Genomic DNA, 72,089 nt, shown 5'->3' with positions numbered 1-72,089 from the left:
TATCTTATTAACATAGAGTTATTTATTAATTGTAAAAAACATATATTGAGTAAACAATCTTATTCTCATTTACATATTTTGTCATTTTCATGAAGTAAGGCTTCAAAAAATAAATCAACTCTGAGATGCAGGTACATCCAGCTGACAAGTTCCAAATAGGACGAAACACAAGTCAAACTGGATTCCACTGCTAACCACTATACATCTTTAAATTATTTATGGTTTAATATTAATCCACATTAATCAGAGCTTATAAAAATTAATGACTGAAAACTAAAAGTAAATTAAAATAAATGAAGTGATAGAAGAATAAGTGTATGTGGAATAATAACTTGGGTCGATACGCAGATAGATAGATAGATAGATAGATAGATAGATAGGTAGATAGATAGATAGATAGATAGATAGTTAGATGGGTAGATGGATAGGTAGATCAAACCCATTTAAATATCTCTCAAGTTTTGAATGTAATACTATTCTCTTAGTTATGACAGTCATTCTATTATTAATATATTCAATGTTCTTGTTAAATCTTGAAGTTTATCTCTTTTAATCCTTCAATCTTTTATTTATTATACATTCACTTATCCATTATTATAATCATTCACTTTAATTGTTTATTCATTTACCTGATAGTTTGTTCTTATGTTCACTGACCTGTTTCCCACAAACATTTTATACTCAAATCTACTTTACTAACGAATTAACTCTATTACTCCCTTTCCATGCTATCAACCTCTCCAACGGTATATATATATATATTCATAATGTTCGCCTTTTTCCACCCACAATCAAACCGGAACGAGAACTTTAATTCCATGTTAGTTTTTTTGACCTAGCCACTTGTGATCGCGGACAGATGAATGACAGGAACAAGTGTCGTATCATTTTATTATTATTATTATTATTATTACTATTATTATCTGTACATAAAGGATTTACGATTAAAACTCTAGATTGACAGATAAATATTTAGCGTCTGTTTAGGTCGTCGCCATAATCTACAATGGTTATTTGTAAAATTGTTTAATTGACATCTGCCTTTTATACATAGAGAACAATTGAATTATAGAAAACAATAATATTATTACTACCTATTACATGCTTATCACTAATGGAGTATGGTAGGTGGAAGATAAGGATTTAACAAACACTCTAATAATCCCAAAGTTTTTTTTTTCTGATTCTCTCTCTACACACACACACACCTCTTGTTATAAGGATATTTTTTTAATTGTCAGTTGCTAAGTTGAACAAAAGGTTTGATTTTATTAAAAATAGCTGATTGTATTGCAATTCAGTTTTATATTTCCTTTTTTTTAGAGATAGATATTAGGTGTTTTAAAGCAAGTGTTCAATGAAATCCAACGATTATTTTGTAAGGTGATTAGAGAATAATGTGAAGTTTGTTTGGTTCCGTTCATATATTATGACTGTTAGTGATTCTTATATATGGTTAACTCAATTGATTTGGATCGAAATTTATTGTTTGTGTAAACCAGTATGATATCGCAGTTCAGAAAAGGAATACTTAACTGACCAGTGTGAGTATCTTAATGGATGTTGATACTACTGTGAGACTTGAAAATTTGACAAATTATACAATTATATGACATATGTTGTTATCCGAATATCTAATAAGAATAGGATTTTGATAGACTTCAACCAACTATTCAAATAACTAACAATTTTCAGATTACTATACAATTAGTTGAATGTTACACAGAAGTTACTTTCAAGATGTAATTTACTTACTTACTTACACCTGTTACCCCTTGTGGAGGAGCATAGGCCGCACACCAGCATTCTCCATCCAACCCTGTCCTGGGCAATCCTTTCCAGTTCTTTCAAGTTACCATTCATCCTTTTCATATCTGTTTCTATTTCCCGGCGTAATGTGTTATTTGGCATTCCTCTTTTCCGCTTCCATTCCGGATTCCAAGTTAGCGATTGCCTCGTGATGCAGTTTGGTGATTTCCTCAATGTATGTCCTATCCATTTCCAACCTCTTTTCTTCATTTTCTCTTCATCTGGAAGCTGGTTTGTCCTGTCCCATAAAACGCTGCTGCTGATAGTATCCGGCGAGTGAATGTTGAGTATTTTGCGTAAACAACTGTTTATAAATACTTGTACTTTCTTGACGATGGATGCAGTAGTTCTTCACGATTCAGCTCCGTACAGTAAGACTATCTTGACGTTAGTATTGAAGATTGTCATTTTGAAGTTAGTTGGCAGTTGTTTTGAGTTCCATGTGTTCTTCATTTGTAGAAACGTTGTCCTTGCTTTGCCGATCCTCACCTTTACATCTGCATTCGATCCTCCTTGTTTATCAAAGATGCTTCCATGGTACGTGACTGTTTCCACCTCTTCCAGAGTTTCTCCATCAAGATGTGCCTAGTTAACTGTATTGATTTAATTATAAATTACTCTAGTTAACCTAACTTGTCGAATATCTATATTATGCTAGTATTCTAGTTACTAGCCGACTGTTTGTTTAACTGGAAGATTCATTGGATGTCTTAGATACTGAAAACAGTGTTAACGATTACTTTGATCATTTGTTGACTAGTAAACAATTCACAATTTTCAAGATATTAATGATTGCCAAATTTTATCTAGCAATTTTGTAGTATAGCCATTAATCTGACTTACGGTCGCAATTCACTTTACTTAAGATGAACAGAAGAAACTTGTAAAACATTTAGCTTTTCAGTTTTATTCTGGCTGGTACTCGTCATTATGTTGAATCTTCAGTGATGTTAAGCATGGTATTCATACTCCAATTTGACGCCACAATACAAAGTGTTTAAACCAGATTTTATTAGTGAACTTTTGTAGCTGTGATCAATTTCGTACGGAACTGAAATAAACTAATCTCCACTGAGCAGTAATATGTTGATAAGAAAATAAACTGTCTTTTCGAAGATGATTGTGAAGTTTACCTCTTATGAAACGTTGCAATCATCTAAATAGACTGTAATAAAATAGAAACTATATTTCCCACAGGGTGACATCTAACGGGAACATAACAATAGAGGACTGTACAACTTCCACTTCTAGTTCAGTGCTTTTTATGAGGATACTTTGAATCATTGAAACAAAATACAGTTATTGATTCAACAAGGCAGCTCATCGATCTTTGATGGATATTGATGGTAATTGACTCGTTTACAACAATTTCTATCTCTGCTACTCACGACTTCTCATAAGATCATCAGGAATCCATAACGAACTCATATCATTTTCAGAGGGGGTTTTGTGGAGATTTTAGTAACTTTATAGTCGAATTCATTAGTTAATTGAAACTAGACCACCATGGAAAATGTGGAAGCATTGGACAGCCATTTCATCCTATTGTGGGACTCCTCAGCAGTGCGCAGCTACGATCATTTTTTTTTAGGTCATGCGTATGGAATGCCTCAAAAGTGTGAAACCAAAATAAAATATCTATTTATTACCATCTTAATGTTATAGTTTCTTTAGTTTGTGACGAAAATCCCTTTGTATTTAACTTATTTCTAAAAATGAACTGACTAGAAATATAGTTGAGATCATGAGTCCATTGAAGCTAGACCACCATGGAAAACCTGGAAGCACTATATAAAACTATTAAAATCTCCACAAACCCCCCCTTCTGACTAGAAATAGCTGTGTACATTTAAAAATCTATCACTTTATTGTTTATCAATGTCTTCGTAACTCTCATGCAAGAAGATAGGTTCACTCTTGGGAATAATTATTCATTATTTAACCGCTGATAAAGATGGTCACCTTTGAATCAATCTTAAAACCCTTATTCTACCAATTCAGGTTTTGTGTTTCTATATTCATTAACATTATTTCGATAATGGTTATTACGTATTTTCATGGATACATTTTCTTTACCTCTAAACTGATATACAAATAGATTAATCACTAATGAAAAAGGGCGATAGAAACAACAACAACCTAGTTATTGAATTAGAATGAACAAGTTTGATATTTACCAAAGATGAATGATCTCAACGAAGAATAAAGTGATGTAGCCAGTCATTAATTATTCAAATAAATCAAAAAAATTTTTTACCGATAACATACAAATGATACTTTAAAAAAAATTGGTTTTAATCAGTGAAAGTAACCAAAATAACTAGGGGGCAGAATTTTTACTATAAGTACAAGACAATTTGAAGCTGAAGTTTTGCGAATAAGAAATAGCGAGGGGGGAAGTGAAAAGATGTCGATGGACAGAGAAAAAAAAGAAGAAATGAGAGATAAAGTTATGTGACTAATTTCTTTCTTAACCATCAAATAACAAAGATCATATAGGTGTAAAAAAATGGATATCCATGATCACAATAATAATGATAATAAGTAATAAGATATATGTCTGGTATTCGTAACATTGAAATAATACTACTAATAATTAAACTTAGTAGAATTTTCATAGTTGAAAGTATGAGTCAATTGAAGCTAGACCACCAAGGAGGCGAGGCGAGGCGAGATCGTGAAATCGCACTGCTGAGGAGTCCCACAATAGGACGAAACAGCCGTCCAGTACTTCCAGGTTTTCCTTGGTGGTCTAGCTTCAATTGACTCGTACTCTCAACTATGAAAATACTAAATCTCTACAAAACCCTTTCTGATTAGCAGAATTTCATGAAAATCAAAGGCAAAAAAACCCATTAGTTAAACAAATTAACTTAACAATCCAAAAATTTCATATTTTAGAAACGATTAAACATTTTAATAGTTGAGATCGTAAGTCACTTGATGCTAGACCATCATGGAAAACTTGGAAGCACTACGTTGTATCCACTAATCACATTATCGATTATTTCATTAAGTTATGCTCTGTGATACACCGTTTCACTTGACTTATAGCCAATTTATTTTAAATGAATGACGAATAATATTGAAGAATTAAAAGAAAAAAATAGTGATTTACCATTTTATTTTATCAATCAATAATTGATTTGTAGAGATTGTAGTAGTTTTAATACTTGAAATCATGAATGGATCTTAAGATAGACCATTATTAAAAACTTGGAAACACTCGACGAGGTGTTTCCAATCCTTGTCGGATGAAGACAGTTATTCAAGTCAGACAATGGATAAAGGGTTGCGCAAGATTATGGGTCGATTGAAGTTAAACATTAACACCGTTGAATACCGGCTCTGTGGTCTAGAGGTTAAGCGTTCGTGCGTGAGATCGAAGGTTGCGGGTTCGTATACCGTGTTCGGGATCGTGGATACTCACTGTTGAGGGATCCCATGCTAGAACGAATCGGCCATCCAATACTTTCAAGTTTTCGATGGAGGTCTAGTTTAGGTCGACTCGTGAAGTGAACTATTAAAATAATTGATTACAAATTGGTCTGAATGTGTTAGATTTCATGAATGAAAAACAATCAATAAAGTCATTATTATCACTCAAAGAAAAAGCAACTTTAACAGGATAACACTCTAAGTCAAGTCCGATATAAAAACGTGTTTAATATATTGTCAAAGATTTATAACAACCGAACGAATAGGAACCTTCATAAAGTTTTGATTAGAAACATTCGAGTAGATCTGTGAAATTTAAAAATAGCTTTTCATCATTATCCACTGGTAAAAATTAGAGAAGTAGAAGGTATAATCATGAAGTACTGAACACTCAAATTCTTTTAGATTAAAACTCTTAAACAATATGTATCAATAACTCCCCAAATGGGATGGAAACCAAAAGAATGAAGTAATACAGTAAACCATTGAATAGAAATGTAGTAGGTTTCTTTAACTTTTCTCTATGGTAAGGAACAAACCAGATTCCATCCAGTGGAGGGAAAAATCAGGAGTAAGCGCTGAAAGTGGATAGGACACACATTGACGAGATCACCCAACTGCGTCACAAGACAAGCCCTCACATGGAATCCTAAAGGCCAAAGAAGAAGTGGAAGACCAAAGAACATGTTACGCCAAGAAATGGAGATTGACATGAGAAGAGTGGACAAAAACTGGATAGAACTAGAAAGGCAGACCCAGGACAGAGTGTGTTGGAGAATTCTGGTCGGCGGCCCATGCTCCATTGAGAGTAACAGGCGTAAGTAAGCAAGTAAGTTTCACAACTTTAGTTAACTTTCTATCTAACATGGTCACTTAGTATTACCAATGATATATTTTCCACACTTCTGAGTAGTTTGGAAAATTCTAACTGATCTCAGTTCGTAATGATAACTGTTTTTAAGAAAACTGCTTCTTTCTCTTGGTTTACCCTGAATGATCATTAAACAGTTCGATTTGAAAACATCTGATTCAGTAGTTGAGTATATACAGAAATTTATATATATGAGATTTCCATTACTTATTGAAAGTCCTTAGATTGATATATTTTTTCCATTGACATTAACTTATTCCAATGAAATCAAACTAATTCAAATCAATCAAGGTCATGGACAGTACGAGTGAATGTAGGATTAAAATTTAATATTAGAAGGGGTTTTTGTGGAGACTTAGTATTTTCATAGTTCAAAGCGTGGATTGGTTGTAGTTAGACATAAAAACTACGAGACGCCGGCTCAGTGGTCTATCAGTTAAGTGCTCTGGCGCGAGACTGATAGGTCCTGAGTTCGAATCTCGCGAGGCGAGGTCATGGATACGCACTGCTGAGGAGTCCCAAAATGGGACGAAACGGCCTTAAAGCAGTGCTTCCGGGTTTTCCATAGTGGTCTAGCTTCAACTGACTCACGCTTTCAACTACTAAAATTTAATGTTTGAAAACGTCACATGAACAAGAAAAAGATGATGATGATGTTTATGATGACGATAATGATAGTAAAATCATCATATTGTTTGTCAATCTCTAATCTTTCAAAAGATTGGTGTTTTTATTAATCATTTACCAAGTAATGAAACACTGTAACTACACATATGACCTGACCATTTCACTTATATAAATTGACTGCAAGTATCGTCAACTTATAATAACTACTGACATAAAGAACTAAACTTATGCATGAAATGAAGTACTTATTTAATAACTGACGGCTTATATGAAGATCAATATTATATTAACTGTCAATATATCCAATTGGATATTAATATGTTGATTATCACCATAACGTTTATCAGTAGTCAAAATGAAAATGATGGTTCCGACAAACAACGGATTCTATATGCTGTCATATCATTTTTTTGGATGTTTGAGCGCTGAAAATACACGTAGAAAAGTAGGTCTGGTAAATAGTACATAGTACAAATAGATTATTATGATGTTCACTGTACTATGACTGTAAATATTTGAGTGTGGTGCTTCGGTTACAGTGATTAACATATACTAAGAAACAGTACTTTGTGTAGTCAAAAATATTATGAAAGTATTCCTAAAGTTTTGTTATTCACATAGTCTAGTATCATAATAGAAGACTTTGACAATGAACTACTTTAAAGAGTGATTTTATCATTCTGAGTAGTATTGTGATGTATGCCACTGATGTTGACATATATGAGTTGTATGTATCATCAATAGAAAGTGAAATGCCTGGAGGCAGAACGTTAAGAAGATCAAAGAAAAGAGAACGAGAACAGTTATTGATTGGCGTGGAAATGAAGGAACAATAAAGTCTGAGACATTTGATTGACATTTAGCAAATGAAGTATTTACTGTATGGTTCTCAGATTTTAATAAGATGTTCTATAATTTTGTGTTCAAATACATTTGATTATCTCCACTTTTGTTCTCATTCACTACAGTATAGCTTATACTGTGAGGTACCTATCTATGACACACAATATATGTTCACAAACTGAATACACATATCTCCTCTAGTTGAACATCTACTAATCAAGTATTGATGAAAATATTAATTATCTATAAACTCCGTAAACGTATTAGACATGATAATGGAATTTTCCAAATCTGAAGTTAAGACATTAAAACTTTTAGACGTCTCATTTATTCTGTTTGAGATATATAGGCCGAATTCATAAACTTAAAATTCTAATTCAATAGAGTGAAATCTACTGTTCAACATTGAACAGACAATAAGATCCAACCTGGTCATGCGTTTTTTAGCATTTTGTCTTTATATATTTTTGATTAAAGGTTATTTACTCGTCATTATGCCACTGTACAACTAAGATATTTGTATTTATTCCAGAAATTTCTAGTTCAGTTATTGATACTTTTTAACAAGTATTCGTGTTGAAATATATGAATGTTGAGTGTCAATCTACTGGTTTAGAGATTGATTACTGAATCTCGAGACTGAAAGTAACATCAGCCAAACAATCGAAATTGAATTCATGGATAAAATAAATAATGTGGTCAACATGAGATTTGAAAGGATCATCTGTAACCCCACTTTGATTTAGGTTCAATTGTTGGGTTAGAGTCTCTCTATAATACGAACCTGGAACTGTTTGAAACGATTTTCTTGACGCTGCAGTACGGCTTCGAATTGTTCAAAAGTAAATGACATCTTGATAAGATAACTCCGCCGCCAGTTGTTATATCTAGAACTTAGATTCTTAGTATGTCGCGTAATACTTGGGCACTCAACCTCTAGAACCATCCCAAGTCACAAAATCAGAAGATAGAATACAAGTAAAAGGAATGTTATGCCAAACAGTGTCAAAATAGTACAAAAAATGTCATGTATTTATAGTTTTTGTTTGAAAGTAAATCGTCATTTCGGGCAGCCAATAGGCACACAGGGGGGCTTCTTATTCATCCAATAGGGGAGCTACACGTCAACATTCTAGAATGTTCCTCTAATGGTGATTGAATGGAATGTCTTCGGCTCTTTCTGGGCTTCTTGAGGCTTCCTTGAGTTTGTCAACGAACCATCCTTATAGAAGGATCGAATTTCATATACACAAATGTGAAGCCTCATACTAAGACGAAACAGCTTTCAACTGCTCACAGATTTTCAGTTAATGATTTAAGCTAGGAATATATGGATAAATCTATGAAATCTATCCGTCTATTTGCTACAACTTATATTCATTAAGGTAAAGATTACTATGAATGATTGTTTAATTACAGTAACTATACCAAACAAGCCATACTTAATATCAAATTCTTAACATTACTATCAAACCTAATAGTAACAAAATAAAGGTCAGCTGATTATGATTTAATGACAAGCATCAAGTTAAGAAAAAAAAATTCCGACAAATAACTTCAAAGACCCGACTTAATGATATGTGCTATAAATTATTTTTTTTAAATATTTTTCCTGCAAAATCACAGACTGATTAAAGCAGATCATACGTTAATCAACGTCATAATACAAAGAGATTAAACGTAAAAAAAAAATTGGTGAAACAAAAAGAGAGTGTAGTTATTGATCACAATAGTGTTGGTAAATGATAGAAGAAATTTTTTTTATAGTGAACAGTTCGAAATCATTTAGATAATAAATAATTTCTACAAACTTAAACTATTGAAATAGGCTGACTTTAGTTAGATAAACATTGATACTAGGAGTACAATAACAGTTTGTTTCTTATTATCAGAAGGGGTTTTGTGGAAATTTAGTTTTTTCATGGTTGAAAGCGTGAGTCACTTGAAGCTAGACCACCATGAAAAACCTGGAAGTACTCGATGGCCGTTCCGTCCTATTTTTAGGGACTCTTCAGCAGTGCACATCCACGATCCCGCCTCACGAGATTCGAACCCAGGACCTACCGGTCTCACGTGCGAGTGCTGAGCACTTGACCACTGGACCGGCCGTCCAGTGCTTCCAGGTTTTCAATGTTGGTCTAGCTTCAATTGACTCATGATTTCAACTATAAAATTACTAAAATCTCCACAAAACCCCCTTCTGATTATATCTATTTATTACCTAAGCATAATCAAAACAAAATGCTTAGTAACTTTATTATAAAGTATTGACCTATCCATTAAATAAATCAGTTTCTTACTGAGTCCTTACTATCAATCTATCTTTAGTACTTCTTAAAAATAATGTATAGATCAACCTAAATTTTTTTTTTTAAGTAATGATAAAAACTGATTTCGGCATATATTTCATCAGCAACACGCTGAGTCAGGAATTAGGCGAAGATATCAAAAAGATGAATAACAATTGGAAACAACAGGATAAGATTGATAAGGACAGAGTTGGATGAAGAATGCTGGTGAGCAGGGGTAACAGGCGTATGTCAACAACATTTAACATAAAATGTAATTAACTAAATGTTGACATCGTATTCACTTAAACGAATAAAATGGGCTGAAACTTATACTTAAGATAGATGGACTGTTGATAGTAATGGAATCTAGAACACATATTTCAGCCTGTTTGGGTATTGTCAGTTTAATATACTTCAATCTTATCATTGTTGCTTACGCTAAGATGAGAATCCAGTAACGTTCAGTTCAAACACAATTACGTTAAGAATGCTTTAAATGACCATCCATTTAGGATTTACATATACTTATATAGATTGATCACATGTAACGTTAAATATCACACTGGTTTTACAACTCAGTGGTTTAATGGATAACTCATTAAGTCTAAAAGAGATAAAAAGTGAACTTGAATCTTAGTGTGATACAAGCACATCTAAATAAGAAAGAAATGTGCGCTCTAGATTCTAATTCTAGCCACAACTGATATATTTTAAATAACTTTTAACAAGACGGTTATATCAAAACTATTCACCCAAGTTACACATAAACTGATACAGGCTGAACCAAACTTAATGTTTAACATCAATAGCCGAGTAATTGTAACTAATATTTAATAGCATAAATAGTTAACTAAGTAGATAAGGTGATGGCGTTTGAAGCGAAAGGTACTTAGTTCCAGTCCCAGAGTGAACATCAACTCCGAGATGCAGGTGTATCCAGCTGACAAATCCCAAATAAGATGAAACACACATCCTAGATTCCACTGCTAACCATTTTCCATCACTGCTTGTAAAGTTTGTGACTTAAGGTAATATCGAGACAATACACACAATATGCACATATATCAATAAGACACTGATCTCTTCATAAATTAATTGACACTTAATGAGTCAGTTTTACTTAATGAGTCTTATTCTTAATCAAAATGATCAATCAATGTTTTCATGTAGTTACATACGTAAACGAAAATTCAATCACACGTTTCATTTACGGTAAAAAAAAAATACACCAAGAGGTTAGATACATTTAAGATATCTATAATCTGAAATACTTTTGCAAAGATTCCTATAATACCCTAATTTATCAATAATGATACCCAATATTTGACATCAATGATACTATAATGAATTATAATTGATTATTCAAATTATACGTTTCTATCTGATAATGATAAGATTGACAGTTCAATTATGATGGATTATTCAATCTATGATAATAACAATAAGCACGTATTCTATATTATATTTTAGATTGATTTGGTCATGAGTTGATTGAATTATGAAGTTTTTGTATGGAATCAGAAGGGGTTTTGTGGAGATTTTAGCAATTTTTTTATAGTTGAAATCATGAATTGATTGAAGCTAGACCATCATGAGGAACCTGGAAGCACTGGACGACCATTTCGTCCTATTGCGGGACTCCTCAACAGTGCGCATTCACGATCCCGATTCAATTGATTCATGATTTCAACTATAAAACTACTAAAATCTCCACAAACCCCCTTCTGATAATACTCATATGTTCACTAGTGACTGGCTTCCTGGAGTTTAAGTGAGAAACAGTGACCGATGGAGTTCAACCAGGTCTGTATGGAGATATCAACTCACTGAAGACAATGGTGGACGGTTACTCAATTTTGTAGATTGGTTGAAGTTAGAATTCAAAACCGTTGGATGCCGGCCAGCTCAAAGGTCTAGTGGTTAAGCGCTCGCGCGCGAGACTGATATGTCTTCATATATAAATTTAACTTCGATAACGCCTAAAATTAAATGATTAACTGGCGAGACTATAATTTATGGACAAGCCAATCAGAAGCGTTTCAGGGAATTCAAGGTCACGGCGCCAATTTCAGTACCTGGTGCTCATATACGATCGGTTCATAGAGGATTTTAGAAAAGACTTGACAATTAGGTGGCTACAATAAGTGAGATTACTAAGAAGTTCCGTTATTTGAAATTGAAGTGATCAAATGACTTGTAGACCTTGTGCAGACTATTGTGCAGTCCTTCGATTTAACATAATTTGAAGAAAGAGGTTTGCTAGGATAGGAACCTATTTCGCTCGATCCAGATTGAAACTAAGGCATATTATAATAATTGCCGCGAACTGTATAATAAAAGCACCAGTAAAATTGGCGGCAATAATCGCAGGTGTCCTTGAAACTTCAGCTATTCAATGGTATGAGTATTGTAGGGACACATCCATAATAAAAATGATAAATTCACACAACCAGAGTACACAAACAATATTAAAGCTATGTGGTGGAGGCCGAGAGAGTTTTTGTAATCTTATCATGGCATCAGAGACTGAGTATTATGGAGCCATATGGATGAGTTCCTCCACCTTATGCATTATGATTTCAGAACCTTTGAACGTCTTTCTAACTTTAACAGGCTTTTAGACCATCCACTTTAATTCTTTGGTTTTGTATAATATATTTTTACTCTATGCTGACTTGTTACTGACTGGCTAACATTTCTCAAGGTCACATAAGATTCGTCCATAAATTGTAGTCTTGTCGATTAACTTTCTGTTATTATGAAATTGAATATTCAGTCATAAAATAAACTAGTTACCTGATATATTAATCTAAATTACTAATTTATCTAAGCTAGACTCTCACTAATAACCAAGAAATACTGAATAACTGTTTTATCCCAGTAAAATACTCTCCAGAATTGCACATTCACGACATTATTGGGGATCAAATCTAGGATTTTTGACCCTGTACACGATCACTTGATACTGCACATCCATCTCTCAAGATCTAAGATGAATATTTGTCTAACAGTTGACATTTTTCAATTTCACTACCCATAGATTCTCATTAGAACTCCAGAAGTTTCAACTTGAATCTGGACATTAGTAACCACATGATTATTATGAGTATATGGGGAGATTTGAGAAGATTATAGAATTTGTATAATTTCAAATTCATTATATGACCATATAATTCAATTACTGAATTATATAAAACTAATTTTAAAAAAAAAATATTTAGCCTAAAGCAATCTGTGTATGGGTGTGTGTGTTGCTTAAATGAACAAAACGTTTCACTGTATTCAACAACCTACTTATCCTCTCCTTTTTTCATGATGAATATGTAACATTTATATAATCAATCATTTATATACGTAAAACCATAGGAATATTCCAAAAGAAGTTTTTTTAATGTGTTTTTATTCACAACTTAATGTCATGACAACAATAATAAAATACAAATTGATTAGAACAATGAGTTAAATGATTACTAGACAATGAAAATGAAGCTTTCATATATGAATAAGTAAAGAATCTGTGAATAGAAATCCATTGAAATGTTATCATGTAAATGAATGTTCATCTCTTATTAAACTTAATTAGAATGTCTGTTTCAGTCAGTCAGTCAGTCACAATGTAGGACTTCGTACGTACGTACATCATTTCGTGTTGCCATATCATATTAGCACAGAAAATAATATACCAGTTTGAATATTTAAAATATCTAATTGTCTGACATGTAAAAAGATATCAGTATGGGGTTATGGAGATTGTTAAGTTTTTAATTGTGATCATGAAGTTAGACATTATTACCGTTGGATACCGACTCAGTTGTCTAGAGGTTAAGAGTTCGCGCGCGAGACCGAAGGTTCTAGGTTCGAACCTCTCGGGAGTATTCTATTATTATTATTATTATTATTGTTAATGGCTGCTGTGGAGTCCCATACTAGGACGAAACGACCGTCCAGTACATTCAAGTTTTTAACGGTGGTCTAACGTCGATCGATTCATGATCTCAATATAAAAAATGTGTGTGTAGTTTTAGTAACCGATTTGCATAGATTATGAATATTTAAAGGTATATTTAAATTTACAATATACTATTCTATCGTAAAATCTTTTTTATAAATATATAATATGGCAACTCTATAGTAATATATATGTGTACAATACAAATACGAACGGACAATATTGTTTCCAATTAGATTATCATCAGGCTTTACTTTAATATACATTTGTATGAAATTATTGAACGAATCCAGGTAATTTATGAATCAATGATAGCAAAGAAATACATTATATAAGTACAGATAATGGGTAAAAAGTACAAATTGCTAATAAGAAGACAGATAATAATAATCATAACAGTTTTAGCTAATAGTTCAACATAAGAAGCAAATGAAGCTTAGATAAATATACTTATTTAAACCACAATCACGAAACATTATCGAAGATTACGTAATGGAAAGTGTGTAAATAATCAGATAGTGAAAAACAGAAATGAAAGGTGATGAAGAATGACAAACAAATACATGGTGTAAAAAATCTCATTTGAAAGCCAAAGGAGAAGAGGAAGACTAAAGAGCACATTACGCCGAGAAATGGAGACAGATATGATAAGAATGAACAAAAATTGGATAGAACTAGAAAGGAAGGCCTAGGACAGAGTGAGTTGGAGAATGCTGGTCTGCGGCCTATGCTCCATTGGGAGTAACAGGCGTAAGTAAAGTAAGTAAAAAATCTTATTCTTCAAATCATATCCAAATAAGAAAACTAAATGTTAAGCAATAAAAAAACCCAGAATAGTTACCCATGAATAAAAATGTTCAAACCAAAGTTTGGTATTTATCAGCTGAATAGTTTCTCGAAGGTCTCATAGAAAGTGTAGGAATCATTATTATTTTAACATAAATTGAAAAGCACACTTCGTCCATGGAGGGAAAGTACTTTCTAAAATCATTATAATAGAGAGGAAAAATAAGAAAAACCATAGCTTTTAAGTTAACAAATAGAAATCTAGTTTGTATTTGATACCAGCTAATTAGTAACATGAAATGAACTTTCAGTGAAGACCCTAATAAACTATTATGTGAACAAATGCTTTGTCTTGAAGTTTCATGTATCCGAGAAGTGTATAATTTAAAAACAGTCAAGTGAATCCTTTCAGTAAATCAAAGTGACCTAGTTGAAAGCTGTTGAACAGTCTCAGTTTATCATCAACTGCTTTTGTTGAAAAGTCAAAATAAGCACAGCAGTTCAACGTATGGTATACAAATTAAATTAACATTTTCGCACATTTCACGTTTTATGTGAATATTCAAAAAATGGAAGGTGGCTAACAGTGGAATCTAGTATCTATGTGGATAACGTAAGGACGTTTGAAGCAAATGGTACTTGGGTTCGAGTCCCACAGTGATCATCAACTCTGAGATGCAGGTACATCCATCTGACCAGTCCTAAATAGGACGAAACGCGGCTCCTCCATTCTACTGCTAGTCACTATCCATCTCTCCTTATAATGCTTTTCAATTAAGGCTATATCGCGGCAATATGCAAACGATGCACATATGCCAATAACACACTGATTAATTGCAATGATAAACATCAATGGGAACATTCAAACAAACAATACCAAATGAATTCAAACTTCACCTGAATGCTCATGCAGGTGGCTATGAAGACTCAGTAGGTAGGTGAGTGAATAACGCGACAGCTTTTGAAGCGAATGGTACTGGGTTCGAGTCACAGAGTGAACATCAACTCCAAGATGCACATACATTCAGCTGACAAGTCCCAAATAGGATGAAATGCACATCCTGGATTCCACTGATAACCACTATCCATCATTGCTTATAAAACTTGTGACTTAGGGCAATATTGAGGCAGTCCGCACAGGATACACATATACCAACAAGAAACTGATCAATTTCAGTCCTATAAAACAATCGGAAGGTACAAGTAAACATCACCAAATGAGCTCAAAAAAAATGTTCCTAGTTCAGTATATCACATTAATCAATTATTTTCATCACTATACGGTAAATAAATGAAAGTATTCAGTTTTACTTAAGATTCTTACCAAATCAAAAGAAGACGTAGCGTATTATGATTTCAGTTCAATAATGAAAAATATCGACCCATAAGTACTAGACAACTATTTCATCATAAAATATAACTACTACTTACCAGTTAAGCATTCATATCTTCATCACCAAGAATCTGGTTATCATAATACCCTATAAATGCTTCCTATTCATATATCATCTACATATATCCTCTAAGATACATATAATCTATTGTAACTATGTATCATTACATACAAGAGTTTTATTAAAAATGTAATCTATATAAACATGAATGAATTCTGTTTGATGTTTCCGAAATATTAAATGTTTATCTATATAAGTTAATATATACAGAAGGAAAAAAAACAGAGGTGAAACATTTATTCGATAGATGATAAAAAAAATGATACAATGGAACCAGTGAATGTTTTCGTTGGTGTTACTACTTAAGTGACTTAACTATTATGACACCTTAAAGAATCATTATGTTTTAAGGGCGCCATTAAATAAAATTTAGTTTCTATGATAAGTGAGTAGAGATTGTTTGTTTGTTTGTTTGTTTTTAACTTTAAAGTGGCAAGGTTATCTGTACGAATGTATGAGTAGAATTAAATAGCCATAACTTCTAAAAAAAATGTGGAGTTTTTATTGGATTGAAATTAAAAAAATTAGTCGGTGCCCCGGTAGGTCGACAGAGCTATGGAAGTCAGCGCGCCGCAGACTCGACATTCTGACGGAGAGCTTGGAACAGACTGCAGTACAAGAAGAAAGTGTGCATGGCGAGCAGGACCACCGTATGAACGAATGCTTTAAGGGGGGGACGAGTGTAGTGTGGTCTACTTATATCCATATAAGTAGTATGTGGCAATGGTGACATATATAGAATGTATTTTGGCAGAAGACCGATAAGGAAAGAACTGGAATGAAGCGCAATTAGTAGGAAAATGCATGAACAGTGGAATTAGAGAAGATGAACTGATATTTACAGGAGGAACAATCAAGATTGAAACATTTGATTGTAATTTTGCAAATTAGGTGCTTACTGTACGGTTATCAGATTTTAGTGAGATATTCTGTAATGTGCTAAAATACATTCTATTCTCCCCACTCGTGTTCTTGTTCACTACAGTAGTAGATATTTATAAATTATCTCAAATATTTAACATATTCCTTAGATTTGACAATAAAACAGTTATCAGTTAATCTTAAAGCATCTAAAACAAGATATCCTGTTTATTTTCATTAAAATCATGAATCGATCAATGATGAATCACCGTTGAAAACCTGGAAGTATTGAACAGCCATTTCATCTTATTACGGGACTCTCCACAGGTGAGCATCCATAGCCCTATAGATGAAAGTCGAACCCATGACCTTCTGTCTCGTGCGCAAACTTTTAATCTTTAGACCACAGAGAGGACATCTGATAATATTAATGTCTAACGTCAATTAATTCATGATCTTGTATAAGTATCCTCCATTGTCTTCGGTAGGTAACTCCCTAACATCCGACAAGGCTGAACTTCTGTTTATATTGACTTTAAATAATACTTAAAAATAGCATATCTTTATATGGTAAAAGACTTCCTAATGTCTCATATATGATAAATCAAATGAATATATATAGTTATTTGCTAGATAAGCTTAGGATGAATGATAACTACCAATGTCTAACGTGTAACTTCATATAGATAAATGAATTCTTCATTAAAATTCTACTCAAAATGAAATGAGGTGTAACTATTTGATTTATAAATTTGAAAAATCTATTTGACCGTTAAATCAAATCAGTTTCACGGTGAAGAGATTAACATCTTAACATGAAAAAAAAAAACCTTTATAGTCAATCCATCAATTCACTATTAGTTTGATGTAACTATTTAAGCTTGTTGTGTACGCAAGATACTTCGGATCCGTTGGCCAGATACTATCAGCAACAAGTTACTGTGGGAGACAAAAAACCAGATTCCAGCAGAGGAAGAAATCAGGAAGAAGCTCTGGAAGTGGACAGGATACATATCAGGAAAAGCACTCAACTGCGTCACAAGACAAACTCTCACATGGAATCCTGAAGGCCAGAGGAAAAGAGCACGACCAAAGGACACATTTCGCCGAGAAATGGAGACAGACATGAGAAAAATGAACAAAAATTGGATAGAACTAGAAAGGAAGGCCGAGGATAGAGTGGGTTAGAGAATGCTGGTCGGCAGCCTATGCTCCATCGGGAATAACAGGCGTAAGTAAGTAAGTAAGTAGTTTAAGCTTGTTATTAAATCTATGTTATATATCTTTACTGTAAATAACATAGCTCTGATATTATTGATACATTCAATCAGGAAAACTCTAAAGTAATACCTTTAAAAGATAAATATTGACAAGTCCTATATTCCTAATTAAAAATAACTTCATTTAACAGAATGACATTAGCTTTACTGCCATGGAAAACTAAAACTATTAAATAGTTCACTTTGAATTAATTGTCTGAATCTTCCCATTAATTCACTTAGTCAGTGGCCGAGTGGATAACGCGATGGCGTTTGAAGCGAACGGTATTGGGTTCGAGTCCCACAGTGAACATCAACTCTGAGATGCAGGTACATCCAGCTGACGAGTCCCAAATAGGACGAAACGAGCGTCAAACTGGATTCCACTACTAGCCACTATACATCTTTGCTTCCTATTAATGTTTAGAACTTTAGTTGATCAGTGTCGTATTGGTATATATTCATCCTGTGAGGATTGCTTCAATATTCCCTAAAGTCACAAGCACTAAAAGGAGAGATAGATGGTGGCTAGCACCCCCCCTGTGCACAAGCTAGTGGCTATCTGAACTTCGCAGCTGACTGAATGACGCGATGGAGTTTGAAACGAACAATACTATGTTCTAGTCCTGAAATGAATATAAACTCTGGGATGCAGGTATATCTAGTTGACGAGTCCCAAATACAGCGATGTGAGCCTCCTAAATTTCATCACTAGTTATACATCCATCTATGTATATTAAATAGTTATTTTACTTTGAGTATACACTCATCTAATATCTTAAACAAGATGTTCAACTTTGATTACTACTATAAATAACATTCAACTTCTTAATCTGCATATTTCCAACTTGTATCAATATTAATAGTTGAATTTATAGGTCGATCTAAGATAGGCTACCGCTGAAAGCTTAAAAACACTAAATGACCGTTTTGTCCCAGTATTCATCGATGATCTCTCACTCAGAAGTCAAAACAAATATATTGAATTTAATCATTGAATAAAATATGACAATTTATATTACCTTTTTATTATGTTCTCAATTCTTTTATTGATTTCTATAGTAAAACATGACTTATTTAAACATGATAATTGATTGTTATTTTTCACTCAAAAGAATTTACTCACATTGGTAACTTGTTGTTAATCAATCAATTATTACCTTAACTATTATTACCTTTATTATCATTATTTTTATATCACTCTAATTGATTGACTGTTCTATCATCCTAAAATGAAGCAAAGTATCTGTTAGTTAATCTTACTTGATTCATTTCTATCATTCATATTTAGAAAGAAAGAATTTTTGAGGATATTACTAAGTGATTGACAGTTAGATAAAAGATTTATTTGCCTTAGATATATCTATATGAATATATAGATTGATATACCCCATGTATTTCTTCAATATGTCCATCAATATACAAATATGTTATAGTTTAGTCTATTGTATGGTTTAATCATTTCTTTTCCAGGGTCATTGAATAGATGAATAAAAGAACTAGAATATCAAGTTTGGCAATTGGTAATAACATTGAAATGGTGACAATTTTTATTGAGAAAGTTTATTATCCAATCTTTTATATAGACTAATTTTATTGTTGATAACTTAGAGAAGGATCTGTTATATGGTTATTGTTCATTAATCAGTAATACTGTATTCATTAAAGGTGATAGAAGCCTTTAATGATCTACTCAAATTGATAATAGTACATGAGTGGATCTGATGTATTCACTTATCAGTGAAGTATATTCATTACTAAAAAACAACTATATGTTCTCAATGATTATCAGCCGACTATTGTTCTCTTTAGTTTATGTCAAATTGATATTCATCGAATCCAAGTTAACATTAACTCTTACCTTATATTCAATTTTCAATTCATTATCAATAAATCAATATACCTCAAAGAAATATCAACATCGAACCAGCAACAAACTACATCAAAGTTTAAAAACTACTAAATTATATTCTAGCAGGTGTAGTATTATAGTTCAGAGCCATTGGTTAGAGACTAGTCTTATCTAGTAAACAATGATGGATAGTGGCTAGTAGTGGAATCCAGTTTGACTCGCATTTCGTCCCATTCGGGACTCGTCAGCCGGATGTACCTGCATCTCAGAGTTGATGTTCACTGTGAAACTCGAACCCAGTACCTATCGCTTCAAACGCCATCGCGTTATCCACTCAGCTACTGAGTCCTGAAACGCTTGTGAATTAAGGCTATATTGAGTCAATAGGCACAGTATGCACATATGCCAACGAGAGACTGATCAATTGCAGTCCTAAATAACAATGGGAAGATACAAGTAAACAACACCATTTGAATTTAGAATGTAAATATGTTTTTTTTCATTTGATTATTGTTAACTTATGAGTTTACGACATATATGCAACTATAATTGTAAATCAGATCAGCCTATACCTTATTTAATCTTATCTTATTAAGTAAACGGTCATCTTCATTAATTGACTTTTTAGATGATTAAATGTTCTTAGACGATGTTGTTATCGTTTAAAAAATAAATATTAAATTTTCAACTGTGAGTTCAATTATGACGTATAATATGGAGAACCGACTGAATTCGGTAATATGAATCAATAAATCCCTACCTCGTAGTCTAAAGATAATGTATTTGTTGTGAAGCATTATTAACATAACTGTGAACCTTGTTAATGTATTGCATACACACTTCTAAGCAATCATTTACTAAGACGAAATAGCCTTTAAATGGCTCCTAGTTTTCAATAACCTACTGTGACAGAGAACAAACGAGCTGTCAGCTGAAGGAAAAATTAAGAAAAGACACTGATGGTACATAGTACACACTATGCAGATATTATCAAACGGCATCACAAACCAAGGCATAATTTGGAATACTCAATATGAAAAGAGAAGAGGTAGACTAAAATTCAAATGACGAAGGAAATCAGAGTTAGACATCTAAAGTATATATAGTACTTAAGAGCAACTGTAAAAGGAAGGGGGCAAAACGGAGTTAGTTGGAGATTATTGGTTTGTGGCCTATGCCACATGTGAGTTAACAAGCTTGAATAATTAATTATATACGTTGTAATATATTGTATTACTAACCAAATAAGGATATTTTCAAATAAATTAATTTGGCGAATAAGCTATAGTGATGCACAATAATCTCCTATAAGAGATTGTACAGTTTTTTCAAACTATTCGAAATCATTTGATAATCACAAGGATGTTTTAAATGGAACTAGATTACTAGATTTTCGAAATAATCAATATACTATTGCCCGAATGAAACAAGAAAACTTAAAAATTGGTTAGGTTAAATACAATATGAGCAGGATATTTATCAGTTTAGGGTTGTGAAGATTGTTAAACTTATTTGAAACTATAAGCCGAGTAATTCTATACTACGATTGAAAAAGCCTGGAAGTACTGGACAGCCGTTTCGTCTTAGTATAGGACTCTTTCAATGAAATTCAACAATTTCCACAATCCCAAACTGAAAATTATCATGTTCTCATCAATGACTAGCTTCGAGTAGAATTCCCGAAGTTCTAGTGAAAAGCCGTGACCAGTGGAGTTTAACTGTATCTGGTGTGAAGTAGTTACCCATCGAAGACAATGGAACATGGTAGCGTGACGTCCTTGATTGATAGAAAATAGACACTGACACCATTGGATACTGGCTCAGTGGTCTAAAAGTTAAAGATTCGTGTGAAACCAAAGGTCCTTCCCTGTGTGGAATCGTAGATGTTAACTCTTGAGTCCCATACTGGGATTAAACGACCGTTCAATGCTTCCATCTTTTCAATAGTGGTACAACATTAATTTGTTCATATATACAAATGCACATAATCGGTTGTACAATCAAAGACATTTTTAGTATTAGACATTATCACCTACTTATTCACAAGCGCACATCCACATATACACACATATATAATCTTCAAACAAACAATTATGCGGTGATGTCAACTTTTAATTTCCAAATCACACAGAAAGTAATAAATCAATGAAATCTAATGATTTATGATCATTTGTAAATAAAAGAGAAATGGGGATACAAAATGTAAAAAAACCCAAATAAACAAACAGTCAGACCTACAGACGAATATTTCTTTGCCATCTGTATACATATATTTAACTCTATTCAATACTATGAGCATATTCATTAGATCCTTGTATGTGTATCGTTTGGAAAAGTACACTTTAAACGAAGGTGTCTCTGTGTGTGTATGCAAGTTTTGGAGCAAGAGAGAGTGAGTAATAAAGTTCGCTGAAACCATTCCACATTTACTCATTCATTTATTTGTGATTTACTAGTTGCATAGTATGAAAAATCTATCCTTTTTCCTTGTAATTAGATTCTGTAATAATAAAAATATAGATATACATATTTTATAGTTGAAGTCATGAGTCAATTGAAGTTAGACCACCAAAGAAAACCTAAAAGCATTGAATGGCCGTTTCGTCCTATTGTGGGTTCAAATCTCTCGAGACAGGATCGTGGGTGCGCACTGCTGAGAAATCCCACAATAAGATGAAACGGCTATCAACCAGTGCTTATAGGTTTTCCATGGTGTTCTAGTTTCAATTAACTCATGATTTTAACTATATAAAATTACTAGAATCTCCACAACCCCCTCCCCTCCTGATATACATATTTGTCATGAAATTGTTGCAAGTAATTTCAAACTTTATTGTTTATTCGTTTATCTGAAGGGGTTTTTTGTGAAGATTTAGTATTTTCATAGTTGAAAGCGTGAGTCGATTGAAGCTAGCCCATCAAAGAAAACCTAGAAGCATTGGATGGCCACTTCATCCTCTTGTAGGACTCCTGGGTTCGAATCTCTCGAGACGGGATCGTGGATGCGCACTGTTGAGGAGTCCCACAAGACAACGAAGCAGCCGTCCAGTGCTTCCAGCTTTTCCATGATGGTCTAGTTTCAATCAACTCATGATTTTAACTATATAAAATTACTAGAATCTCCACAACCCCCTCCCCTCCTGATATACATATTTGTCATGAAATGTTGTTGTAAGTAATTTCAAACTTTATTGTTTATTCGTTTATCTGTTTTGTTGTTTCTTTCTCCTTTTCTTTCCTTTTTTTTCTTTTTTCTCTCTTTCCTTTTGTACAATTTGATTCAAATCATTTTTAATTAATTCATTCATTAATTTATATACATATATTTGATGATTTATTTTGTTTTATTTTCATTTTATGGGTAAAATTAAGTTACATTTCATGTTCTATTTAATTTTTTTTTTAGTTTTTTTTCTAAAAAAAAAAATAACAAATTTATTGTTAACTCCTTGTATACCGGTTAACTGACATGATTAAGGAGAGAAAAAAAATAGGAGAAAGAAGGGGTTCAATGGAATCTATCAATAATATATTATAAAATAATTGTTCACTTATTTTTTTGGGGGGGAAATAATTAATCTAAATTTTTAAACTGTAAAATAACTAACTAATCGATAGAAAAGATAAATAGTGACTAGCAGTGTAATCCAGTTTGATGCGCGTTTCATTCTATTTGGGACTCGTCAGATGGATGTACCTGCCTATCAGAGTTGATGTTCACTCTAGGACTACAACCCAATATTGTTCGCTCCAAATGCTATCACGTTATCTACTCAGCTACTGAATCCTGATTGCCACTTGCTTGTACAATGGGGTGAAGTTTAAATTCACTTGATATTGTTTAATTGAACATCAATAGGAAGATTCAAACAAGCAAGTCTAAGTAAATTTAATCGATAGTAAGTCTTGCAAGTATAGAAAGAAATATAGTTTATTGAATGATTGAACTATTGTATGCTTGTCATTTCTTGTTGGAATGTAGAATAATAAATAACTTATCATATATAGTTGAGATCATGAGTCAATTAAAACTAGACAACCATGGAAAACCTGGAAGTACTGTACAGCCGTTTCGTCTTTTGTGGGGCTCCTCATCAGTGCGCATCCACGATCCCACCTCGCGAGATTCCGGCCCAGGGCCTAACAGTCTCGCGCGCGCGAGCGCTTAACCGATAGACCACTGAGCTGGCCGGTATCCAATGGTGTTAATGTCTAACTTTAACTAATCCACGAAACTGAGCAATCATTCACTATTATCTTCAGTGAGTTGATATCTCCCAACAGACCTGGTTGAACTCTATTGGTTAATGCTTATCATTCATTGTAAATCAAATTTAGTTTATCAAATCAAGATTAATCATAGTATGAGATTTTCGATATAACTAACTGACATGTTTTATGTATAGAATAACCTTGTAAATTACAAATCTTTTTAAATTTATAGATAATTTAGTTATAGTAGTATGTAACTATCGTTTTTATTCGTTACATATACATAACTACTTTCAATCCCGAAGGTCAATATTATGTAACATAGTAATGAGTTTCGTAAAAAGTACAAACATACGTGATATCGGTTTATATGAGATCATTGATCAACAGTACAGATAATATTGTTAACCATAAACGTCCTAGTCAAGACCACAGCCAAACTCAGTCAGTGGGTAACATAGATAGAAGGACAATAGCCGTTTTCAAACAATTATTATCACATTTATTTTACCTCTAAATATTTATGTTCTATATTCTATAATTAATAATTATATTCTATAGATTGAGTTAAGTGCTCTGGCGCGAGACTGGTAGTTCATGGGTCCGAATCTCGCGAGGTGGGATCGTGGATGCCCACTGCTGAGGAGTCCCACAATGGGACGAAACGGCCGTCCAATGCTTCCAGGTTTTCTATGGTGGTCTAGCTTCAATTGACTCACGCTTTCAACTACAAAAAAATTGCAGAATCAAAATAACTACGTTTCTAAAAATTTCCAAATCTTTTTTAATTGTAAGCAAAGATGGATAGTGGCTAGTAGTGGAGTCCAGGATGTGCGTTTCGTCCTAAGAGAGACTGATCAATTGCAGTCCTAAACATAAATGCGAAGATTCACCCAAACAATACCTAATGAATTTAAACCTCACCCCATAGCACAAGCAAGTGGCAATCAGGATTCAATGACTAAGTAGATAACGTGATGGCGTTTGAAGTGAATGGTACTGGATTCGAGTTCCAGAGTGAACATCAACTCTGATATGCAGGTACATCCATCTGACGAGTCCCAAATAGGATGAAACGAGCGTCCTGATGTATTTATCTAATATACAATATGAGTAAGATAAATCGAATATTGACTAAAAGTATACCCTATACTCATTGTCAAGTGAACATTCGGTTACTTTAATCTTAATTTTTATACATGTACTTTTAACATTCTAGCTGATAAACATTTATCTCTATAAATATACAGACAATACAAAAACTGACTCATGCCGAATGTCAATCTTTGAGAAACAATCTATAAGTAAAACCTATATCAATCAACTATCCCTCGTTTATTAACATTTTATCAATATGACGAATGTTAACTAAACTATAAAAAGTAGAACCTAGATCAATTCATTTTTACCGCCAAATATCACTATTGTGTTGTTGTGGTTGTTGCTCTTCTTCTTCTTCTTTTTCTTTTCTGAAAATGCGGTAAAATTAATTTTCTGATAATCAAAAAAAAAATGATCAGAAAATTAAATGATGATTACAATATTCAATTTTCAATTTCAGTTATACAATTGACTGATTGACTGACTTATATGTCATCATTAAAAACAATTAATTTGAATGGTAATATGACTTTAAATGATTGACATCAGTGTATGATCCATTTATTCATCCATCCATCTATCTATCCATTCATCCATCTATCTATCTATCCATCTATCCAATACCTTTTTCTATACACTAACTATATTCGATTTATTTTTGAATAAGTAATATCATTAGTGTGTACTTATATATATTATTAATGACAGTTAAACATATTTTACGGTATCAAAATTATGACATTATGTCAATATGCCAGATTCATTTTTGTAAATGAATGTTCATTGTATTGTTGTTGTTGTTATTGTTTTTATTTCTCTCTCATAGTTTATTGATCTGTTTTGTTTTAATAATGTCATTATTTATTGAGTTTAAATTGATATCATGAATGGATTATTGTTAGACTATCATTGGAAACTTGACTGTTTCGTTCTAGTATGGGACTCCTCAGACGTGTTCGTCTACAAGCTTGCACACAAGACTCGAACCAAAGATATTCGGTCTCGCGCATGAATGTATAACTTCTAGACCATTGAGCTGGCATCCGACGGTGTTAATGTCTAACTTCAACCTGTCAATGACATTGCTCAACTGTCTTATGATGGTCTAACACTGAACCATTCATAATATTAATTTAAACTCAACAATCTTTACAACCCTATACTGATCATTATTTATTGTTAATTTATTACTTGGCTATCTAAAATTTCTGCACTGATTGAATAGAGTTATTTGCGTTGTATTAAGTTGATCATAAGTAGAGTAACAAAGAGTAGTGTAAAAGTTTTTTAGCATTCTTTTTGTAAAAGCCAACCAATATATGTCATCGGAAGGGGTTTTGTAGAGATTTCAGTATTTTCATAGTTGAAATCATGAGTCAATTAAATCCAGATCACCAAGGAAAACGTGGAAGCACTGAACGGCCGTTTCATCATATTGTGGGACTCCTCAGTATGGCTGTCCAGTGCTTCCAGGTTTTCAATGGTGGTCTGGCTTCAATTGACTTATGATTTCAACTATAATATATGTCGCTTTTAATCAGCTACGTGCCAATAATCACTGTCAAATAGATATAAAAAGTCAGTGAATTATTTTGTTCGATCATTTACTTTACAATTTTTCAAACTATTAAGTTAACATTGCTAATGAGTGTGTTTATGAGTGAATTTTAACTATTCGAAACCCATTGTTCTATAACCGCCGTCTAGTTAGTCTTCTTTGGATTGATATAGAATGGGGTGTATCAACCAACACCAAGATCAGAATTTTCAATACAAATGTCAAGACTGTTCTATTGTATGGAGCGGAGACGTGGAGATCTACGAAAGCCATCATCCAGAAGATACAGGTGTTTATTAACAGTTGTCTACGCAAGATACTTAGGATCCGTTGGCCAGATACTATCAGCAACATTCCACTGTGAAAGAGAACAAACCAGATTTCAGTGGAGGAAGAAATAAGGAAGAAGCGCTGGAAGTGGATAGAACATACATTGAGAAAATCACACAACTGCGTCACAAAACAAACACTCATTTTGAATCTTAAAGGCCAAAGAAGAAGTGGAAGACCAAAGAACACATTACTTTGAGAATTGGAGACAGACATAAGAAGAATGAACAAAAACTGGATGGAGATAGAAAGGGAGGTTCAGGACAGAGTGGGTTGGAGAATGCTGGTCAGCGGCCTATGCTCCATTGGGAGTAAAGGCGTAAGTAAGTAAGTACCTATTATATTCATTTCAGAAAGGAATTGTTATGATAATCTATAATCTGAGTTTTGAATAATGTCAGAATAACAATTGAGGCCTCATTTGTTGTTTTGACTTTATTCAAATTCATAAAGTGAACCAAATAAATGTGATATTAGTTCTCATGTGTTCACACTAATATCCCCCTTTCTAACAATACATTTGTCAACCTGTCAAGCATACGTTAGTCAGATACACGATGAGAGATTAACGCACAAAAAACATTCAGCATAACTGTAATTTTATGGAGAAACAGAAATTATCAGGCTAAATTGATTCCAAACTTTGGAAAAAGCAATATATCTTGATATGCTGTTATTACATAAAAATACACAGCTCATTAAGTAATCAGATTGTTTTGTAACAGTATGCATAGTTAATAAGTGAGTTTCACCAATAGATGTGTGTGTGTATGTGTGAACGTAAGATATTTTCAATACTCTAAATGATCCATTTCCACGTGACTTAATAATTAGAATGAAATAAGTTTAGTTTCATTTGCGTGATGTGATTAAGTCAATCATCACAAAAATGAAATTACTAGTTGCATAAACAATCATGTCTAGATCTACTTCTGTCTATAAAAAAAGGTATATATGTATATACACTCGTAAAATAATTGACTTATAGCTGAGCATATTTTCACATTCTCAGTCAGAATATCCAAGGTCAGCTTATTCGGTAGCATACTTACACCTGCTACCCCAAATGGAACACAGAACAAAGTTCAACAATCTTCATCCAACTGTATTCTGGGATCCCCTCTCCAGTTACTGATGAATGTTATTCATTCCTTTGATATCTGCATCCGATTCTCTGCGTAGAGTTTATGTGGTTGAAATGTATTTTTTCTGTTTAGCGTATTTTTATCAAGGTCCTTTTCTATATGACGGGGTTGATAACCTCATACCTAACCTTCCTCTATTATCCGGGATTGGGAATAGCAGTAACCCCTAGTGCACCACTGAACTGTTATGTATGCAACACCGATGAGAAGTAGAATACCTGGGAGCAAAATGTTGAGATAACCGAACTAAACAAACATGGCAATGTAAACAGTGAGTAATTGTAATAACATCAGGAATGAAATAATAATGAAGTTTGTAAGAGACAACTGATGAAAAATGTGCAAATGAAGTGTTTAATGTATAGTTTTCATATTTTATAAAAACATTCCATAGTTTTATATTAAACATTAAATTAGTTTTTCCCTACCTGAATATTCAATCACTACAGTACAACTAATTATAATTTGTAGGCATTAATTTCAAATTATTGAAATGATTTTAATAGTTGAGATCATGAATCAATTGAAACTAGACCACTATGGAAAACCTGGAAGCACTGGACGGCCGTTTCGTCCTATTAAGAGACTCCTCAGCAGTATGCATCCACGACCTCACCTCACGAGATTCGAACCCAGGACATATCCGTTTCACTTGCGAGCGATTAACCACTAGACCACTGAGTCGGCATCCTAGGGTGTTAATGTCTAACTTCAACTGATCCGCGAAATTGAGCGACACATCCACCATTGTCTTCAGTGAGTTGACATCTCACAACAGACTCAGTTGAACTCCAATGGTCACTCCTTCTCACTTAGTGAGAAATACATCTTGACGTCAGTCACTAGTTAGCATATGATCATTGTCAGATGAAGCTTTGTGGAGATTTTAGTAATTTTATAATTGAAATCATGAATGAACTGAAGCGGGATCGTGGATTTGCACTGCTGAGTAGTCCCATAATAGGACGAAATGGCCGTCCAGTGCTTCCAGGTTTTCCATGGTGTTCTAGCTTCAATTGACTCATGATCTTAACTATTAAAATTACTACAATATCCATTAAACCCATTCCGATAATTATTAAAATGAATTTCTAATTAATCATTTCTAAATTAAACCATAATTTTCGAAGATTATTTATTGTTCACTATATAACTATTTAATTGCTTATGTTCTGTTTTAGTTCCTGCGACTTAAATTATAAACATTTACACTTACCTACCTACCTACCTACCTACCTACCTACCTACTTACCTACTTACCTACTTACATAAATAATTATTCTCATATACCGATACATACTTTACCTACATGAATATACATATATTTTTTTTCTCGCTGATTTTATAAAGAAAATAATCATCATTTAATCAAAACTTAATACCTAAATTTATTGGTTTTTTACATTAATAAGTAATATGAATAAATAGTATGCGGTTTTTGGTCCTCAAAGAGGGGTAACAGGCGTAACTAAGTAAGTAAATAAGTAATATGAATAAATAGATTTATGACTATTTGAAAATCAATAAATTTTTTTTGGGGTTGGTTTTTTTTAATTTTTTAATTTTTTTTTTTTTAGTTTGGATTGATCTTTTATGGTGTTAGTGTTCTGTTGATGTTTTGTTTAAATACTGTTATTTATTTAAATTTGATTTATTTATTTCTTTGTTTATTTATTTTCATTCAAGATTCAATAAATCTTTTAAATGATTTTTTGTTTATTAATTAGATCAGTTCATGATCTTTGAAACTAAACTCTATACTGAAAAAAAAGAAAGAAAAATCTTCATTGTTTGACTAATATAAGAAATCGATTATAAATAATACTGAAGAAATTAGTATAACTTAGTTGATGTAACGAAATTTTTTTAAAGAGGTTTTCTTTTGTTTTGAGAGAATAATTCAATTCATAAGTCAAGTTTTATTATAGATTGGTATTTTCAGAAGGGGGGGTTTTGTGGAGGTTTTAGTAATTTTATAGATGAAATCATAAGTTAATTGAAGCTAGACCACCATGAGAAACCTGAAAGCAGTGGACGGCCGTTTCATCCTATCGTGTGACTCCTCAACAGTGCGCATCCACGATCCCGCTTCACGAGATTCGAACCCAGGACCTATCAGTCACGCGCGCGAGCGCTTAACTACTAGACCACTGAGCCTGTCGGTATCCAATGGTGTTAGTCTCTAGCTTCTAAAGACGAGATAGCCGTCTACTGCTTCCAGGTTTTCCATGGTGGTCTAACTTCAATTGACTCTTGATATCGACTATAAGATTGGTATTTATTTTGAAGTGGAATTGGAGGCTACAGCATATTGGACATTAGGGACCAACCTTGAGATATAATCATGAAAAGTATTTGTGACTAATCATCTAGTTATAAGCGACATAGAACTTGTTACATATATACATCAGTTCAATTTCTTATGTTATATTGACAAAAAAATCCAAACTTATCGGAAATGTTAAATTACTATAAATAGTAACATCAGTGGTAATAGTAAATATTAGGCGTTAATAGACATTACAAATACCGAAGAAAAAGAAAACAACTTATGTAATAAGGAATTATAAGTGAGTTTTAAAAGCTAAAAATCTAAGAGAAGGCAAAAATTGAATGAATCTATGTCATTGTGACCAATTCTGGGCCATGCCACATACCGTCGTTGAGTATTGGTCATGATAAACGCTTAGTACTAACCAGCTAATCTGTGCTTACAAACATAGCTCGGCCTAATAGGTAATGACCTCTAAGGTTGATGTCACGTTTTAGTTTGATTGTCCGCCTATTTCCTCTGACAAGACTTCCAAAATAAGTAAAGTGGTCAACTCTCTTAATAGTACTGAAGTAACACTTTGCATTTAGAAGGAATTAAATACATATAGAAAATTTCATAAGAGTGAGAAGAAGTTCCATTCGTGAACATCCAATGGACTCTTATCATCCTACCGATTCAAAGGTTGATTTTAAGGTTGTGTATACGATTTGCATAAATCTGTCTAGATTTCTTCGTATCCAACTCCTTAAAATAACAGAAGTTCTTACCATCCATTAGTTCAAGCCAAAATATTACGTACAAAAGAAGTACGTTCTGTCGTTATCGTTAACTTGAGCTTAATCTATTATTATTTTTTTCCCTTTCGCAATCCTCTTTTCAATATATTATGTCTCATATTCCCATCATTTTATCGATAATTGTTTCTGATATCACTTCATTTAATTTAACACCTATTATTCCCTTTAGTTATCTTTAATTACCGTCAATTATTGCAACGAGAATACTTTGATCATCTTACCGAATTCATAATATAATTCGTTGCTAACTTCATAATTACACTGTTATTATTCATATTGCGTAATCTTTCGATTGCATCATCATATTTATCTCTTGTTCATATTGTCTTCATGCAACTAGTTGTCATATATACATACAATTGTACAACTTGTTAGTAATTACATTGAATAGAAACCCCTTTTATTGAACTTCATGTACATACATTTTAAACTGTTAAATAATCTCACTTAGTATTGTTTGTTTGAATCTTCCCATTGATCACTTAGGACTGCAACTGGTCAGTCTCTTATTGGCATATGTGCATACTGTGCGTGTTGCCTCGATATAGCCTAAATTCACAAGCATGGTAAGCAAAAATGGATAGTGGCTAGCAGTGAAATCCAGGGCGCGCGTTTCGTCCTATTTGGGACTCATCAGCTGGATGTACCTGCATCTCAGAGTTGATATTCACTCTGGGACTCGAACCCGGTACCTTTAGCTTCAAACGCCATCACGTTATCCACTCAACCACTGAGTCCAGTTGACTAATCTTAATAAAATATTATCTTTTATAAAGAAAACAGACTCACTCATCTATTAATCAGTGTTTAGTTTAGTTTACCTTTAATTGACTATTCATTACAACAACAACAAGCACGTAGGAACATGATTAATCCAAAAGTAAATTAATTAATTAATTATTACTATTCTAGAAAAAAAATTATATCTTCTATACTACTTAAATAGAAATATATATAAACAGTATATCAAAACCATAGATAATTTGTCCTAATTTTTTTTCCTTTTTTTTAATGTCTGTTTAACCATAATATAAAAATATGATTAATTACAATATTCTTTTTGAAAAAAAAAAATATTTTCTTTTGGTGTTGATACAAACATGTACTTACGGTTTCTTGTACATGGACACAAACAGTCATAGATAGTAATAAATATAAGTAGTATATATATGCCAACAGTACAAAAACTGTTTTGAAAAGGATATAACAATAAGGACAGTGAAACTTCCGAAAGTGTATGATAAAATGTACATATATATACTTATATATAATGATTAATTGTGTTTAACCAGTTGATTTATTCAGCAAATATATGATTATATGTAGAATATGTATGGTATATGGTTTGGTGAAAAAAAAGAACAAACAAACAAACAAATAATCATTCAATTACCACAAATAATAAATTTATAATCACCATCATCATCATCATCGTCATATTGACATTGATAAATAGATTTATTGAAGTCAATTTGAAAAAAAATCATCAAAACAAACTATATACATGTTTCTAAGTTGAATTTTTCATCTTCAAAATTATAGTCGTTTTTGATTTATGTTTGTATGTATGTATGTGTACTTTTAGTATATATAGATACAGATATTCACCGTCATTTAACTTTGATGTTAGTTTAGATTCTTAGATTGGTTGAAAGTGACATTGTCTACCAGGTATTCATTTTTCGCATATATAAATATCAGTATAGGGGTGTGCAGATTAATTAATTAATTTTGATTGAGATCATGAATGGTTCAATGTTAGACTACCATTCAAAACCTGGAAGCATTGGACGGCAGTTTCGTCCTAAAATGGGACTCCTCATAAGTGCTCATCCACGACTCTGTGATAGTCTAACGTTGGTCCATTCATGAACTTAGTCAAAAACGTAACAATCTCTACAACTCTATATTGATAACTATCATGTGCTCACTAGTGATTAGCTTTAAAAGGGACTTACTGGAATACTAGAGAGAAATCGTGGAGTTCAACCGTGTCTGGTGTGAAGCAGTTACTCACTGAATACAATGGAGGACGGTCGTGCAACATTGTGAGTTCGTTAACGTTAGACATCAACACTATTGGATACCGACCCAGTGGTCTAGATGTTAAGCGTTCATGAACGAGATCGAAGGCCCTGAATTTGAATCCCACGTGCGGGATCGTGGTTGAGCACTTATGGGGAGTCTCATATTTGGACGAAACGGCCATCCAATACTTCCAAGTTTTCAACGGTTGTCTATCATTGTTCCATTCATGATCTCAATTAAAACCTAACAACCTTCAGAACCCTATACTGATATACATATATTTATTTATAATTCACTTTCACGGATAAAAAGAACACGTACGACTCATACATATTTTTATGGACAATGATAAGTAATAGTTTACTATTGAATATTGATTTAGAAAGTTAAATTGATAAAAATTTTGAACGTAAAATCAGTTTGGATTCAATTTAATAATGTATATATTACCTCGAGGATAAATTTGTGATTTATTAGACATCTATAAAATTAAAGATTACTGAACCACTGAACAGCGTGTGTATTAGTTGGGTTTTGATGTCGTACAATAACATCGAATAATATCATCCTTATTTGTAACTATAGTAATACAAATATTCTACTGAATTTCATTTATATATTGTTTCTTTGTCTGTATCTTCTTTGTTTGTATCCGTTTACTGACATAAGAAACTGATTCTATTTGACGTTTTTATCAAACAGAAAAGTTTTTCAGTCCAACCTGTTTTTTTTTTTAAAAAGACTTTATTTATTCATGATCCTACTGAGGGTTGAATCTATTCTATTAACAGTATTGAGCAATATTGAAAATTTAGCGCAAAAACTGAAGTTAAATCGACCTAACTCAGTCAGTACTGATAACATGACAACATAGACTGATAGTTAAATATCTTAGGTATATCGTAATCAAAATGGCTTATTGATAACATTTTCATGTATGACAATCAGTGACACAAGTATGTACAAATTCCATAGGAACTATATATTTATTTTATTTATTTATTTAAACACATAAGTATTGGTACAAAGGAGCACCAGATATATATGAGCCACACAAAACAATGAGAATGGAAGAGAAAAGGGGAAGATATATATGTATATATATAAAAGAAAAAATAAAAATGAAATAAAAGAGTAATAATGGGGGAAACTGAAATGTACAATCAGGAGATCTCTTTCAGTTAAGGAAGTTACAACCACTCTTTATGAAGAAAATAAAAGAAAGTTACAGTAGGATCGCCACTGGCTTCTATTCTGAGCCATATCTGATAACGTCTCTAGTCACTGTGTTGCACCATCCTTTGGACCCCAGCCAGGGAGTCGTGAAGGACCAACAGAAGCAAGCCATTTGCAGCTTTCTTTCATACCACGACATCATGTCCTACACTATATATAGTTTCGTTAGAACCACAGGTAAACCTTATTGACAAGATCCAATAACACAAACTTCGTATCTATTGGCTACACAGTCTTAGTGTTAATTTTAATTTTTTTAACGACTAAGTAAATGCATTCAGTTATGTATTCTTTCACTATAAATTACCATTGATATCATTTTACAAGATCACCTTGAAAAGTATTAAGAGTTTAAGAGTTCTTATGTGAGAACATACAAGGCGATATATAAGCTGTTTTGAGGATTACCGTACCATAACAAAACGGTCGTTCAGTACTCCTAAGTTTTAATGATAACCTAGATAAGAATAGTTAGTGATTTAAACCGTAAAAAATTCTACAATCTCCACAAATCTCCTATACTAACTAAAACATAAAACATTGAGGAGTTTGAAATCACTTAGTATTACTTGTTTGAATCTTCCAATTGATGTTTAGGACTGCGATTGATCAGTCTCTTATTGGCATATGTAAATACTGTGCGTATTGCCTCCATATAGCCTTATTTCATAAGCATTGTAAGCAAAGATGGATAGTGGCTAGCAGTGTGATCCAGGACGCGCGTTTCGTCTTACTCGTCCTATCAGGACTCAGTAGCTGAGTGGATAACGTGATGGCATTTGAAGCCAACGATACTGGGTTCGAGTCCCAGAGTGAACATCAACTGTGAGATGCAGGTACATCCAGCTGACGAGTCCCAAATAGGACGAAACGCGCGCCCTGGATTCACTGTTAGCCACTATCTATCTTTATTTAGAAATTTGCTTCTAACAGATATAACACATATCTAAATACATTCCAGTATAACAGAAAACTTCTATTTTAACATTTTACAAACATGTGAAAGCCGTCGGTTCGCACATTCTATCTATCAATGATGAATTCTATCTTTTCTTAAATGTTATATTATCATCAAACTATATTACTTATCGAATTATACTTTGACATACGAATTTTTATACTTCAATCAAATAAATGACAACTGGTATCATCATTCTATATTCAATGTAAATTTGTTTCAAAAATCTTTATTAGAATCTTTTACAGGTACTGACAAATACCATTTGAAGTTTAGATCTGATAATTATACACATTCACGGGAAAGAATACTGAAGTATTTCCAACAATCTATATATATATATCTCTTTGCATAACGTTTTACGTTTGATTATCCTAACTTAGTTTCTAAATCATGTTTTGACCGAAATCTGTTGATTGTACATATAATTTAAGATAAACATACACACACACACACATAACACACATACACATACCATATGGCATTAAACACACTAACGTACATCTTTTTAATTTTTCTATTAACCAAACTGTCAAAACTGTCTCAATAGACATTTTAGATAGAATAAAGAACATTACAAGTCATAGTAAATAAAATGTGAAACGTGGCGTTTTTTTTTTTTAGAAATTCATCTCTTAGATCAAAAGAAAAACTGTCAGTCTGTCATAAAATGATATGTGGACTTCAGTTTTTCAATGTTTATACATTACTAACATAACAAAAAAAATAGTATACACCATGCATAGGTATATCATAATCTGCAACACAACAAACAATGTAACATACATCTATATGTTGTTATTTCATGAGTATATGATATGCAGAGCATAGGAATCAACAGAATGAATAAAAAACATGAGTAGCATAAGACATATTGGAATGAGAGACTAGGAATAAAGTAAGTGAGAAAGAGACAGCAAGAGAGAGAGAGAGGAATAGATACAGAGAGACTGAAAGAGATAAATTTTTTTTTCTTAATCTGATGAAAATTAATACTGAAAAGTTCAATAATGTATGAATCATAAATTTTTATACCTTCAATGATTAAAACAAGAAAAAATAATATTTCCTTCAGCTTGTTTTGTTTTTTCCCCATATCTTCATTCCTTTTGCCTGTTACCCCTCGTGGAGGAGCATAGGCCGCCTACTAGTATTCTCTATCCACCTCTGTTCTGGGCAATCCTTTCCAGTTCTTTCCAGTTGTTATTCATCCATTTCATATCTGCTTCTATTTCATGGCGTAATGATGAATGATAATCGCAATAATGAATTATTAACTTTCAATGTTCAACTAGTTCTCAAATAGATAGGTGATATCTCTAGTTTAAAGCCGACTGCTAAAGACGGTGTTGTAATTATTGATTTCTTTTCCTTGACTACTATAATATTTTGTATAGACTAAACAGTGTAATTTATAGCTTTGAAATAATGTTTTATATACAAATAATCGTTGATATTGGTATGCATTCATTATCATAACTAATTTCTTTTTTCATCTAGGTTTTAGATAGTATAAAATTTGATCTTTTTGATTATATTTCAGTAAGATTTAGGATTATCAACTGAAAGTCTTTTTATTTTGAATATAGGTAACATATGAAAGTAAAATTTATTGAGGTATCACTGAATGGTTGTTTTAGGTATTGTTAAACTTATTACTAGTATAAAATTCCAAACCGAAATTTTGAGGTCTTACAAAATACATGACAGGGCTTGGGTATTAGTCAGCAGTTTATCAGCCTATATTTTCTTCTTAGTAGACACAGTAAATTCTTGTTAGAGAACACCGGATACTGATTAATAGTCACGCTAGATTTTTAGTCAACTGAATTTGGAAAGTTTATATATGCTGGCTTTCAGCCAAATGTCATCTTAACTTCATTGTCTATATACTTTGCTATTAATTCAGCATGAAATGTTTGTTGAATCAAGTCCTAGATTAAAATCATGCAAATCTCCTGAAATTTATCATTCCTAAAGATTGAGTATTCTTTCTTACGTCCATTTTTTCTATCTACTAATTTTATTTTTTGTTCACTCGAAATTCCTTGATTATGCTATTAATTTATTCTGTGGAACTTAATATGATGTACCGATATCCCTACGAACCGATATAAGTTAGACAACCATTAAAAGTTTGTAAGCACTGGGCAGTCTTCTTATTCTAGTATGGGAATTCCCAGCAGTAAGCATTCACGAACTTACGTGGGGAATTAAACCCATGACTCTCAGTTTCGCTCGTGACTAATTAACTTCTAAACCACTCAGTCAAGATCTGATGATATACAAGTCCAACTTAAATCAACGCACGCTATTGTACAAACACCTTCCTGTTTCTTCTGTTGGTATCTTCTTAGCAATCGATATGTCTCATCTCCACTTATCCCGCCTTCTATCTGTTTGTTTGTGGTATATTGATAAACAATTAAGTAAACCTGACATGTAATACTTACACTTGAAAATAATTATTCATGGCTTCTCAAAACAAACGTGGTAAATTGTTACATGATAGCTGGTTCAAACTAATATTTGTAGTATATAAGGAATATAAATAGCTTAGTAGAGACAACTTATACCGCATAATTCACCCTAAAGAAACATGTACCTTAAAATAATTAGCAGCGATAGATTTGTACACATATTGAATACAATGAATTTCTGGTGAGTACAGTGTAAATTCGCACTCATTTTGAAAAATTTAAATAAACGTTAAATTAAAAACCAGAAAAGTAATCTCGGACACCACTAATTTATACTAAGTGAAAACACAGAGTTTTCTAGGATTAATAGCCATCATTAAATAAATTAAAATAAAATCAGGTTACCCATAAACTCTACCTTGAAGGATCGTATTAAAATGTGTTCATGAGAAAGAGATTTTTTACTCACTATCTTCTGTTGTCATCATGAGCGTCTCTCCTAGTGGTTTCACAAAACTCTTAGCTTCCACCATGAAATATCAAAGCTCTTCTACATAATTATTATTTAACTCTCAAATCAGAGTTTAACTAGATTTCTCTGGTTTCTGATTTTATAATAAAGTCCTTTTTCACTAGGTGGGGTTACCGAACCTATATCTGTAATCATGACAAGCGATTGTTTAAGATAGGTTTTAGAAAAGGTTAACTTGCTCAAATATTATGACATCTGACAACTTATATACTTATTTTCAGTTGTACAATATTTTTGAAAACTCAATCACTTATCTTTAGTTAACATCTAAATTTCTTATACATACAATATTTGATTACTTAAAGCATTGGGGGTAGGGTTTGAGTGCTTCCGTAAGGAGTATTTCAAACTATTGTGTAATTGACATTGTCATGGTTCTCTTATAGAGTAGTTTTATTTACTTGACAAATTACAACATATTAATTAATTCTATTTGAAAATGGATACCGATTTCTGTACTTTTTATAGAAAATCAAAAAATAATAATAAAATTTTAAATTTAACCCATTTATCTTAACTCATTGTTTAAATCTGAAATAGAATAATAAGTTCATATGGCTAATAAACTAATACACATCTGATTCATATGATCTTCAAGTACTTCAATTTGATTGGTTCATATTATTATCCAATTAGAATGCAGTAAAATATGATTAATAACATAGTCAACCTGTTATTGGTTAATATTGGCTTATATGTTAAATAATGAATATTTAAGGTACATTGAGAAAAAATTTGAGTCTTTAAAACAACAACTGGCTATATATCACGTTCTTAAAGATAACAATCTATATTTTAATAACAGAGATATTAACTTTATACGGATTATATTTTAAAAAAGGAAACTTTTGATTTAAGTTATGCGAATACGTCATCCAAGACTCGACAGTCCAATTCAATCACCATCAACAACGAATGAAATGAGAAAACATTTACTTAATTCATCACAGGGAACTTCTATCAAAATATCGGATTCACAACAATGTAAATCAAGACAAAGTTCACCTCGTTTATCTTCAACCGATGGTCATGTATCATCTATTTCTGGTATGTCAGAATTATGTGATGATCCAACTAATACATATCTTAATCCGGATTTCAATGATCCACAACTAATGACAAAAGTAAGTTTGATAATTTTTAATATGTTCAATATATATTTTAGAATTAATCATCATAACACGATTAAGTGAAACTGTTAATTATAATCATACGATATTTGAGAATCAAAATAATCAATTTCTGTTTAACTCATGTAATTTAGTACAGCTGAGCACTAAACATATGATATGCTACTTAAAAATTTGTTTGCACCGTGATACTATCCAGGCGTTTAGGCGAAGTAAGTGGTTTCTTCAAAGATCGACTGCTAACACTCTCAACCCAGAGTTCGATTCCGCAACTCAATAGAATAATTTCAAGGGATGCCATTTGTTGGTATCTGATTAACAAATATTGGTACATACACCATTTGTTCTCACAGAGTTTTGAATTTGGCAAATACCATTGGTCTGGAATCACGATTTGGCAACTACTTTAGGGGATCTCTCACTATACTCTAATCCGGCTTCAGCTCCAGACCTCTGTTTCTCGTCCTCCCTTACAAGAGATGAAACCTTATGGATACAATTTTCATGAATGATAAAAATAAATCTTACAACGTTCATGCAAATAGTACTTCAGATGAAATTTAAATCCATAATGAAAATCATCTTACCTACTTTACTGCTGATATTGTACGCTAACAACATAATGGAAGTTTCACCTCCCCCCCACACACACACTCACATCGTTAATGCCATATTCCGCTATGAATTATTTTTTATTGATGTTATCGGTTATCAACTATTCAGAACATTGTAAAATGGATACATTTACCATTATTTATTTACTGGTTTTATAGTAAAAAGCGACTTTGTTGACAGAATGTAGCATTTGTAAAAAAAAAAACAAATTATGACTTCATCTATTACTTACATCAGTAATCACTGTAAATGTTTATCAACCGATCTCTCATTGATTTGTAAACTAGTAAGATGATCTTATCATATGATAACCTTTTAAAATGATATTCATTTCTTAAATCAGTAGATTTTTTCGAAAGTGTTTAGGATGTTCATTGTCAATCAAAGTTCTTGTTCAGTTTATGAATAACGGTCTAAATAAACAGACTTATCATTATTATCCGGTTTCTTTGAGTAACCAATAATCTTACTTAACTTGCATAAAACTTGACATTTCTAATGATACCTCAGTCCTACAAAAATAGAGAAAGATAACTTTTACTTTTTAAAGTCAAAGTTTTAAATTTGTTATACCCGACACATAGTATTCACTCTTATTCAAGACTACGAATTTCAAAATGTTTTACACTGCTGTAATATGTCATATTTCTACTTCCAATCATCCTATCTAAGAGAATTACTGACCTTAGGCGTTAGTCACTTGCTTGAAAGTGTTTAATTGGCACACTCACGGAAGCTATGAGCTAATTTGTATGAAATAATATCGGTGAAAACAGGTATACAGACTTTCTTCCAATACAACACTGTGACACAAATCACTTTATTTATTAGATTCATTATGATATTAAGCAACCCCATTCTTAGATATTCTTTTACAAGGATTTTTACTGTCCATAAATTGATATCATAAAAGTGAAATAATAGCCGTATCATTTGTACAACAAGAAACATTCGATCAATAAATCTACATTGTGTCAAAAAACAACGGGCCTGGCATCGTGAAACAAAAAAAAACTAAGAAGACAGAAGAACTCCAGACATATGTCTGTTCTATCATCGAATCTGAAAACAGTGGTTTCCATATCACAATATAATACTATTCTATCACAATCTCATCAATTAGCTATGTTCTAGCACTTCAATTTTTGGTAAAACTTTGAATAATCAGTTTCTAAACATGTCACTAGTCTTTATGTCGTTATTATTGTATATGTACTAGTTGTTAGTTTATTGGTCTAGAGCTTAAGCATTCAGGTACGAGACTGAATGTATCGGGTTCAGTCGTCGTGTGAGGGGTTATGGATATGTACTTCTGAAGAGTCCCATACTAGAACGAAACGGACGTTTAGTGCTTCCAGATTTTCAAACGTTTTCAACTTTGATTCATGATCTCAATAAAATTCAACAATCCTACACCGACATATATTTAAATGATTTAGCATAGGATTTGAAGGTCATTTTTTACCACCATCTAATATCCATTAATCACAGATCCCAAGCTAATAAGTTTTACATAATTTGTCTATTTTATGAATGATATAAACAAAACTGGTTTAAATAAATAATATATTTGTAATATCCCAATGAGTAGAAAAATTAGATTTTCTAGCGTTTCGTGACTTAGTGTAAGCCACTTCTTCAGAGAATTTAATTGAAATTATCACATCAAACCTTGGTAATGATACCTACAAAACTAGTATAGTTATTAATGTTATAAAAGAACTATACCATTCTTCATAAGATGTTTCTAGGTAGTAGATTAGACATATTTTCATTCTAACTATTCTATTATCAGTAATAAATTAGAGATTACTTTAGATAGATGAGAAAATCTATATTATAGGGAAATGTTATAAAAAAGAAAAAAGAACCGAATGTGAGTGTTATGTAATGGTTCTGCGTAAGCAGTGCGAAAACATCTATCTCGCCCCAGTAGTTGTACCGTGCTTCGATTTAGCACTCTTCTCCAGAAGGGCCTACTAGGCATCACCATGTTTCTATGGCTGGAAGAAAGATAAAAAAAAGGAATATGATCTTTGTGTTGAATAGAAAAATGAAAGTTGTATTCTAGAACAAAATCTTAATTATAACAGTAAACTAATCAAATATATGAAATATGTAATTCGTATACACCTTACATTTAAGATAAAAAATATGCTGTGATGTAATTGTATACAAGATTATGTAACTAAATTTTCCAGCTGTATTCTTCATTATTACCTAGTGATATTCAATAAAATCTCAACTTCTCTTTATATATGTTACATTTATTGATAGGAGTATATCTATTATTTTCGCGGTTAAATTCATGAGTTGATCTAAGCTAGACCACAGCTGAAAACCTAGAAACATTACACTGCCGTTTCGACATAGTATGGGACTCCTCAGTGAAGCGAAACCACGACCTCGCATGTGAGACTTGAAGGTTAAACGTTCATGCGTGAAACCAAAGGTCCTGGATTCGAGTCCCACGTGCGGGATCGTGGGTGCGCTCCTCTGAGCCCCAAATTAGGACGAAACGGCCATCCAGTGCTTACAGGCTTTCAATGGTGATCTAGCTTAGAATGACTCGGAAACTCAGCTGTGAAAAAACCACAATCTCCACAAATCCCCATACTGGTATACATATATAATAGTCAGTTTTATTATTTCACGTGCTTTGTTTTGGGTAACCGAATAGTATCGCTAACCTCACACCCAAGTACCTAATGAATAAGTTAATCAAAGCTTAGAACTTTTATAATTCATTGTAATGATTATTAATCAGTGAACTTTTTTAAACAAAAAATCAAGGAGAATAGTTGAGAAAAGTCTATCTGGTTTATTATAGTTGAATTCATGAGTCAATTAAAGATAGGCCACCATTAAAAACCTGGAAGCATTGAACAGCCATCTCTCCCTAGCACGGGACTCCTCAACTATATTAATCTACGATCCTGCTAAGAGAACTGGAACCCAGGACCTTCGGTCTCGCTCACGAACGCTTAACCTCTACACCACTCAACCAGCACCCAATGGTGTTATTATCTAACTTTAATCGATCTATGATTTTGCGGGATCGATTCATGAATTCAACTATTAAAATCATTACAACCTCCATAAACCCCATATTGATCCTATCTGGTTTATATTTAGATTCATATTCATACATGCATCTTTCGCATTATAATCATGAACCATGTAAAGACAGATATCATATAAAATGTGGTTAAATCTAGTGTACACACTTATTTATAACTGATTACAATCTGTTCGAATGAATTGTATGTATTTTATATTAAACTATTGTCGAACATATAAATTTTTAATGATATTCTCATCATTGATGACTAAAAATAGTAGTTTATGTAACAAACAAAAATGATTGAGCAACCATTCACCAATGTCTCCCAACTGACCTGGTTGAACTCCACTGGTTACTGCTTCTCACTAGAACTCCAGGAAATACCTTATGGAGCCAGTCACTAATCAGCATATGATCATTATCAGAAAGGGGGTTTGTGGAGATTTCAGTTATTTTATAATTGAAATCATGAATCAATTGAAGCGGGATCGTGGATGCACACTGCTGAGGAGTCCCACAATAGGACGAAACGGCCTTCCAGTACTTCCAGGTTTTCCATGGTGGTCTAGCTTCAATTGACTCATGTTCTCAACTATATAAAATTACTAAAATCCCCACAAAACCCCCTCCTAAAAACAAAAATGATTGTTTTTTTTGTATGTGTGTGTGTTCACTAACACAATGCATTATTGATAATAATTGTAAACATTGAAATTATCACAGTTTATTATAGACCGAAAAATAAAAAAACCCATATTGTTTACTTATTAATAGATTAGTTTACAAATAAATACATTAATTACTCATTAATGTATTGTAAGTAAATGATTTAATAGTAAATAAGTAGTTTATGAGTTTAGTAAATGTCAATCATGTATACACTGCTTTCCATCTAATTTTCATAACATTCAAGGAACGTCGTCATCATCATCATCTTTGATATCATTTTCAATATTCATGGTTTGTTGTTTATTCTTTCTTCTTCATGTTTACGTTTTTTGTTGTTGTTGTTGTTGGAGGGGGAGGAGAAACTAAGATTTTTGAAAGATTGTTTTTATTTTGAGACAAATAAACACTTAATTTCTTCATCGAATATTTTATGTTTAACTAATACAATTTTTTAATGGATATTTTACTGATTTCAATGTATTCATTTAAAATATTAGTTTGTGTTTCTATAGTGACGATCGATTGATTAATATAGGAACTCTTATTAACATTGATAGGTTAGTATCTGATGAAGTCATGGAATAGATTCAGAAATGTCGGTTTGTGTTTGACAACTTGAGTTAGCCATGTCTTAAGTGTGATAAATGTGTGATAAGTGGAGAATGAGTTCACTTCTCAGTGGTTCACTTTATTCCAATTTATATAAAGTGGCTTTGTAAATAAGTCACTAAAAATTGATTATAGAGGTCTTGGAAGTATTGCTCGTTTGTGTTGAGATCGTTGAGTAAGCACTGCTAAAGTTAGACCTAAAGTACTAAGTATAATTGGAAAACTGACTGATGAAGTGGTGAATATTCATTGACTTGAGTGTCCAAAACAGGCATTACATATGCCCAAGAACTATTCACCATCACTCCCTGAAATTCGTCGGTATAGGAATAGAATGAAAAAACGTTATGGGTTTCCAAACCGAGACAGATCATCAGTAAATGGAGATTCTGACTAATAAACTGAACAATCATGACTGATTCAGACTACTTGGTTAAAATGTGTTGAACTGTCACTACCAATATTTTGAGACATCATGAGGTATGACTCAAAATCAATCACAATAACATAGAATCATTCGTTTAATTAGATATATTTATGGAAAACCTGGAAGTACTGGACATCTGTTTCGTTCTAGTACGGGACTCCTCAGCAGTGTTCATTCATGACCCCGTCTCACGGAATTCGAACCCAGAACCTTTCAGTTTCACGCGCGAGAGCTTAACCACTAGACCACTAAGCTGAGGAGTCACAATAGGACGAAACAGCCGTCCGGTGCTTCCACATTTTCCATGGTGGTCTAGCTTCAATTGATTCATGATCTCCACTAACATTGATTTTTTACCAACCCCAAGTGTTAATGTTAACACGTAACAAGTCTGGTACTTTCAAAATACTTTCAATCTTCAATATATAGTACACTACTATTATTATTATCCTTTTCACATAAGCATAACTTCCCTTAGCCGCAATAATTAACCATTTTCCTTTTTACATAAAACAAACATGACAGTTTTATAGGCATCAATAAATAACAATGAAGTATAATATGGATATATACCTATATGTGTAGTTTTATACTTTCACTTATAAAGTGTAATAAACATTTATCATCAAAACTAACTAGCTAACTAACTAGGTCAACTATGATAAATTTTTTTGTGTTTACTGGGATTTTTATGTTACTTATTTTACAGTTCAAGCAACAACAACACCACCAACAACAACAAAGTAGATCCATTGAAGAACAAAATCATTGAAACATCATAAATCTTTCAACTAACGGAAATATTACACTGGTGGTCGACTTAGAGAGCCTTAAAAAAATAAAATTAAAACATAGTAAAATCATCACCATTATCATCATCATTATTATTATTAGAGGGAAAGACTTTTCAGTCAAATACCCTTTTATTTTTATTTATGTTTTCGGGGATAAAATAAATCATATAATGTATATTTAGACAAAATAAAAATTTATAGTCAGTTACTTTAAATAGTATATTTAAGTAGGGAAAATTATTTATACCATCTTAATAGATGGTAACTTACTCTAAGAAATAATCCCATTAATACTGGTTATGTAGATATAATTTTCCCCCTTCAACTATAATATATCTTAATAATTTATGTTTATAATCTTTATCAGAAAAGGGGGTTCTGTGGAGATTGTAGTAATTTAATAGTTAAATTCATGAGTTCATCCTAGTGAGAAGACATGATCAGTAGAGTTGAACCGTGTCTGTTGTGAGACAGTTACTCACTAAAGACAATGGTGGGCAGTGGCTCAATTTTATGGATTGGTTGAAGTTAACTATTAACAGTGTTGAATGCAAGCTCAGTGGTCTAGAGGTTAAGTGTTCGCACGCAAGATCGAAGGTCTTAGGTTTGAATCCCGTGAGCAGGATTGTGGATGCGCATTTCTGAGTCCTATACTAGGACGAAATAGCCATCCAGTGCTTCCGGGTTTTCCATGGCGATCTAGTCCTAATCGACCCATGAATTGAACTATTAGGTTTTTATAATATTGATAACTTTATGAAGACTAGTCAAGGTCATATAAGTACACAGTGTTAAGTGAAAATATGATAGGTAGTGAAAGAAGAAAGATATAGTGTGGAAGTTTATATTTTATCCTAGTATTGAAATGAATTGAAGATTACTAATCCGTATTCAAGATTCCAACAGTGACATTTTTTTATTCTCTATTTTAAAATTATACTGTTTGATTCTCTTCTGTATAATCATAGGAAATAAACCCATTTCTTCAACATTGGAATAAGCAAGTGTTTCAATATCAACTAAGTGTTACACTGATTTAAAAGTGTCAAATTATACCGATTTAGTAGTATCTTCTCCAATTCACATCAATAGTGCTAATTAGTTGAATTTTGATGAAGAGCATCTTACTTAGCCGTACTTGAAAGATAATTTGTTGAGATGATGACAAAATTAATCAGAATTACAATGATTAACACATCTATTTGTTTTACTGATATAAATCACCTCATTCGATCATCAGTAAAGAGTTTACCCTGGAACAAATGTGAATCATTCTAAGTTATCTCCCTTTAATCAATGATACGATGAAATGAAATAAATGGTGAAGAAATAATAATATCTTTTGTAATGGAAGCTCAAGTTCAAGGAAGTATCAAAAAACTAGAAACGATACTTAACTCCAGATATACACGAATAAAATGTTTAGATATGACACTGAGCTATTGTGTTGAATTTAGTCTCAAATCACTCCATATGTCTAACCATTTAAAAAAGTTGAAATGAACTATGAAAGTTGACATCTCTTAGCATAGATTTAGATCAGTTGTGTTGTTCCCATTATGAATTACTTCTGCATAAAACTAATTAAACAGTTAAAACTCCATTACAACCTACGTAAAGTAATTGTTCGATTGATATAGGAAAATAATAAGTAAATTAGACAGAAATGAATTGAAGAGCAGAAATACAAATACAAATGTGATGTATTGTAAATCACATCACTTTGAATATTCCAAATTTCAGCGTATTCATCTACTGTCAGTTTATTCAAATTGTTTGACTAAATTTGTCAAAAGAACTAAAAAAAAAAGCTTATAGATTTGATTCCCCATGCCATTCAAAGTTGATGATGATCATTATCATGATATTAAATGAAATGTATAAATCGGGAAACTCGTGCTTCATTAGTTATATAATTGTGAACATGATAGGAATGTATATACTTTGAATGTATTGTTTGAGAACCTGAATAAATAAAACACATTAACAAGCAAAGATGGATAATGGCTAGCAGTGGAATCCAGTTTGACATGCTTCTCGTCCTATTTGGGACTAGTCAGCTGGATCTACCTGCATCTCAAAGTTGATGTTCATTCTGGGACTCCAACCCAGTAGCTTTCGCTTCAAACGCCATCACGTTATCCACTCGGCCACTGAGTCCTGACAGCCACTTGCTTGTGTGATGAGGTGAAGTTTAAATTCACTTGGTATTGTTTGTTTGAGTCTTCGTATTGATGTTTAGGACTGGAACTGGTCAGTCTCTAATTGGCATATGTGCATACTGTGCGTATTGCCTCGATATTGCCTTAATTCACGCGCTTCCTGGATTCCACTGCTAACCATTATCCATCTTTGTTTATAATGCTTGTGAATTAAGGCTATATCGAGGCAATACTCACAGTATTTACATATGCCAATAAGAGACTGACCAGTTGCAGTCCTAAACATGAATGAGAAGATTCAAACAAACAATACTAAGTGAATTTAAAAGACATTAACGTTTACATATCATGCATATTGGGATTCTTTTTTTAATAATGAAATGCATGTGTTAAATCTTTAGGTTAAATATATAAAAGTATGGCGGGCCTCTAAATCAATCGGCATAGTTGTACATTATATTTTACCAGGTAGAATAAGTTGTACTTTATTAGTGACAATAAAATCATTTTTATATCAGTATCAATAAATTTAAAGCTTTTATGTATCGTGCTAACTGATTTAGGATCTATTCAAACCCCTGTGTGATTTATTAAAATCTTATTAAAATTGAAATGACTTGGATTACCATCCTATTGTTGATATTTTGATTGAAATTCGATCAGTCTTGAGTGACATATAAAGAGTGTTTCGATATAGTTATTATGATACAAGTTGATATAGAATAGATGGAATGAGGCCACTTTGGGACTTGGACCAATTAACGTTCACTTCAAATGCCACTACGTTATCCAATTAGCTCCATTCCGTCTATTCTATATTAACTTGTGTCATAATAACTGTATCGAAACAATCCTTATATGTCAACCAATAATGATCAAATTATTAACAACAGGATAATCCAAGTCATTGCAAACTTAATTAAAACTCATAACCGTTACACGAGTGAATTTTTGTCTGAACTCAGTAGCTGAGTGGATAATGAGATGAAGTTTGAAGTCAACGATACTCAATGTCAGTTTGAATTAACAAAAACTTTGGAATGCAATTATATCCAGCTGACGAGCTCCGATTGGGATGAAACGCCCAGTCTGGATTCCACTGCTAGCCACATTTCACCTATTCTATATCGTTAGGACTTAAGTTAAGTTCAAAATTTATTCATCTAGTAATTTTCAAATGTAATATTGGGTTTTCACAAGTTTTACGGTGTTTGTAAAATACTCTTTTTACGTTGTTTTAATAGTGGTAGTTAATGTACTGGTAAACTATCATTTATCTAACTAGAAATGATCAATCATTTCTAGCTTACTAATAATCATTATCCGAATGGGTTTTTTGTGGAGATTTATTATTTTCATAGTTGAAAGCGTGAGTCAATTGAAGCTAGACCGCCAGGGAAAACCTGAAAGCACTGTACGGCCGTTTCGTCATGTTGTGGGACTCCTCAGCAGTGCACATCCACGACCCATCAGTCAAGTGTTCTGGCGCGAGACCGGTAGGTCCTGGGTTTGAATCTCGTGAGGCGAGATCGTGGATGCGCATTACTGATAATTGTTTACTGTTAGACCATAGATTAAATGTACGGAGCTATCATTCATACCTTTTCCATATAAATTAGTAAGGATGACTGAAATCTATTCAACATTTAATCTTGTGTATAAGTGTTTACTTTAATGAGACTAATGAACTTTAAAAAGGGAAAATTACAAAAAGCCAATTTTTCACTGACTTATAAAATTTGACATTGAAATATTCATTTGATAACTTTTAAATCTTTAATACGGTAATGAAAACAAGTGAAAAGCATAGAATTTCTACGATTTCAGTTTCCTTTTTTTAAAGGATTCTGGCGGGACTTTAATTTATGAGTGAACCAATGAAATTAAAGATACCAAATTATGGGTTTTGGCACGAAATCCATTTGTTCATATAGTTAGGTAGCATTTTTGTATTATAAATGATATTAGTTCGTGATGATATCTCTTATTTTACCTCCTAACCCTAACGTCTAACTCTAAATCTTAATCCTAATTCTTCACACTAAGTTACAACCTCCTTTTGAATCTGTATCAAGTAGATGATCATTCTCAAGGTCACTTCAACATCACTAAAGTGTCCCCGTAAATTATAGTCTCAATAAAACTCTGTAATAGTATAAATAAAGTCAACTATATGAATAATAATTATTATTTTACGAAGTTTATTTATTTAAACACATAAATATTGGTACAAGGAAGCACTAGATACACATTCGCCAAACAAATCTCATTTGATTTGTGTGAGGGCTGTGATACTGCCCAAGTGCCCAAACCAAAGCAGGTGGTTCTCTTAAGGGGGCCACACCTGGAGCCTTCGACCTAAGTGTCTGATCCACAAGGCAGTGGAGCATCGTGAAGAGATGCAGTCCCATGGTAGCCGGTGGCCAACGATTGGTTTATACGCCATTTGTTCTATCAGGATACTGGATTCCATGTGCACCATTGGTTTGGAATGAGGGTTTTCCAACTGCTCTGGGTAGACTTTCCGTGTCCACCAACCCGGTTAAAGCGCCGGACATTCGCTTTTCGTCCTCCCGATTTCGTAAACAACACCCCTGTCACGAGAAGGCAGTGAGTAGGACTTCCCTGGTAGAGGCTATATACGCGTGGCCATGTGGGAGCATTTCGATAGGGAGAGCGGACTCTCCTCACTCTCGGCCGTACCAGAGCATTTGGGGGCAAAGAGATGAAGAAACTTTTCTGTATACATCAATTAGGGACAATTTTACTTCAAGTGCAATGTGTTAAACAAACCGTCGAAGCTTATTTAGTTATGAAAATCACAAGTTGGCAGTTAATACAAAACAAATAGAAGTGACATTAGTTATCCTCTTTAAACAAAACTAGATGTTGGTGATTTTATATTTAACACAATTCATATTTGACACTAAAATAATGATTTCAATAGTTGAGATCATGAGTCAGTTGAAGCTAGAATACCATGGAAAACCTGGAAGCACTGGATGGCTGTTTCGTCCTATTGTTGGTTCGAATCTCGAGAGGCGGGATCGTGGATGGGCACTGCTGAGGAGTCCCATACTAGGACGAAACGGCCTTCCAGTGCTTCCAGGTTTTCCATGGTGGTCTAGCTTCAATTGACTCATGATCTCAACGATTTAAAATACTATAATATCCACAAAACACCTGATATTAAAATAACAGACGCATAAGGGAAAAAATAACACAAAATTAAAGTTATAAATTATTTTCCACGTGTGCTTGTGTACAAAGAAAATTTGCGCAAATATCGGATGTAATCGTCAGTAGTTACACTACTATTGCTACTGCTGATGACTATGATGATGATGATGATGACGATAAGTAATAATACGAGGAGGAGTATACCTCATCCATAAAAATGATTTTATAATAATATCTTTTCTTATTATTATTACTACGAAAAAGACACTATTAGATAAAATATGACAAATGATGATAAAGCCAAAGATGAAACGTATGATTACAATTGTACACTCACAGACACACAAATCCTAATTATAGTAATAATAGTAATAATACAAGTATAAATTTAACAACCATTACGTTTTCGCTACGCTTAAATAACCATTAGATTATAATTTCTTTAAAGAAGAAAGATTACAATTTTACACAGTAAATAAATTAGTCTAGTCATAATTATCTATTGAATTAGTAGTTAATTCTGTTATCTAATATTAAGTGACCAATTGTATGAATACAGTTAATAATTATAGAGTAGTGGCGGCATGAAAAGAAAACTAGAGGGTAACAAAAAAAATGATGCAAAATATATATATAAAAAAAAGAAAATAATGATAGAAGAAGACCTAGTTTTCTTTTCATTAGGTAGAACATTGGTGAAGGTTGTTGCGTAATAAGCAAATGTTAGAAGTTAAAAATAACATTATACTTCTTTTTTTGTGCTTTCAATTTATTTTAGTAGACTACATATGTAATTATATGCTACTGTTTTACCGTCACGGTGTTAGGGAATGATGGTAAATCAGTTGATGAGTTCATGAATCTTCATCGACTGAGATGGTTGGACCACGTGTCACGTATAACCGGACACCAATTACCACGACGCGCTATGCTGACTAGTATTGGGGATGGTTGGAAGAGAGTTAGGGGCGGCTAAACCAAAACGTGGCATCAGTCCACAATGTCACTAACTTCTAGTCTGAGCCATGTTGGCAAATGCAGATTACTTAGTTGGGGTCCGCGTGACTATCGTAACCAATGGTTGGAGACTCTGGGTGACATGGCTCAGAATCGATCACAATGGCGTAGGTGTATACACACTTTATCTTCCCTTAAATCTTGAGATTAAAATTGCTTCATAACTTTCTTCCTTCCTATACTATATCGTTATATACAACCTATCTTTTATATATTACCACCATTAAATCAACTACTTCTATGAATTCGGTGTTCATCTTGTTGTGCTGACGATGTATGGCAACTTGGACGGATGCATAAATGTGCCTGGTCCTACGTTGTAGCTGACTGATTGACTTTTAATATCAAACAAGATAATTTTTATTTTATGTTTTGACAGTGATTTTCTTAGTTTTGAGCTCTTACAAACAACGGTTATTCAAACTAGTAGGCATCTTTTTTTAAAATTTAAAGTTGGAATATATTATAATTTTATAGTTTAAATCATGAGTCAATTGAAACGGTCATCCAGTGTTTCCAGGTTTTCCATGGTGGTCTAGCTTCAATTGACTCATGATTTGAACTATATAAAATTACGAAAATCTCCACAAAAAAAAATCCTTCTGATATTGCATCATAAGTTGAATATAGATTGAATTATGTGAAGATGATACTCGGCTAGTCTATAATTTGTAGACGAGCCCATCAGAAACGCCAGCTTCAGTACCTGATGCTCACGTACGATCAGTTCAGAGAGGATTTTATAGAAGACTTGACAATTAAGCGGCTACAATAAGTGAGATTGCAAAGAAGTTCCTTTATTTGAAATCGCAATGATCAAATGACTTGTAGACCTTGTACAGACTACCGTGATGTCCTTCGATGTAACATATTTTGAAGGAAGACGTTCTCTAGAATAGGAACCTTTTTCGCTAGATCCAGAATGAGACTAAGGCATATTATAATAATTGTTGTGAACTGTATAATAAAAGTACCAGTAACATTGGCTTCAATAATCGCAGATATTACTGAAGCTTCGGCTGTTCAGCGGTATGACTGTTGTGGGGAAATATCCATAATAAAGATGATAAAGTCACACAACCGGAGTATGTGGTGGAGGCCGAGAGGGTTTTTGTGACCTTATCATGGCACCAGAGAGTGAGTATTATGGAGCCATATGGATGAGTTCCTCCATCTTATGCATTACGATTTTAGAACCTTTGAACCTCTTTCTAACCTTGACAAGTTTTTAGACCATATAAAAGAAGTGTATCCACTCTAATTCTTTGGTTTTGTATAATATATTTTTACTCAATATTAATTGTCTTCTGTTTAGCTAATATTTCTCAAGATTACTTAAGATTCGTTCAAAGGGCCGTCCCTAAATTATAGTCTCACCTGATACTGTGATCAATTATATCAGAGTTCAACAAATAGATCTCAGACTTAACAAGCAAAATTGTTCACTATTAGATGTCAGATAGTAATTACTTTCATCAAAAAGTTTACTGAATATTTGCTACTTAACTAGATTACCAAAATGAATGAATTTTTCAAAGTTGAAACCATGAGTCAATTGAAGCTAGACCACCGTAGAAAACCTGGAAGCACTGGACAGCCAAATCGTCCTATTATGGGACTCCTCAGCAGTGCGCATACACGATCCCGCACTCGCGAGATTCGAACCCAGGAGCTACCATTCTCGCGCCAGAGCACTTAACCGACAGACCACTGAGCCGGCATCTAACGGTGTTAATCTCTAACTTCAACCAATCCACGAAGCGGATGCGCATTGCTGAGGAGCCCCATAATAGGACGAAACGGCCGTCCAGTGCTTCCAGGTTTTCCATGGTGGTCTAGCTTCAATTGACTCGTGGTTTCAACTTTGAAAATACTGAAATCTCCACAAAATCCCCTTCCGAATGAATTTTAAAAAAAAAATTTTAATCTTTTGACAGTTAGGAAAGATATCAGGACAACAAATTTAGATCTTTCATACATCCTTATAAAATAAATCATTAAACTAATAAATCTCATTAACATGGTCAATCCTAATTCACACAAACATTCAAAGCATATAAAAACACGTACATACATACATACACGCGCTTGTAGACGCCATTCATTATTTGTCTGTACTTTCAGTTGCTTAGTATTGTCAGTATTTATTCATTTCTCTCATGAACATACATACTTTATCGATACACATATATGGCAACAACAACAACGACAGCAGCAACAAGAAAAAACAGTGATCATATAAAAAATTAGACTTAATAAATAATTGTCATTTAGTTTATGTTTATTTATTCTTCTCTAATTCAAACATAAACATTAATTAATTGTTATATTCGTAAGTGGGAAATCTAGGTAGACGGTTAGAAAAGAAGGAAAAAAAAAGTAGATATTGTTTCTCAGTGATAATAAATAAACCATAGTAATGCATCATCATTACAATAATTATAATAATATTGATAATAACATAACAGTATGCACATATGCCAGTAAGGGACTAACCAGTTGCAGTCCTAAACATCAATGGGAAGATTCAAACAAGTAATACTAAGTGAATTTGAACTTCACAACATTGCACAAACAAGTGGCTATCAAGACTTAGTAGCTGAGTAGATAACGCGATGACGTTTGAAGCTAAAGATACTGGGTTGGAGTCCCAGAATGAACATCAACTGTGAGATGCAGGTACATCCAGCTGACAAGTTCGAAATAGGACGAAACGCGCATCAAACTGGATTCCACTACTAGGCACTATCCATCTTTGCTTACAATTGGTAATAACAGTTAAATTTTTTGTTGTCTGAACATTTACGCTAGAGATTGTCACTAAAAACAAACAAACTGGGTGTGGTATTTTTCTGACCTGTAGTTAATGTATTCTTTGTAGTATTATCCCTAGGTTTTTTTCCCCTAATGATAGGGGGAGCTTTAAATTTATCTCCATTGTACAAGTTTAAAATATTTCAAATTGTTTGATCCTAAATACCATGACAATAATAATGAAATGAATTAAGGAAGACAAAAACATAGGAGCATGTTTCAAGTGATTAATTATTCAAAGGTTATAAATAATGATTTTTCTTCTTTGAATTTCTTTAACTGGATCATATTCATGTTAGTCAGTATAGTTTTACCGTATTAAAAAGGAATATTTCGTCTAATAATGTAATATTAATTCTGTATACTACTTCCATTATATATATACTACTAAAGGTCGTATTCTCATTAAAATGGATAAAATTTATGATTGTTTATATGAATAGACAGTCATATAAATTAATAAATGAATAGTGACAAGAACAAACAAACAGCAAATCAACATGAATATGCTTTTTTTACATTCAGATTTATGCACCTATATGTATGTCTATATATTTGAGAAGTAGACAAAACATTGTAAAGAGTGAAAGTAAGAAACATTTACAATTACATGTTTAAATAGATTCAATGAACAATAAATATTTCTGATTAGTTTTTTTTATTATTTTTTGCCGCCAAATGAATCAAATTACTAGTAAATTAAACTTTAAAAAAAATGAATGAATAAAAAAATGAACTTGGAAAACCTTTCAAATATGAGAAGAAAGAAAGAAAATAAGTATCGAAGTACTGCCCCCAAATGCCCTAGTATGGCCGAGAGTGGGGAGAGTACACTCTCCCTCTCGAAACGCTCTCACATGGCCACGCGTATATAGCCTCTACCAGGGAAGTCCTACTCAATGCCTTCTCGTGATATTACTGTTGTTTACGAAATTGAGAGGATGAAAAGTGAATATCCGACGCTTTAACCGGGTTGGTGGACACGGAAAGTTCACCTAGGGGAGTTGGAAAACCCTCATTCCAAACCAATGGTGCACATGGGTCCCAGTATCTTGAGGGACAAAATAGCGTGTGAATCAATCGTTGGTCACCGGCTACCATGGGACTGCATCTCCTCACGATGCTCCACTGTCTTGTGGATCAGATCATTAGATCAAAGGCTCCGTGTGTGGACTCCTAAGAAAACCACCTGTTTCAGTTTGGGCACATGAGCAGTATCACAGCCTTCACACAAATCAAATAAGATTTGTGCGGTGCATATGTATCTGGTTCCCCATTGTACCAATATTTATGTGTTTAAATAAAATAAATAAATAATCGAAGCACAATAAAATGAACAAGAATGGGGGTTTGTGGAGATTGTATCAACTTTAATAGTTGAATTCATGAGTCAACCTAAGCTAGCTCACCATTGAAAACCTAGAAGCACTGGACAACCTCAAAGTCATTGATCGATTGGAGTAAGACAATAACACCGTTGGATGGCGAGTTATTTGTCCAGAGGTTAAGCGTTCGTGCGCTAGATTGAAGATTCTGGGTTCGAGTCTCGCTTGTTGGATCGAGGATGACCAATGATGAGGAGTCCCATACTAGGACGAAACAGCCGTTCAGTGCTTCCAAGTTTTCAATGGTGGTCGAACTTAGATCGACTTATGGATTCAATTATTGAATACAGTTGTCCACTAATACACAAAGAAATTATCAGATAACTATTTATAGTAATTTTCATAGTTGAAATCATGAGTCAATTGAAGCTAGACCACCATGGACTGAAATCCATCCAATGTATAAATTCACCACTAGATCAATAATCTGTCAGTCAGTCAGTTATATATAATATAGAACCTGTTCATCAGTTCAATCTATCACAATATATTAGCATAGAAAGACAAAATTCCAAAGTCAAATTAATCATAGTATCAACACTAAAGTTATGTTAATTAAAACTGTCTTTGAAGTTTATTAGTCTACAATAGTTTCTTTTTTCTTTCTTTTTTATGACCCTTTTACTAACAAAGTTCATACTGTATGTATTTATAACTATTGTTTTTTAAGTCTTTTCACTAATTGAAAATGAATCCCCTTTGATTGATAATACCGTTTTCTTTACAATCATTTAACAACTATATTCCAAGTGAAGGAAAAGCCTATTCAATGTGCTTGCATTTGTAAAGTAATCTAAAATACAAAACCATCTAAATCTAATCTAATTTGAATAATAAACAAAATATTTTGAATTCCTAATGAGTAAAAAACAAACAAACTTACCGAAACCTACTTAACTGTAATTATTAGCCAAATCTATGAAAATGAACAACCATTCACCATTGTATTCAGTGAGTTGATATCTCACAACAGACTCGGTCTAGTGGTTAAGTGCTCGCGTGCGAGACTGATAGGTCCTGGGTTCGAATCTCGTGAGGCGGGATCGTGGATGCGCACTACTGAGGAGTCACACAATAGGACGAAATGGCCATTCAGTGCTTCCAGGTTTTCCATGGTGGTCTAACTTCAATTAATTCATGATTTCAACCATAAAATTACTGAAATCTACACAAAAGCCCTTCTGATATTAGCCAAATGATGTATAATTTACGATAAGGTTGTTTATATCATTAAATTTGTAGATTTTATACTTTATGTGATGATAACCTAAGAAATAGTTGAAAAGGCTGAGAGATCAACTGTTTTTTTTGAAATTTTCGAACCCAGTTTAAAATACCTCAGTTTGAAAAGATTGATATTATCATCATGTTTCATATAGTAATCATTTTCATCAAAACTCAGAATATACTTAGTCAATGAGTTTCTAATACTTATTTAAGATAACTTTAAATGATCTACTAATAAACATAAAAGTGTCAACACTCATATTTATTATCTTTAACGTCATTTCTATACTTTGATCGCAAGTAACATTACTATCTGTCAGCATTATTTATTATTAATTATTATTAATTATTTGAACACAAATATTGGTACAAAGGGGCACCGAATACATATACGCTATACAAGTCACTTGATTTATGTGAGGGCTGTGATACTGCCCAAGTGCCCAAACCGAACCAAGTGGTTTTCTTAGGGAGCCAGACCCAGAGCCTTTGACCTGAAGATCTGATCCACAAGACAGTGGAGCATCGTTAGGAGATGCAGTCCCATGGTAGCCAGTGACGAACGATTGATTCATACGCCATTTATTCCTTCGGGAGACTGGAGCCCATGTACACCATTGATTTGGAATCACGGTTCTCCAACTCCCTTAGTTGGACCCTCCATGTCCACTAACCCGGTTAGGGCGTCTGACATTCTCTTTTCATCCTCTTAATTTCGTGAACAACAGTAATACCGTGAGAAGGTAGTGAATAGGACTTCCTTGACAGTGGCTGTATATGCATGATCATATGAGAGCATTTAGAGAGGATGTTCTGACTCATCCTACTCTTGGCCGTACCACGACATTCGGGGGCGTATTATTCCTAATTTCTAACAAAAACTGTACATAATTAAATAGTACAGTATTACTGCTTGTCTTAAACATCTTAAATATCATAGAACATATTTGTACTAATATATATATATGTATCTATTCATGAATAAGTACTTTTGAAGTGTCAAATGTCAATATATGGACAAACTAACATATCATAAACCATTGAACATTGAATTTTCTTTAAAGAATTCATACTTATCATATAGATGAGATATGTAAACACATTCATGTTTTATTGTTTTTTTTTGTTTTTCTATTGTCATTAAATGCTCAATTCAAAGAAATTTGTTTAACTACATTCCATGTAAACATATCAAAGCCAAAAAAAAAATAAAAAAATAAAAAAAAGAAACCATTTATAAGTGTCAATTTAATTGTAAAAATTATTGTCACTGGTATTTTGTGATTTTTATTGACATATTTTATTAAATTATTATTATTAGTATTATTAGCATTATTATTATTAGTAGTATTATTATTAGTAAGAGTAGTAGTATTATTAGTATTAGTAGTATTAATAGTATTATCATTATTATCTTAATAGTTCTTCATTATCCGTCAAGATAGAAACACATTGATTTAATGTACATGTTTCATTGTTACCAAAGTTAAATGAACCCAGATTAAATTTCATTAGATTTTCTATTTGAACAAACTATTGTTTCGTTTTTTGTTTTTGTTGTTGTTGTCGTTGGTGGTGGTGGTGGTGATGGTATAAATATGGTATTTGTATTTGTATTTGATGTAAATCAAATAAGTACACCATTGTTACATTGTTTGTTTTAATAATGTTTATATAAATTTTGATATGCAATCTCTTTCTAAATGGTGAGATATTGAGTTTTTCTTTTTTTTTTACTAAGTAAACGTACAGTATACCATTCGATCTTTAACTATTAACCAATCTAAGATGTAAATCAATAAACGTATCCTTAGAAGCTTACTTAACTGACGTTGATAAAATACAAACTTTTGATTACATTAAAGAACAGTGTTTGAGGTGTGAAGCTATCTAAATGAAACAATGTCACTTGAGGATTATATAGTTGAGATCATGAGTCAATTGAAGCTAGACCAACATGGAAAACCTGGAAACACTGAATGGCCGTTTCGTCCTATTGTGTGACTCCTCAGTAGTGCTCATCCACGATCCCGCCTCACGAGATTCGAACCCAGGACCTATCAGTCTCGCACGCGAACACTCAACCGGTAGACCACTGAGTATACAAAATAGTTTAAAAACTTAACATTTGAGGAAAAGGAGAGTGGATTCACATGGGTTTGTGTTTCTGGGTCATGTCATATAATGCCTCTAACTCTTAGTCAAGATTATCGATCTGACCCCAAACCACACAGTATGCAACTACCAAAAAGGCTTGATCTAACAGTTAGGGACTTCATATAATGATGCTATGTCATGGTTTAGTCAATTCTAGCTTACCTACTCATATACTATCAAGCATTCAACAACAAGGTAGATGGTGATTGAACATACTTAACAGATCTTAATCACTACATTTTTTCATCAGAAATCTAAATTGAATTAAGCCAACCCATTTGATTTGTATGGAATAAATCTCTAAAAAAATATTTATTATGACTGATTTTTTTAACTAGACATCAATTACAAATCAGAAAAATTACGCTCAATATTATAATCTCTAGGTACCTGGTAACAGAATCCATCACGCAAAATTATTTTTAATCATTTTCAATTGCATATTCCAAATGTTTTTATATTTTCTGTCAGTTTAAACTGTACACGTTATCATTGTCATTATTATTATTGGTAGTAGTAGTACTAGCAGTATTCCTTGATTGAAAACGATTACATTGCAGAAAGAAGTGTCCACGTTTTTATTTTCAATACTGTGAAATATTCTTTAGATTATTTTTTCTTCATCAAAATCAATCGAAGCAACGAGTTTTTTTCTTTTCTTTTTTTATTTATTTGAACACATAAACATTGGTACAAAGGGGCACCGAATACATATGCGCCACACAAATATCATTGGATTTGTGTGAGGGCTGTGATACTGCCCACGTGCCCAAACTGAAGCAGGTGGTTTTCTTAGGGGCCACACCCCGAGCCTTTGATCTAAAGGTCTAATCCACAAGACAGTGGAGCATCGTGGAGAGATGCAGTCCCATGGTAGCCGGTGACCAACGATTGATTCATACTCCATTTGTTCCCTCAAGATACTGGAGCCCATGTACACCATTGGTTTGGAACCAGGGTTTTCCAACTCCCCTAGGTAGACTTTCCGTGTCCACCAACCCGGTTAAAGCGTCGGACATTCGCTTTCCGTCCTCTGAATTTGGTAAACAACGGTAATGCCACGAGAAGGCAGTGAGTAGGACTTCCCTGATAGACGCTATATACGCGTGGTCATGTGAGAGCATTTGGAGAGGGAGAGTGGACTCTTCCCACTCTCAGCCGTACCAGGACATTTGGGGACTAGTTTTTTCTATTATATAACATAAGATAATTTGTACTGTTTTCAGCGTTTAGTGTAGTTCTAAATTATCATAATTTATTCTGATTAATTTTTATGAGAAATTTACTTTTTGATTCATTTTCATGTAGTTTGTTGTACGTTTGCAGTAGTGCGTTTGTGAAATTTGATAAGTTACTTGTGTTTTTGGTTTGTTATTAGATCATTATTTTGAAAATATACAAACATATAAATGAAGTGCTATATCTCAGAATCACTACTGTTACAACTAGGTAATTAGGTTCGCTGACACTGTTATAACTCGGTAACCAACTGTTTAGAGAGTCGCCGCACATATCGATTCTATTGAGTTCATAATATTATTGCTTTTACTTGACACTCAGTAACCACTGCAATTCCTCGGTTGCACTGCTCATAGTGGAAAACAGAAACCATTACAATTCCCATGATGCAACATGAGAACCTCGAAAAACTGGTGCGATGAAGATTTATTGAATTTTCAAAAACTCGTCACCAAACAAGCCTCCAAATCACATCGAAAATCGATTCATCCTTAGATCACAAAACAATCATTTTTACACCCAATATTATCACAAGGGGGGTAGGAGTTATAGTTACTGTAAAACACGCATAATAAATGTAGTTCACCCGAATTAATCCAGGGAATAAAATTGTCATATTGAACGACAGCTCACACTTGTCATCTAGAACTAAAATCGATACAAAAAATTAGTGACCTAAACGGCCTTATCCTGTCATATCATAAACAGTCTATCGTAAGCATGTACACATGTATTTGCTATTTTATTTAAAACTGCGAAATAGTTTAATATGAGTCAGCTTTAATTTCACAAGAAGTAGATACTGTTGAATATAAGTTCAAATATAAACTATTGATTTTTTTCGGTTCACTGTTCACTAAGAAAATTTTGAGATCGACCACCTGGTCATCGACATCTGTGACAATTGTTTTTTCCTGTGGTCTAGAGGTTAATCGTTCACAAACGAGACCGAAGATCCTAGGTTCGAGTCTCACGTGTGGGGTCGTGGATGCACATCATTGAGGAGTCCCATACTAGGACAAGACAGCTATCTAATGCTTCCAGGTTGTCAATGATGGTCTAGCTTAGATTGACTCATGAATTAACTTCTATGAGATATAATAATATTACGTCATTGTTCAATACAAATAAACTGAAGGAAAAGTTGAGTGTTTGATTTGGTGACTTAAAACTGAATGTTTTCAAAATTGATTCATCATTTCACTCGACCACTCGACAAATTCATTAAAACTAGTTAAAAGTTTATTGAATTCTATAAGAATCTAGTCCGAATAAACAAGCTTAGTAGGGGGAGGGGTTAGGAAGACTACTGTGAACAAAATGAAATCATTCTCCTTTTTTAATAAACAAGATATTTATTTGTCTATTGACATTACATAACTTATCATACATTTTTCGGATGTAAATAAATTCCATTGGTGAATTTTTTTAATAGTTTATATCATGAGTCAATTGAAGCTAGACCACCGTAGAAAACCTGGAAGCACTGGACAGCCAAATCGTCCTATTATGGGACTCCTAAGCAGTGCACATCCACGATCCCGCCTCACCAGATTCGAACCCAGGACCTACCAGTCTCGCGCCAGAGCACTTAACCGATAGACCACTGAGCTGGCCGGCATCCAACGGTGTTAATGTCTAGCTTCAATTTTTTAAAAGTAAAATTGTGTATACATGCGATTGTGTGCATGTTCAGTAATCTGGATCCAAAAATAAATAAACAAATTTTGATAACAATGTGATATAACCAAGTAGGCAAACACAATATTGACGATCTGGGTTGTTTGTTTTTTTCATCTACCTATAATACTGTTTGGCTAACATGTTTACCAAGGTAACCAAATGTTTTGGAATGACAAAGAACAGACTAATGAATGAATATTCATTGTCTATATGAGATAGAAATATTTATTATTTTAATATTAATACAAGCTAAGTATAAACATGTTGTGGGAAGTTATGACAGAATTCAGTTAGATTTATAATATATTGTTTGTTCTTTGGTTAATTAAGCAATAGAATTATTAATATGAGGTTTATGTAAACAACCGAACTTCATGGTTTTGTAATACGGATTGATGTTAGCTAGTCAATTACAGGGAATTAGGGAAACATTAAAATTCAGTAGTTTTTACAAACTCCTAATACACGTATTAATTATGTGCCCGATAGTGACTAATTTCAGGAATTCTACAGGGAAGCCATGACCAGTGGAGTTGAACCATCTAGAGTATGAGACAATTGTCCATCAATGACGTTGAAAGATGGCTACTCAATTTTGTCAACTAATCGAAGTTAAACATAAAAGTCTTGGGTTCCGTCGTATGTGCACACTTCTGAGGAGTCCCAAACTGAGACAAAACAGCTAACCACTGCTTTCAGGTTACCATTGGTCGTTTAATCAAGATTAGTTTGTGATATGACCTTTTGAAATTTAATATTCTCCATAACTCTTTTCTTCCGTAATATGGTGATACTCTCTTATTCTTGAACTTTATTTGTCAAAGGAACAACCTTCATTTACACGTTTTTAATAGATTGTTATTTCTCAATACATTTGAAATTATTGTGTAACCGACATTAAATACTCGAGTACTTTTGATCATTTTCATCTTGATTTCCTTTTGTCATCGTAGGTAGCGCTATCTCGGAGTCCATTACTATTACTAAATTCCTGTTCATTCCTTCCTAGTTTTAAAAAGTAGTCTAGCTTCGGCCGGTTCTTGATTTCAATAGGACTCAATAATTCCCACAAATCTCCTAGATGTATGGTTTTTCTCTTTATCGGCTGATTGAAATACTTGTGGCTGGAGTAAAGGAAACCGAACTTATTATTGGCATTGTAGCAATTAGTGTTTTGATGACTAGCAAAAAGGTAGTTTAGAAAATTTATATAGATGTTTATAAATCAAGCTAATATATTACTCCACGGAGCCGTTGGTTATCAAAACCTTCTGTATCTATACTTACCTAATTTTTGTTTAAAGTTTGCGACTTAATCGATGATTCTCAAACTGTTACATGCTTCAATATCTATACTGGTGATGATGAATCCATTATCTATACTCCAAATTCGATACAATTTATTCGAAGTGTTCTGATCACTAATGACATTAATGTGTTACGTCATCGTAAAGCTCATTAAGCTGAAACAATGAATATTTTTTCCCAAACCATTAGCTGTTTATGACTAACATAGTTGATAATTTATTTTTGTATTGGTTGTTTGAATCTTGCCATTGATGTTTAGGACTGCAACTGATCAATCTCTTATTGGCATATGTGCATTCTGTGCAGATTGTCTCGATATTACTTTGGATCACAAGCATTATAAGCAGAGATGACTGTCGACTAGTAGTAGCGTCTAGGACGCTCATTTCGTTCTATTTAGGACTGAATATCAGAATTGAAAACGTCTCATTTATTTCTACATTTTATAAAAGTCTGAGAATCGTCCATTTCTTATGACCTAGTTTGAATGATATTTTGATTGTATGACATTACTTTATGATGAGAATTGATAACAGAAAAACTAATTGGAGAACGTGTAGTATAAGAATGAGATTAAAATAGCTTCATTGAATTTCCAACGAGTGTGCAGTTAATCACAAAACACCTTTCATCAATCGACAGTTTATAGAAAATAGAGCATTAGAAGTGCAAAGTACAAACTGATTTTCCACAATTAATAAGTCAATCAATGTCTTCTATATATTACTGTCTGTCAGTCGGAAAACAAGTATCTTTTGGTCAGTAATGTTAAGAACTGGTAGATTATAGGTTCCAACTTCGTTTCATTTACTACTGTTATGTCAACCGGTTATAATCACTAAACCTCAAAATCCGGAAAAAAATAGTAGAAATGTGGATTAAAGTTAAATATTCCATTATGTACATAATAAATCTGTTACGTCGAATTGATTTCAAATACAAAATATTGAATATTGAAAGTGTACTGAGGAAATAACCTCATCGTCCCATCAAATCTCCGAGGCTTTTACAAAAAGAACTAATTGTTTAAAATCTTTTAAAAGAACGATTTCTTTTCCAAGGTCAAGTTGTTTGTGTTTGTTTGAATTTCAAATGTAGCGGAATATCAATTTATTAGTTGAATTCAATTTCCTTTTAGATTGTTTATTATGTTTAAATACGAATTATGTTTCAAACATACATATGGATAAAACAACTGAATTATTTTGTTCTTTATGATGTTTATACTTCAACATCCTACTAAGGTGTCAGCGATACTTGGCCATCTATGATAATAGTAGTGTTTTTTATTAAAGCATATGGTTTACAACAACTTTGAGGGTGTTTTTAAAGCTTGGAATGCTCTCGTTCAGTAATTTTATCGACCTACATCTCTTATAACGTATATTTATTTGCAGTAGTCAGTTGGATGTAGTTGGTAGAAAATTCTGTCAGCTGGCATTCGCTGACAAGCTGAATCGGTAATCTTAAGGGACTTAATAAATATTTAAAATCTTTCACAAACAAAACGATACTTAATATTTTAATGATCAATTCATTTTTAGAGCTTAATTAAATGACTTAATATTACTGTCATTAAAAGTGTAAAACGTTAAAAAACTACCTCACCTACCTCGGCTTAGTTAACCAATTTATATCATCGGGCCTCACACTTTCAGAATGACTCAAACTCAAGTAATTATCAACAGCTCAGTGTCATTTCAGTAAATAAATAAATCTGCACAACTGTGATGGATTTTAAATCATCCAACACAGTGTCCTTAATATTTAGTTATAGTAAATGTACAGATCAATGATATGTAGTCGATACTAGAGTGTGAAACATCCATATAATATTAGGCTTTTCCTAATCAGATTTAGTAAAATGAAAATTGTAATTTTTAATAAGAATGAAAAAGATACCAGAATAGTTACAATACTGTCTCTAATTGACCTAGTGTAACTGAAGGTGGGGAGTATCCACCCTCCCTCTCAAAATGCTCTTATATGGCCACGCGTATATAGCCCCTACCAGGAAAGTTCTACTTACTACTTTCTCGTGATGCTTGTATTGTTTACGAACTGCTAATGATCGGTGCTTAAACCGGGTTGGTAAGTACAGAGGACTTACCTAAAGGAATTGCAAAACCCTGAATCCGAATAGTGTACATGGGTTGCAGGATCCTTAGAGGAATAACTGATATATAACCTATTGTTGGTCACTGGTACCGCACCTACTAACGTTGTTCCACTGTCTTATAAATTAAACCTCTATGTGAAAAGGATAGGGAGTGAGGCTCTAAGAAAACCACTTGTTTCGGTTTAGACACTCGGATAGTATCCTAGAGCCCACAAGAATTCACTGATCAATGTGGCGCATATATATTTTAATGGCCCTTTTTACATATGTTCATGTATTTAAATAAATAAATAATAAAGTTAAAATTGTACATCCTGACTGAACTAATTTTCTCCATTTTTATTTTTTCTCAAAACATTTTAGTGTGATTCAGCTGGTCCAAGTCCTTTGGCTATGTTGGCTCGTACTTGTCAAAATATTGGTAACATAATGGATTGTGGAAATTCTTCTAACAGATTTTTATCATCTAATTCAAATTCTATACGAAAACAATCAACTGTCAGTTCAATTCCCGTCACAAATGGTAGAATTGTCAGTAATAATAACAGTAATAATAGTAATACTACCAAATTAAATAAGCCTAAAGCAATGAATTTAAATGAAGTTATGTCATCGTCTTTTAATAGACGAAATACAACCTCAAAATACTTATCCTCAAATGATACATCCAGGTTGAACTTCTCCAATACTGCTGGAGGTGTAAGTACTGATCTAAATAATTCTGTCACTAATACTGCCGGTAAAACAACTCGTAATAATAATACTAATACTACTACTAATAGTAATAATGACTCAGTAGTCAGTTCATTAACATTAAATCATAATACTACTAGACAACTATCCCCTATTTCTATACCATCCACTTTATTTCCACAAGTTAATACAACAAAAACTGAATCTAATTTAACATTTAACAATCACTTCCTTAAATCTGATGATTTACATCAAACATCTAATGCTCTTGCTCAATTAGCTCGTTTATCATCAAGTTTTTCATTGCCTGAAACACCAAAATTAAATTTTACATGTTTTAAAAATTCTAATAATGTAATGAGCAATAGAAATGTATGGAATGATATTAGAAATAGTACTGATACTACTGCTAATAATAATAGTAATACACAACACGATCCAAATTCATTGAAACGAATCAAACGACGTACCAATTCAAATTCTAAATTCTCCAATACATCAGATGAATGTCATTCACCACCTTCAGCTAAAAGAAGTACAAAAGATAATCATTTATCATTCTTTATGCATTCAATGAATAATTATACCAATCATCATGATTCTACTCATTCAAATGATACTACTAATATAAGTATCTCATCTAATATAACAACTAATATTATGAATAATCGTGCACAATCACCTAATTGTACTGATTTCATGTCAACGAATGAACCATCATTTGAATATAAAGAAACTGGAAATATCATAACAAATAAAGATACACAAGAAAAATTCTCTTATCAATTAGCTCGTAGTTTTTTAGATTTTTTCTATGGAAAATTAGTTAATTCTATAAATTCGGATTCAAACAATTTTTCTTCGACAACAACAAATACTACTCATAATACTACTAATAATACTACTACTAATACAACTACTACTAATATCCTAAATAACAATAATAATCATACATTATTCAAAGAAGATCATAATGAATCTATAAATCCTTTATGCTTAAATAATGAACGACGAACATTAGAATGGTTAACTAATACAAATCTAATGCATCGACAACAAACAATGGAACCATTGAATTCAACAATGAATCATACTGTTCCAACATCAACAAATACATTTCCTTGTTTATTATGTGGTCAAATATTTCATGGTCATACAGAATTATGCATGCATGTATATACACATTTATTAGCATTCAATTTACAAGAATCCAAAAAATCCAATCCTATAGAAGATCATTTGAGATTATTACATGGTGAAACAAATCCATTTCAAAATAATAGATCAAATGGTTTATTAACTGGATCTAAAAATGATCATTCATTTATGCCTTTCTTTTTTCCACCTCCACCATCACAATTATCTAGATCTGCTTTGACAACAACAACAACAACACCAACAACAATCAATGCTCCAACTACTTTATGTTCTGTAAATTATAATAATAATACACAATTTCATTCAATATCTGATACAAATCATTCATTGAATCCTTCAGATTTATTTCAATCATATTTATCTCAATGGTTTCGTAATTTTTCTAGTCCTCATTCAAATAATCAATTAAATAATATGATCAATCATAATCTTTCATCAAATCTACCATGGATATCATCAGATACTTCAATAATGAATAAATCAATGGATTATAAAACTTGGCAAAATGTTTTAACAGCAGCTTATTTATATTCATTGAAAGAATCCACAACAACAGGAACAATAGGAGAACAAACTCCAACATCAATGACAAATCCAAATTTTTTAACATCTATTCCTTTACAAAATTCATTACATAAAAATGAAAATTCTAATTATTATGATATATTTTTTGGTTCAAAACCTTTTATCACACCATTTCCTCAAAGTTAACAATTTATAAAACTATCAAATACAATAACTATACATACATATATAAATACCTACCTTTATTTAATTTGTTCATTTCAACTATTCTCTTTTATTCCAATATAGTTCTCTTTGAATTTCTGCCCTCCCCACTTTTTTCTCGTCAGTGATAACAATAAACAAAGTAAATGAAATGTCGATTAAACATGTTTCAATAATCAATATTGAAAGTGGAAAACAAAAAAACAATCAAATAAACAAAATCTGTGATTTCGTTCTCAGGAACGTGTTGTATCTATTCATTGAGATAAAACTGTGAATAATATACACATATATATATACATATTTATATATCTATATATGCATATACATATTTATCATGATTAATCTTACATAATAATGTACACAAATTGTTTCTTTCTCTTTATTGATTGATTTTCAAAACAATAAATCTTTATATTTGTGAGTAAATCAGTGACTTTTCATTATCTAAACAATTATCATTGCCCACAAATGCCCTTGTACGGACGAGAGTGGGGAGAGAGAATACGCTCTCCCTCTCAAAATGCTCTCACATGGTCACGCGTATATAACCTCTGTCAGGAAAGTCCTACTTACTACCATCTCGTCGCATTACTGTTGTTTACCAAATTGAGAGGACGAAAGCGAATGTCCGGAGTTATAACCGGCTTGGTGGACACGGAAAGTCCACCTAGTGGGGTTGGAAAAGCCTGATTCAAAACTAATGGTGTACATGGACTTGAGGATCTTGAGGAAACAAATGGCGTATGAATCAATTATTGGTCATCGGTTACCATGTGACTGCACCTCCTCACGATGCTCCACTGTCTTGTGGATCAGAACTTCAGGTCAAAGGCACCAGGTGTGTCCCCTAAGAAAACCACCTGCTTCGGTTTGAGCATGCGGGCAGTATCACAGCCCTCATACAAAGCAAATGATAAAGTGTGGCGCATATGTATCTGGTGCCCCTTTGTACCGATATTTATGTGTTTAAATAAAAAATAAATAAATAAACAATCATTAATTCGATAAATGAATTAACATCGTTTATTAAACGTTCCTGATGAGCCCTCAATAGGGCGAAATATACCTTCTGGATTCTACTGTTAGCCATTAATTTGACTTTAAGTAAAACTTGTGACTAAATGACAATATCTAATCAATTCATGCAGGATGCATATATGTCAAAAAGGGGCAAATCAATTGTAGTCTTTAATATTTCGTGGGTTAAATGCATATAAGGAAGGATAGATAGTGGCTAGCAGTGGCATCCAGGACGCGCGTTTCTATGTATTTTGGACTCGTCAGCTGGATGTATCTGCATCCGAGTCGATGTTCACTCTGGGACTTGAACCCAGTATCGTTCACTTCAAGCTTCATCGTGTTACCTACTTAGCTACTGTGTCCTGATGGCAATTGGGTGAATCTTTAAATTAACTTGGTGTTGTTGTAAACAACACCAAGCACCCTGGATTTCAGTGCTAGCCAAAAACCATATTTGCTTATAAAGCTTGTGACTTGAGGCAATATTGAAGCAGTCCAAACAAGATGTACATATACAAACAAGGGACTGATCAATTACAGTCCTAAATAGCAATGGGAAAATGTAGGTACTAGAACCATATTGTTTGAAATAAAAATAATGGTAAGAATTACTTGATTCTTATTGAAATATTTAGCATAATATACGTGGTCATGCTTATACATGCTGGTTTTAAACTTGAATAAGTAATTTCTGAGATAACAATATAATAGAAATGGGTTTTGTGGAGATTTTAGTAATTTTATATAGTTCAAATCATAAGTCGATTGAAGCTAGACCACCATGAAAAACCTGAAAGCAATGGACGGCCGTTTCGTCCTATCGTTGGACTCTTCAGCAATGCGCAACCACGATCCCGCCTCACAAGATTCGACCCCAGGACATATCAGTCTCGCGCGCGAGCACTTAACCGGTAGACTACTGAGAAGTCCCACAATAGGACGAAACGGCTGTCAAGTGCTTCCAGGTTTTCCATGGTTGTCTAGCTTCAATTGACTTATGATTTCAACTATATAAAATTACTAAAATCTCCACAAAACGCTCTTCTAATAATAATCAACATATGCTCACTAGTAACTGGCTCCATGAGGTATTTCCTGGAGTTCTAGTGAGAAGCAGTGACCAGTGGAGTTCATCCAAGTGTGTTGTGAGATAGTAACTCACTGAAAACAATTCTCAATGGTTGCTCAATTTCGTGGATGATAATATAATAACCCGTTTACCTTAAAATAATAGATAGTTCGTAAAAATAACATACATAAATTGATTACCGTCATATTTAACAAACATCATATTTGCCTTAGTTTAGATCGACTTTAAAGTAAATATTTAAACAATTAAATATAAGATTTGTGAAAATTTCCAGTTTTATTGTATACTTACTCCTTGTGTAAAAGTGTCTGACTCCCAACACTCTCATGATATTTTCCATGTAACTTCAGATTAACATATTAATGTTTTAATCTGTATAGGAAACTAGTAGTAAAGCAGTCATCTCACTTCATTTTACTTTTATCTTATTGTATCACTTGACTGAAACTCGTATAAGCACATGTTCAGGTAACATCTTTGACTTATTTGTTCGTAATCAGTGAACAGACAAAATCCTTATTTCCATCATCGCTGCCATCTAGGTTTTAACATATACATATGTGAGTACGAACAAACAAATGTTTAGTAACATATTATGACCGATGAAATTCTCTTTGTCCATATTTAACTGCAAAACAGAATTCTCAGCATAAATATATACATGAATGATCTCAGATACACTAACAAATATTTTATTCGTTCTTGCTCAAAAAATTTTCAAAATATATTCTGTGACAAGTGAAGTTCAACTATTCCTAATTTCAGACATTTATACACAATGAAAGATGGGTGAGAATTGACTGATGTCAGACAATGTAAACCATCAGTTCACAATGCATTAGGATATAAGTTAAACTGAACATCCCGGTTTCGAACACCAATAAAGCCATGGATGTTCACTGAAATTCAGTTGTCTCATACTAAGATGAAACAATTTTCCGTTGTCTTCTACTTTTCAGTTACTATCTAAGATAAATAAGTTATGCAATCTAAGAAAATCTAACTGATTATTTAAACTGTCCACCTATATGAATTACTTAGTTTTTTTTTCATTTCCATTAATTATCAATGAAGATGAACAATACCAAAACGAAATTTCTTGTACAAATATGTTTATAGAAAATTGTAATTTTAATTATGCCCAATCATAATATCAGTTCCAATG

The 72,089-nt window shown here is 32.8% G+C and overlaps 1 protein-coding gene and 1 non-coding gene across 2 annotated transcripts; both read left to right on the top strand.

Annotated features, from left to right (window-relative positions):
• Positions 1 to 35,471: 35,471 nt before the first annotated feature.
• Smp_tRNA_01169_Gln_TTG.1.1 lies at positions 35,472 to 35,538 on the top strand. Its single transcript has one exon. It is a non-coding gene (tRNA).
• A 3,900-nt stretch (positions 35,539 to 39,438) lies between these two features.
• On the top strand, positions 39,439 to 69,212 carry Smp_098300 (hypothetical protein). The gene is made up of 4 exons (XM_018795586.1): positions 39,439 to 39,756; positions 66,595 to 66,970; positions 67,028 to 67,717; positions 67,889 to 69,212. Exons 1-4 carry the CDS (start codon positions 39,493 to 39,495, stop codon positions 68,791 to 68,793), a joined length of 2,235 nt encoding a protein of 744 aa, XP_018646948.1. The 5' UTR covers positions 39,439 to 39,492; the 3' UTR covers positions 68,794 to 69,212.
• The last annotated feature ends 2,877 nt before the right edge of the window (positions 69,213 to 72,089 follow it).

Source organism: Schistosoma mansoni (assembly GCF_000237925.1).
Source record: "Schistosoma mansoni, WGS project CABG00000000 data, supercontig 0178, strain Puerto Rico, whole genome shotgun sequence".
In the NCBI taxonomy this organism is placed as follows: domain Eukaryota; kingdom Metazoa; phylum Platyhelminthes; class Trematoda; order Strigeidida; family Schistosomatidae; genus Schistosoma; species Schistosoma mansoni.
The sequence above is the reverse complement of the archived record's forward strand: the minus strand, read 5'-3'. Positions and strand labels throughout refer to the sequence as shown.

Bases quoted from the DNA above. Each gene is read 5' to 3' on its own strand.
- Smp_098300 (XM_018795586.1), top strand. From the start codon at position 39,493: ATGCGAATACGTCATCCAAGACTCGACAGTCCAATTCAATCACCATCA. The intron at 39,757-66,594 runs GTAAGTTTGATA...AAAACATTTTAG, and splicing joins ATCCACAACTAATGACAAAA to TGTGATTCAGCTGGTCCAAG. The intron at 67,718-67,888 runs GTAGTTTTTTAG...CATTATTCAAAG, and splicing joins ATTCTCTTATCAATTAGCTC to AAGATCATAATGAATCTATA.